This window comes from Lactuca sativa, chromosome 2, assembly GCF_002870075.4.
Source record: "Lactuca sativa cultivar Salinas chromosome 2, Lsat_Salinas_v11, whole genome shotgun sequence".
Taxonomy (NCBI): Eukaryota; Viridiplantae; Streptophyta; class Magnoliopsida; order Asterales; family Asteraceae; genus Lactuca; species Lactuca sativa.
In genome coordinates, this window is record NC_056624.2 from 225676519 (window position 1) to 225747758 (window position 71240).

A 71240-nucleotide genomic window follows, 5' to 3' on the forward strand; every position below is an offset into this window, starting at 1 on the left:
TCAAAACCATAAAGGTTGAAAACCTTTTACAAAGTTCCACTAATTTAGATGTTGTTTATGAAACTTTGTAATGTTTTATAAATATTTTTATAACATAAATAACTAGTTTGAAAAGAAAACACCTTAACATTGGTAGTATGAAATTGTCGAGTTAATATGTAGAGTTTTGTGTTTTATCCTTCAAAGGTCACAGTAGAAAAGAATAAGAAAAACCCAAAGAAAATTACTTTATTCAAATACATATTGATAAATAAATATCAAAATTGACAGGCCCAAATAAAACTGTTCATGACTACTTATTACAAATGAAAAAAAATGAGAAATCACAATTTTTTTTCTTTTAAACAACGAAAATTTATAAACACCTCTAGCAAGAAGCTAGAAGCGCAAGGGAAAAACAACAAAAGAACAAAATAGAATTTAAAACACAACAAATGGGTAAATATACCAAAACACCCGATTTAAAGACATTAGTTTCCCTCTATTTTTAACCCATAAGAAAACATTCATCTTGATATCCTCAAACATCCAGACAGAAGGGAAATCACTATTATTGAAAGTTCGCTCATTTCTAGCCCGCCAAATTGACCAGAGAGCCGATAAAATCAATGCATTTGTGATCTTTCACTGGGCTGGAGATTTAAAAGATACATGTGAAATCCCCATGATCTCAAAATTAATAAAATAAGTAAAAGCTAGCAAGTAGTAAAAATAATTGTGGTCACATGCAATAAATAGTACTTTTCTTTTTTTGCTTGCACAGTTGCACTCCTACGGTACCTGTGTAGAAAAGAAATCAGAAAGACACGTACCAAAAAGTCAAAAACCAAATACAAATATAAATTGAACTTGGAACTTCCAAATGATCAAATCGATGAAGAAAGAAGAATTAAACTAATTCCTAGACAATCAATTATCAAGTTTGAGATGCAAATAGTGTCGTAAAACCAACAGAATAAAACTTAATTCCTAAATTATCAATTATCAAATTTGAGACGCAAATGTAATGGAGTAGTATAAAACCAAAAAATAAAAAAATAAAATCAGATTTTACTTAAGTTATCGAAATTTAAATGTGTGAGCTTCAATAGTGATTAGGTTACAAGGAGTATGACACACTTAACACTAGGGGTGCGGTATGGTGCGGTTTTAGCCTAAAACCGCAACTCATACCGTTAGGTGCGGTTTTTCTTTATGTAAAACTGCTAGGTGCGGTTTTATTGCGGTTTTATTTGTGGTTGCGGTTTGTAATGGTGCAGTTTCTGTTTTAAAATGCAAATTACTAAAATGGCCCAAAACTAGGAAAATTCAAATGTCTAAAATAATAACCTTATTCATTTAGCATCTTAAAAGCCAATAATATCATTTACTAATAAACCATGGCAGTAGGTGAGTAGCCAATTAAATGGCACAAATTGCAACAAGTCAAATTAGAAAATTACAAGTTTAAACAAGTCAACAACATTAGCCGCTAGATTGGCCCAAAATCGATAAACTTGCAATAGATTAAAGAACAAACATAAAGTTTTTCCACTTTTTCACTTTCCAACTATCGATCACACAATAGACATTTGTAGCCATATTCCACAACTTCCACAACTTAGCCAAAATCCATCATTTTCCACTAGTGCTTCCTAAAAAAAAAAAAAAAGCAAAAAAAATATATTAGTATATTTGAAATATGAACAAACATATAAAGAAAACTTTATCAATTTTTAAACTCGTCATCTTCTCATTAAACTCATCTATGTCCTTATTCTTCATAGAACAACCAAGTTCAAGATCAACCCTTGTACGTCTTATCCAATCTTGTATACAAATAAAAGCTTCCGCGGTTTCAGTATTAAATGAACTTCTATACTTGTCGATAACTCTATCACACGTACTAAACGCCGATTCCGATGCAACTGTTGATATCGACATTGCTAAAACATGTCTAGCTAGTTTGGATAGTATATGAAATTTGATTGAATTTGCTTTCCACCATCCCAAAAGATCAAATTTTGGGTCCCTTTTTTCCTTTCTATCTGCTAGATAGATATCGACCTCGGTCTTAATGTCTTGACCCCCATCATCAAACTTGTTAAATTCTAGCTCCAAATTAATATCCATCTCACTAATACTTGACTTTTCACCAAAAATTGGAGATTGTGAGTTTAGTACATTCTTATTTTCCGCTTTGCCCTTGTAATGATTAAACAACTCTTCAAGAGTCTTAGTCACCTTTCCCATTATCTCTTTACTTTTCTCCGAACCCGCACCATGGATTAAATCAGTACAATAACTGATGTATGCATGGGGGCGTTGAGGGGGGGGGGGGGGGGGGGGGGAAGGTGGGGCATGGCCCAATTTTTTTCATTATATATTTTTATTTAAAAATAAAATTTAATAATAAAGATAAGAGCTCTTTTTTTCTTATTTGTCCTGGGTCTTCGAGAATATTTATTTTTTCAGGACCGGCCCTGGATGTATGCAAGCTTGTTGCGTGGATCCAAAACAACCACAACATACAAGAGATAATTCATATTATCTATGTTGTCCCAATATTTATCATACTATGTTTTCATCGATAGGGCCATGTTTTTCTTTTGTTCATCTTGACTCAAGGTCATCCGAGTGATGGTGGCCTCCATTTTCACAAGTTCAGAAAAAAAAATTATTTGATGTTACTTTGAAGTGGATATCTTAGTTGTAACATCGGAAAATATTTTCAAGTAGTCGATTCCTAATTTAACAATCAAATATCAAGTAGTCGATTCCTAATATTTTCAAGCAGTCGATTCCTAATTTAACAATCAAATATCAAAGTGTAAGTATTCAAATAATAAATATAAAACGCTGACTAAATAAATCATATATAATAATATACCTAGCCGCTTGCCAATCAGCACCACTCGGAGCACCAACTACTCTAGGCTTTCTTTTCCTTTTTCTTATGCTCCCTTCCACATCTTCCACCACCTCGGTGCGAAAATAAGCCCCAAAAGAAGGATTTATTATGTAGAGTCTGTTAAGAAAATAACACATGAACACGATGTTAGCTAACTAATAACTAATAAGGAAAGAAATCATACATAAAAGAACACTTTAACCCCTAAAAAAACAAAAAAACAACAGAAACATAAAAAAACATAAAACAACAAACAGAAACAACAAAAAAACAAGAAAAAAAACATAAACAACAAAAAGAAAACAAAAGAAACAAAAGAAACAAAAAAAAGCAAACATAAAACCTTACCAGTTTTTAGCCTTTAAATAAGTGTAGAAGAATAGAAAACAGAAATTGATTATAGTAAAAAACTGAAAACAAAAACAGCAAACAGTAAATGATTATAGTAGAAAACATAAAACAAAAAAGTGATTGTTTCCAATATTAGATATATGGAGTTCCATCTTGTGTCAACATCAAGAGAGGGTTTTAGTTTCGATTTTACTTCAACACGAGCAGCATAATCTTCAAAACTTTTATACTGAGTCGGTGATGATCGCACGTACGTCAAGTTGACATAGTCTACATATGCGTCATGTAAAGATTTGTCACATTGTTTCAACAACTTGTCATTTAGAGATCGTGAGTTGTCACGCTTGTCATGTTATTGTAACATCCCAAAAATCAAGGCCAAAAAATTTCATTTTTAATTAAGTAATTCATAACATAGTTTACCAAACATTGCCAATGCCATATCAATTTATAAAAACCATAACAACGCGTCTGAAAACCATATCATCAAAAGTAATAAAAATAAGAGTACAATCCCAGAAAACTCCATGCGGAAACCATGTGAGTGTGTGTGTGTGTGTGTGTGTGTGATGCGCTGATACACCGCCGGCTCTTTCCCCTTCAACGAAGAGGTACCTGAAACCAAACCAAAAACCATAAGCACAAAGTTTAGTGAGTTCCCTCATCATACTGCATACCATATAATATCGTCGGTATCTTTCAACTGGCAACTGCCATTGGTATCTTTCAACCGGTAACTGCCATCGGTGTCTTTCAACCGGTAACTGCCATCGGTATTTTTCAACCGGTAACCACCATCGGTATCTTTCAACCTGTAACTAGGGACTATTTCACCCCCTACCACTAGCATACAATAGCAAGATATAAACATACAGTCAGGCATATCGGGTACTGACCTACCCCTTGGTCCTAACGACCTATTCCAGGGAAAGACTATTCCCTGTCACTACCCCTGACACATATATCATATCACGCAGGCATATCTCATGACCAAATCACATAACCAAACCAAGATAATTATCACAAAGACAATTATCTACTCAATACCCCTGTTGGTGGGTCGGCATTGTGGCCTTAGACACACCCGTACTGGAAGGTAACTCACCTCGATGTCATGTAGTGTCTGAACCGTCCTCTGAGCGAAGATCGACTCTCCCTGACTCCTCAATCCCTACACGACAATTCTCAAGTCATTAAACAGAACATGCAACCCTAACCAGGTTCAATGCCTTAACCAGTCAAAGTCAACATGCAGTTGACCTGATTCGCCGAGTTGGCCCGCCAACTCGCCGAGTCCATTCTCCACTAATCCGATACAACCTCGACACCACTCGTCGAGTCTAGCGATAACTCGCCGATTTTTCCTTTATTCAAACCATCGGGACCCTCTCCATCCGACCCGTCGAGTTCTTCCTTCAACTCGGCGAGTTCATCTCCCTCATAAGAACATATCCAGTCTATGACTCGTCGAGTTGTAGAACAACTCGTCAAGTCCATCTTCAAAGGTTGGTAGATTGCCTTGGACTCACCGAGTCTGTTCATACACTCGTCGAGTCCCATGATTCTCAGGTCCTTTTTCACGTCTAAACATCTACGGGACTTCCCTCCCTAACAACTGGTCCATTCGTAGAATGGATTTGGTGGTCATTACACCTCGACTCGCTGAGTCCCAAGAACAACTCGGCGAGTCCATCCTTGACCATTACTATACATTCGATTTGAATGGTTCTTAACACACCAAAACCATAGATCTGGCCTCCTAATGTCCATTTTATACGTAAAGTTCCAAATTTGGTGCACATGCATGGGGTCTTTGGCTCAAAAAACAATAAAAGGTGCTTTACAAGATGCATGGGGCTCTCATGGCCATAAAGTTGACACCTTTATGCCATGAGACCCCTCCAATGGCCCAAATCTGAAGTCAAAACCCCAAATGCCCTTTCACAATTATGAAAATGGCTTAAAAAGCCCTAAAGATACTCAAAATCCAAGCCCTAAGGATAAATACAGACATGGAAGACTAAGACAGGGGCATTTTACCTTGAATGAGCTGGAAAACAAGATCTCTGGTCTCCAATCCCCAACTCGAACTCCCAAGCTTCCCTCTTCTTTTCAAGCTTCACAATCCACCAAAATGCACCAAAAATGGCCTTAGATCACTCAAAGTGGAGAGGGTTTAAATAAGAGGTGTTCTGGGAGCATAAGGGACAATGGAGGCTGCAATAAGGAGTTTAAATAGGGTGCAAACCCTCGGATTTAGGGTTTCCCTCAAACAGCACCTACTCGCCGAGTCAGTCTCCCGACTCGTCGAGTAGGTCACTTAAAATAACCGCAGATCACGACGCTACTCGACGAGTTGGGCCTCCAACTCGTCGAGTCCCAGAGAAAATACAGAAATGCTTTAAATTAAATGCGTACCGGGAATCAGGTGTTACGGTTATTTTTTTTTCTAAAATTAATTAATATAAAAAATAAACATTTTAAACAAATTATTTTTATAAAACCAAAATTCCACTAAACTATAAATGAAATTACGACACACCAACAAAATACAGCATAGAATTTGAAATTTTGAAACCTAGAAATTAAAATACATAAGACAACTATAAACTGAAACACACAAGACACGAAAAATTAAAACACAACGCTAGTTTATTTGCAATGTTGATGTCACAACTTGTCAAAACTCAACAAAACGAAAAGGTTTGTTATTTCTTCACGAAAAGCTTCAAGAGAATGACCAACAAAATTCCATCAGTTTTACCATTCAGTGCTTCACACATAATCCTAAGAAACATAGTGTGAAATTGCACTGCAACTATGTTTGTATTTCTCAATTTGGAGAAAAGTTGATCTTCACTTCGAGGTTGACCCTTTTCGCGATTGTATCTTTCGCCGACTCTCATCTAGAAAGTAGACATATTGACGTTGAAGTTCATTGGCTATTCAGCTACATCAATCCATGAATGAGCCAATACGATATCTTCATTCGTGGAACAAACACCAATCATTTTTTAGAAATGAAGTTTTTAAATAATATGGAAAATAAAAAGGTTTAGAGAGTTGAATGAAGAAAGTTTGAATGTGGTAAAAAATAAAGAAGTGTGTTGGTATTTATAGTAGATAATGGAAAGTTTAAAATTTAAGTTTTTGAAAAAAAAAACAGTTATTTTTTGAAAATGAAGTTTTATTTTTTATTTTTTATTTTTTATTTTTATGAAAATAAGGTATTTTTTTAAATGAATTTTTTTGATTAAATGGTAAAAAAAAGAGAACAAAATATCTCACTCTCTGTCCTCGACGACCTATTACCAAGTAACCCCTAAACTCGGCATGCCGAGTCGGTGGCATGGTGTTCATCGAGGCCAGCTTGGACATGCCGAGTCTTGCCACAGTCCACTCCACCCGACATTAACCTAATACACATTCTGTAGCACTCAATTCCAGGTATGAAACTATTTCCAAATGTCTTCACGACTCTCTTTGAACACAATGTAGTGAAGCCTCACCACAGCGTGTCGATAGGCCTTTGGGCCGCAAACTTTAATGGATCAACACGACATGTTTGAGTCATTACACGACGTGTTGGCAGCTAGTGAAGAAACCGTAATTTTTAGGGTGTTGCACCCTATATAAAGGCCTTAAGTCCTCATGGTTGGCCTCCTTACCAGCCTCCATTGTCACTAAAACCCTAAAATCGAACCTTAAGTCTCGTGGTGGTGTACTTGAGCTAGTAAGAAGTTCTTGGTGCTCATTTTTTGGCCTTTGTGAAGGAAGAGGAGACCTTGAAGTTGTCTTGCTTGGTGGAAAGGCTTTGGATCTAGAATCATCTTCTTTTGTGCAAGCTTTTTAAGGTATCAAGTTTGAACCTTGACTTATAGATGTTTATATTTCTTTATATTGTGATTTCTTATGCTTTTGGTCTCTTTTTGGGTTGATGAGAGAGTGAAGTCGTTTTAAGGGCTTGTTATTCAAGATCTGAGTTTGTATTGGACTTCTTGAGCGTAAAGGTGCAAGCTTTATGAGATAACTAAGCGAATATCCGCGCGTTGTGCAGAATAAAAATTAAAACTTTTCGTAATCTTATGTTATTGAAAATATTTATATCAATTATATTAACTATAAAATAATAATTATCACAGTGAGTTTATATAAAATTATAATTATTTTGAACAATAGATAAAATAACGTTTATTAAAATCAAATCATTTAATGGTCTCTACTCGTATTTTACGTGTGTATAACATTACTTATATTTGTCAACTATTTTAACTTACTACTATTATGATTCATTAATTTTTTTAAAAAAAAATTACGGTGTTTAATTTCATCATGATGATTATTTGAATTATCAACAATTGTTTATAATCTAAAATAATTTAATTTCTAAATTTCTATTATTTTTAACTATTATTATTATAAATTAATTTAGAAGCAACTGAATTGAATTTTAGTTATTATAAAATATAGTTTTCATACACCTTTTAGTTAATTCGATTCATCAATTTAGGTTCTTTTATATTTATTATATTTAATGTTTTCCTTTTAACTATGTTAAAAATATATATTGAATTTTTTTTAAACATTATTTGATATTTTACTTTAGGTTTTAAATTTTACACTAAAATTTTAAGCTTATTTGATATATTAATGTAGGTTATTTATTTAACTATATATTGAAGTTAACAAATTAAGTATATCATATTGATAGGTCACAAAATCTTCCATTTATGATAATGTTTACAACTAAAAGCATATTTAAGTTAATAAATTAAGTATATTGTATGGAAATATGAAAAGTTGGGAGTTTCAAATGAATGTGGTGAAAGAAAAAATGTTTCTTTTACAATATAGTATGATATGATTGGTTACATGCATGCATTAAGTCAATTATTAAGTCCCTTTTACGCTTAAGAGCTTCATTTAGACATGCATGAACGTAAAGTTGGCAACTTTACGTGATTTTCCAGCTCAAGGAAGTCAAATCTATGTTTTGGGGCTATTTCTTTAAGGACTAGGTGCTTATTGGTTAAGCCATTGCACTATCAAGCCTTTGGTTTGGGTTTTGGACCCTTTTTGGTAGAGTCCCTATGGGTAAAGCTGGAAACTTTACCCTTCTAAATCTCATTTTGTTCTAGATCTGAGCCTTGGAGGTCTTGGAGTCGAAGAAGGTAGCTTAATGTGTTAAGCTGTTGAAACTCAGGAAAACACGACATGTTTGCAAGTCAACACGGCGTGTTGGCTGGGGTTTTCTCCGACTATGGATGATAGTGAAACACGACATGTTTTCAAGTCAACACGACGTGTTGGGTCAACATGGACGGTTGACCTTGACCTTAACTTTTGTGTTTGACCAAGTTTGATCTAAGGGTGGGTGGGTGTTGAGGTATTTTGAGTTGTATCTAAGGATTGGTTACTGTTTAGGTGTCGGGTAGAGCTGATATTCGGAGTCGGTACCTATTCAGTTATCGTTCAGATTCAGAGGTGAGTTTCCTCATTGGGTTTAGCGGGTCTAAGGCACCAATTTCGGCCTTGTTGTATTGTTAGGATGCTAGGAGTCAGTGTGACCCTTGCATGTGTTATGTGCTGCTATGTATACTGGGCGGGGCTCAATGTCGGGTGAGGCCGATGACTGGAACATATGCTATTGTTTTATGATCATTGTGTGTGTTAGCATGATTATGTGATATATATATATATATATATATATATATATATATATATTGTATTATTATGGTGGGCGGGGCCTAAGAATAACAGACCTGTACACCGAGCGGGGCTCGATGACGGGCGGGGCCCGATGCCGGGAGAGGCCCGATGTAGGGCGGGGGCCCAGTATGTGATTTATTATGTATGGTATGGGGTAGTTTGGGGAACTCACTAAGCTTTGTGCTTACGATTTTCAATTTATGTTTTAGGTACTTCTGGTCCCAAGGGGGAGAGCTCGGGATGACTGTATCGCACACACCATATGGATTCCGCTTTTGAGATATTACTCTGATTGTTATGATGTTTGATACACTTATTTTCATATGGTTGTAGTGATAATGTCTTTGGAATGCTGTTTTATTTAAATTGAAAAATGAACTTTTTGGATCATATTTTGGGATGTTACACATTCTTCGATTGTTGATTACATAAGTCACAGGACGATGATTTGACACCCTCCCCCCCCTTTTGCCACTCTCTTCCACCGTCTAATTTAGAGTTTCAAGACATGGTCAATCAATGATAATCAAGTCTGTTCCCTTCGCCTCTAAGCTATATTTAATACTTTTTTTTCCTGAAAATATGCTTATAAATTACATTTCTCATTAAAATTTTGGACCCCTTGAAAAGATAGGTTCTAGACGGCCGTTCATATTGCCCACCGTCTGGACCGTGTCTATCCATCGTGATTACTCGCAGTCTATCAACTTAACTAAGGACTGAATCATCAATAGACATTCAACATATTTAGAACCTTACTTGAAAAATGTTTTCTTTCTCAAGAGTTATGTACTCACATTTGAATGCTTGATACCTTTGCCCAAATTCCCATGTTTTTTTTCTACCCCCTCCTGTGATTAATCATATATACACATAATTAGGGGTGCAAGTCAAGCTACTGGTGAACTACTCGAGATCGGATCGTTAAAAGCTCAACTAGAAACCGATTTTAAACGAGACCGAGTCAAGCTCGAGCTTAATATTAAGCTCATTTATTAAACGAACTCGAGCTCGAGCCTATGCCACTAAGCTCGATTAGGCTCGCGAGCCTAAACGGGTTTATATATATATAATATAATTAATTATTATTTTTATATAGTTAAATAAAACATATTTGGGGAATTTGAGATTTAAGATAGTAAATGAGCTTCTTAACGAGCTCGAACCGAGCTTTAGCTTATTTAGGTACGTTAGACAAAAAAACAAGTCGAGACTGAGCATGATCCGAGCTTGTATATTTCTTTACGAGCTCGAGCTCGTGTTAGACATAAAACAAGTCGAGCCTGAGCCTGTGCCGAGCTTGTATATTTCTTTACGAGCTCGAGCTCGTGTTAGACAAAAAACAAGTCGAGCTTGAGCCCAAGCTTGTATATTTCTTTACGAGCTCGAGCTAATCAAGCCTCGTATAACTTAAACGAGCACGATTCGACCAAACTTAAACTCGACTCTCAACTCGTTTGTACCACTACACATAACTTATCAACAAAAGGGTCATTGCAACTTTATAACCATTTAGCTAAGTAGATAACCGATTTATTATCATGTAACTACTTTCTATTAAGTAAATAGAACATGATTTATCGAAGTGCAATTTGACTTCTTCATATCATAATTGCCCAACTTTGAGTTTTGAATATCATATCTATCCATAATTGACTTACAAGGAACAAAATCAGAAAAAATTCCCTAAAGAAAAAGAAAATAGGCAGGTCCACTTTATGTAAAACCTAAAAGTTGCTTTTTTTCCCTTGTCACACAGAAAAAAAAAAGAATATCATATCTATCCATAATTGACTTACAAGGAACAAAATCAGAAAAAATTCCCTAAAGAAAAAGAAAATAGGCAGGTCCACTTTATGCAAAACCTAAAAGTTGCTTTTTTCCCTTGTCACACAGAAAAAAAAAAAAAAAAAAAAAAAAAAACTTATTTTTAAAAGATGGCATGAAAAAAGCGATAGCATGATATTGTTTTTTAATTGTTGGATAAAAATATCAAACCTAAATAATTTAATATGAGATAAAATTGTGTACGATTGTTATGCATCAAATCTAAATCGTTTTAATAATTAATTTTCAAACATCTTTATAAAACAAATCAAAATTGATTTAAAAGTTAGGACCCAAAAACTTATCAAAGTTTAAGTGATAAGGAATAAAGACGGCTTTTGAGTTTTGACGAGGTCAAAGTCGTTACTCCCAAAAGTATTCGTTTAGGTCAAACATATTTCTATATTAATTTTATTTTATTTAATTGCTAAAAACCCTCGTCCCCCAGTTTTGGAACGGACCACTCATTGTCCAAAAGTCAAGCAAGAAACCAATATCCCAAAGAGGTTAAGATTGTTTGATATATTATTGAAAAATTGAGTAATCTAAGCTTGTAAATGACATTTTCTAAGTAAATGATTATTTTTTTTAAATAACCATATTCTTCGAAACACATTGTTCCGGAGAGCTCTCCAAAATTCCGGAGTACGGTTCCGACACACAATTACATTGTTTTATTATTATTATTATTATTATTATTATTATTATTATTATTTGCGTGTAACATGTGGTTTTTCTTTTAGAGTAAGTTTTGATTTTATATAATGTATAAGTTTTGCTTTTATAAAATATATACAGTTTTATCAATTATAAAATGCAATTATAATCAACAAACAATTAATAAATACATAAACTAAATAAAGGATGTATCTGTAGGTCATATTACAAATACAATGTTTAAATTATCTGTCTTTATACCAAAAAAAATTCCGCTAGTCGTTTTCGATAACCCAAAGCCCATGAACCGATTTTACCCTCTATCGAAATCGATTTTCCGGTGATCAACGCCTCCAAGAACCAACACAAAAACACCCCACAATCCCCTCTGTTGTGGTACGTATGAGGCCTTTTCTAGGGTCATCTTGAAGCTCTCAAGTGGGATTGAATCAGTTGGTACCCCAATAGTTGACTCCCACTAGCAATTTGTGGATGCGGGTTGTCATACCTATAACCAATCCTCATTTTTCGAACATTAGTCGCCCTTCCAATGACTATCGTATATAGTCATTTTGAATGTCTTCAAGTCCAAAGAACTCAAAAACCAATGAGATTGTGGTATGTTGATTAGGATGTAAAGCTACAAAAAAAAGTTAGAAATAATTAATTAGTATATAAATAATCAGGTAATGTAATCCAAACAAAATTATATTGTATCACACTCTGCCCAAGTTGGGTAAACGGATCCGTCAGCCATGCCACTCCAGTCCTATGTATCAGTGTTGAAAGTTGACGGCACAACCGTTCACCGAGCATCATCCGCTCTACGCTCTATGGTGTGTTGCCAATTAATTTTTTGCACAAAAGTAAGTATTGTTATTAGAAGTGTAGTATATAATAAGCAAATAATTATATTACTTATATCACATAACAACCATCCTCCATGACTACCCGCGGATATCGTTTGATCATCGAATCTTAGACCAGTAAGCTCAACATGGTAGTGATTCGGTAGGAAGATTGTAGGATGGCTAGGTAATCTAGTGATTATGAAGTTATCAGAATATATATATGAATCCAAGTGAGGGATGATACTTGGGGCTGTCGGGGATAGTTCCAAGCACGAGCCACTTTAGAATTTGTGCCTATGTTAGAGTTTTGGATCAGTATATCTGGATGGAGCGCCAGGGTTCCTCGAGGCTAGGAAGAATCCAAGATAGGTCAGGATTGTGAGTATGGAGCAGACTACTGTTTGGCCGGCGAGGCCTTGAATGGCTAATCGGGAGGTGCAAATAAGATATTGTTTAATTAAGAATTATCTGGGAAGGCCGGTCAACATGGTATCATCCTATATCAACTAGAGAGCCAGTTCTGGTTGCGAGAGGGTTAGAAAGGAAATTTTTTCTTTGGTCAGTGATGAGCATCGCTTTAACATCCCAAAGTCAGAATCAAGAGTTCAGGGGGTAAAAGTGTAAGTTGGAAGAAAGGAACTCGGCGAGTAGGAGTTGCGACTCGTCGAGTCTAAGCGGGTGTCGGGCGCATGTTAAGTGACCGGACTCGCCGAGTCAGAGGCTGGACTCGACGAGTCCGTGCTGGAATGAGAAACCCTAATTCCTGGGGTTTACACCCTATATAAGGAACCTTAAGCCCCACCCCAGCCTCTTTAGCACCCCCTTTGATGTCCAGAAGCTTTCCCCATCGTTTCCAAACCCTAATTTGAGAGTGATATGGATTTAAGTGTTTTGTGGAGCTTGGAGAAGAAGGATACTTGAAGCAAGAGTTGGTGGGATCATAGAGGAGCGAAGTGGATCTGATTTCCTTGCTTGTTGGCATCAGATCAAAGGTAAAAAGTTGTTGCCTTGGCTTGGTTGTGCTTAGATTGTTCATGAATGAAGTTTTAGGGCCAAATTGTCATATATGAGTCTCTTTTCGAGTTTTGGGTTCAGATCTGTGGTTGCTACTACAGATCTAGACTAGTCTAGACTTATGAATCTGGAAAGTGATAGCTTTGGGGCTTGTTTGAGAGGGTCCTTGCCTTAAACCTTCATTTTAGCTTGTTAGAGCTTGTTGAACCTTGCATGCACGTAAAGTTGGAAACTTTACGTGTGAATCAGGCCCTTGGAGTCCAGATCTATGTATTGGAAGCATTGGAATGGCCTGAAATCGTCTTGATGAAGATGTCACGTCTGGACTCGGCGAGTCACATGGCTGCACTCGACGAGTTGTATGAATATGTTCATGGACTCGGCGAGTTGGAAGAACAACTCGAAGAATTTGTTGAAGATTGCCTTGGACTCGGTGAGTCTGGTCATGAAGTCCTAATCTTTTTAGTTGAAGCTGTGAATCGGTGAGTCAAGGAACGACTCGGTGAGTTGAACGAGAAAGGACTCAGAATTGTTGTACTCGACGAGTCTTGGGGCGACTCGGCGAGTTGAGTCGTGGATTGGGAGTTTCTGAGTATAGGGACTCGGCGAGTCGGCGGGTTGACTCGGCGAGTAGAGTCAGTCAGGAAGGTTGACTTAGACTGAGGACTTTGACTTTGACCAAGAGTTGACCAGTTGACTTCCAGGGGTATTTTGGTAATTATTGGTATTTATTGAGTTCAGTCTTTTGGTATTATTAGTGGTGGAGTTCGTGTCGAAGGTTGGAGCAGCGTGATCTTATCTTTTCAGTCAGCAGTTGTGAGGTGAGTTATCCTCACTATATCAACAGGGTCTAAGGCACCAAGGCCGACCCTTTTATCGGATGGAAATCCGGGTAGTTGTTTGTTATGTTATTGCTTGTTATGTTCGCATCTCGGTAGTTAGGATGGTGTATGTTAGAGACCTAGTAGGGTCGGTATCCTGGTTTATAGGATGATGCTATGCTAGTGACCGGTTAGGTCGGAATCCTGGTACGGATGTGCTATGTATGTGATCTGCTAAGATCGGTTCGATTAGTTGTGAATTGATATATGATTATATGTTTTATGTGCACATGGTTGTTGGACGGAGGTTGGGTTGAGGCGGGTCATGCTTTGTGCTGTAGGCCAACATACCTAGGGCGGACTGGTTATCCCGAAGGCCCAACGAGTGGTCCGGATAGACTGTAGGCCCCAAGAGGGCGGACCAGACGTGTCGAGGCTTGGGGAGTGGACCAGGGCGACTGAAGGCCCAGTGCGGGCGGACCAGTCATACTGTAGACTCAGAAAGTGGACCAGGTGGATTGAAGGCCCAGTGCGGGCGGACCAATCACACTGTAGACTCGATGTATATGGCTAGACTCGGAGAGTGGAGCAGGTGGACTGTAGGCCGGTGCGGCGGACCAGTCACACAGTAGAACCGAAGTGTATGGTTGTTCTGTTCTATCATGTTGTGAAATGTTATGTGTATGATATATGTGGTTGGTATTTTGGGGGTATCTCGCTAAGATTTCGGGCTTACGGTTGTGGTTTAATGTTTTAGGTACTTCAGGAGGTCGTGGCAAGGCAAAGGCATGATCGTACCGCTCCTCATTTTATGTTTTATTATATGGTTCTGGGAATACTCTGATAATAAATGTATTGAAAACCTTTTTGTAATAACTTGATGATATTGGGTTGTTTTTGAAAAGTTTAAATTGGTTGGAAATTTTAGAGCGTTACAATCGCAAGAATTGATATGGATTCATGGCTAAGTGCAGGTCGAGGGTTGTGTTAGGACCTCTTTGCTTGTTCTTGTCTGATAAAGGCTTTGGGGTCTGAAGCATGATCTGAACACCTGACAGAGTCCGGTAGATCGGGGCTTTGACTCGTAGAGTTTTCAGTTAGTGTGCAGTTGCGGGGCTGATGTAAGACTACGGAGCAGCCGTAGCATTCCCCAAGTTAGTGTGCAGTTATGGGAGTGATGTAAAACTGTGGAGTAGTCGTGGCATTCACTAGGTTAGTGTTCAGTTTGTTGGAGTAATGTAAGACTGTGGAGCACCCATAACATTCACTAGGATAGGATGCGGTTGTTGAATTGTTATAAGAGTGCGGAGCAACCGTTTCATTCACTAGGTTGGTAGGCGGTAGTAATAGGGATCAAAGTCTATGACTTGGCTCGTGTTATTCCCTAGGATGATTTAGATCATCATTGGGTTGGGTGAAGGTTTGTGAGTAGGCCTCAACATTTGTAATACTTGGGAAATCATAGGCTGGGTTGGGGCCAATGTGATGTGAGAACTCGGTCCGGTTTGTAGCCATCGTTGGGGTCAAGCGGACTTCGTGATCGTTCGAGCATTGTTTGGTTGAGATTTTGAGTCTAGACTTGATTTTGGTCGGGGCATATATGTTTCGGGTATCCATAAATTTGTTCAAGATGGATAGGTTGTTGTTGTTCGTGTAACATCCCAAAAATTGAGACCAAAAATTTTTGTTTTAATTATATTGCTTATAAAATTTGTTTGAGGAAAACATTACTGATATCATATTAATTCATAAACCATAGTTACATGTCACAAAAACCATATTGTCAAACAGTAATAATGTCAGAGTACAATCCTAGAAATCTCAAATGCGGAATCATGTGTGTGCGATACGCTGCTATCCTGCCGGTTCCTTCCCCTTCGACGAAGAGGTACCTGAAACCAAAACTGAAAACTGTAAGCACAAAGCTTAGTGAGTTCCCCCATCATACCACAAACCATATACTCATACATACTATTGGGCAATTCTGGGGTGCCCGACCTACCCATGTCAAGCCATTCTGGGGTGCTAACCTACCCTTGTCATGCCATTATAGGGTGCTGACCTACCCCTGTCAGGCCATTATGAGGTGCCTGCCTACTCTCCGGTCTATCTCAACCAGCCACGGGGACTATTTCACCCCTACCACTATCACATATATCATAATCATGCTGTCAGACATATCCAGGGTGTTCGACCTACCCTTCGGTCCTAACGACCGAATTGGGGGACTATTCCCCTCCTACTACCATTATCGCATATAACATATCATACTGGCACATAAGACACATCAGGTAGTAGCAAACCTAGACAATTATCATGAAGACAATCATCTAAAGACAACTCATGCTGGTGGGTCAGCATTGTGGCCGTAGACCCACCTCTACTGGAAGGTAACTCACCTTAATGTTGTGTAGTGTCTACACTGTCCTCGGTATGGAAATCAACTCTTATCGACTTCTCAATCCCTACACAACATCCTTTCTACATTACCATTTCATACTCATAACCCTCACAAGGGTCAACTCAAGTCCAAGTCAAAGTCAAGGTCAAACCTTGGTCAAAGTCAACTTTGGTCAAGGTCAACATCTGGTTGACTAGACTCGCCGAGTTGTCCACCAACTCATCGAGTCCCTACGTCCACAAAATGCTACAACTCCGTCCCTACTCGTCGAGTCTAGCAAGAGTTCGATGAGTTCGCCTTCAACAAAACATCGAGACCTTCTTTAACTGACCCGCCGAGTTCATCCTTGAACTCGTCAAGTTCATCTTCATCCGTATGAAGGTGTTTAGTCTATGACACACCAAGTTCTCCTTGAACTCACCGAGTCCGTCTTCATGTGGTTGGGACATTGCCTTAAACTCGCCGAGTTCCTCCTTGAACTCGTCGAGTCCTTTGATCTTCAAGTCCATAACAAACCCCAACAGGCTAAGTTGTCCTTCAACTCAACCCAAGACCATTTCCAGAAGACGTTTGAGGGAAACTACGACCCGAATTGTGGAGTCCTTCTTTGTCCAAAATTATACATTTGATTTTAATTGGTCTTAATGCATCCAAATCATAGATTTGTCCTCCTTGGGTCCATATTGTACGTAAAGTTCCAATCTTGACATCCATGCATGAGGTGTTTGGCCTAAATGGCTCTAGAATGAAGTCTACAAGATGCATGTTTGGTGGCCTCCTTCCTTGATAAGAGTGAAAACATAATAAATAGGGAGTATGTGAAAGATCCATTGACACACGGTCTTCTTTTCTCTTTTGAGTCTGGTTCTCCATTGAGCAGGGTAAGTCTAAAAAAGCGGTGCTTATGGCAATAAAGTTGGCACCTATATGCCATAAGAACCCCCAATGGTTCCAGATTTGAAGCTCTACCCTCAATGAACCACAAAATTCCGAGTATGGCACCTTTAAGGCATAGAAAAGTTAGAAATGAACCCTAACTAGAGATCTAAAAGATAGATGGTCAAGGTTTCAGCTTTATACCTCAAATGAGCTGAAAATGGGGCACAACCTCTGGATATACTAGCTTCCACTCGAACTTCGAAGCTCCTTCTTCCTTCTCAAGCTTCATAATGACCACAAACACACAAAAATGGCTCAAGAACACACAAACAAGGTTATGGTTTCGATTTAGGGTGTCTCTGAGTTGGGAGGGACGATGGGGGTTGGGTTGAGGCAGGATAAGTTTTTTAAATAGGGTGCAAACCCTAAATATTAGGGTTTCATCCAAACAGCCCTACTTATCGATTGGTCTCCCGACTCGTCGAGTAGGTCACTAAACCTCCCGGTCAAAATCGAGTCTACTCGACGAGTTGGGCCTTCAACTCACCGATTCCCAGAGCAAAAACATGAAAGTTCTTGAATTTAAATATGTACCAGGAACCAGGTGTAACAGTTCAGGATATGAAGTAGAGGTTCATTCGTTGTTAGGGCTTGTGATTTCCGATATTTGGGTTTGATAGTAGTAAGGGTGGATGGTGTAACGCCCGTGTTTTGGGGCTAAGCATTAATAGATGATGTAATAGTCTAGGTCAACTATTGTAACTCTTTTTGAAGTAATAAAGATGAAATATTTGAGTATTATGTGAATTATGTGCATTTATGTGCTTATTACTTATTTATAAATGTATAATAAATAAAGAATAAAAAGAAGCGTCAAAATTAAAGTGTGAGATAAGTCCGATATCTTTACATAAAGTTGTATTGGTCAAAACAAAGATTCCGGGGATATAAAGAACGCCGAAATCCGAGTTATAACGAAGAAGTTATGACCCGTCGAAGTTTCGCGACGGAATCTACACAACACCGAGAAGCGTAAATAGTGAATTTATGATAGAAGACTTTTTGGCCTTAGTAATCCAAACAAAAGTCGTAGAATATGTTAAATCGAGAACATCCATAAAAAGAACGCTCAAATCTGGCTTCGTATGAAGAAGTTATGAATTTTCTAAGATTTGGCTTAGCAGAGCACGACCCGAAACTCGAATTTTAGTTCGAGCGGTTTTCGGCCTACGCGACCTAAATGAGAATTGAAGATCTTATTAGTAGGAACTCAACGGTAAAAAGACAGAAGAAAACGGAGTCTGTATGTAGAAGTTATGAATTTTACGCAGACATTTAACAGTATAATCTCCTCGTACTGTTAAATTTAAGATCGGTCGAGAATTAGCCGACGGAGTCAAAATGAAAGTTATAGATCTTATTTTTACCTACGTGTGGATATAAAGAACGTCGAAAACGGAGCTCGTATGCAAAATTTATGAATTTTTGAAAATCGGATGATTTACCCCATGTGTGCGGTGCCACGTGTCAGCGCCAGGCTGTGACTTGGTGCCCAAGCCAGTTCACGACGTGAATTGACCCCAATTCAGCCTATAAATAGAGATGAAGGGATGACGAGTTATTCACACCTTTCAATCCATCTCTCTCTCTCTAGAACCTTTTTCTAGCCTCTAAAAGCCCCCTAAAGCCTAGGTAAACCCCCTAGCACCCGAAGGAATCCCCAAGGCTCCCAAAGTCCCGAGAAAAAGGGTCTTTCGGTTCGAAAACGCTGCTCCAAACGAAGTCCGATTTTCTATAAAACCCGCTGTAAGTGAGCTATGCCTACACTATTTTTAATATAAATTTTATTTAATTATAGTAACGTTATTAGAAACTTATAATAAGTATTTGGGCTATTATTATGGGTTGTATAAGTATGGTTTAATGCTTATATAATAGTAATAATAGCTAGACTATTAATTAGTCTCAGTAAATATTAGACTAAACTCTAGTGGTAATGATGCTAGGTTTTGTCCGAGGAAAATTGTGTTAAGAGTAACGAAGTGATGTCCGAGTGCCAAGTGACCACCTTCTCAGGTGAGTGCATAGTCACTTTCATCTTACACATAGATATGAGGTATTTAATATAAACTATGTGCTATATGTGCATATTGTCTGAATACTTGATGTCTATGCTGATGAACGATTTTTATACATGTTTTAAATGATTTAAATTGTATATGTATTTTATATCTACAAAATGTTGGGGTAAAACATGGGTATATGTAATAGATGATGTGTGATAAAATGATGAGAGGCCTCGATGCTGTTGTTATTGATTTTGTCATCTAGCGGAGTATGGATGACGACCACAAACTCTTTTAGACAGTCCAGTGGAACGCTAGCAAGCTCGCAACCTGTAGGTGTTTGTGAACGATGTGTTCATCGGTGTACTCCATCCCCCTCATGGTTGCCTTAAGGACATTTATTGCCGAGGAATCCCCTTAGCAGTAGTGTCCATCCCGATGATGATCCTTAGGCTAGGTCCCTTATGGATGAGTGCATAGTCACTTTCATCTTACACATAAATATGAGGTATTTAATATAAACTACGTGCTATATGTGCATATTGTCTGAATACTTGCTGTCTATGCTGATGAACGATTTTTATACATGTTTTAAATGATTTAAATTGTATATGTATTTTATATCTACAAAATGTTGGGGTAAAACATGGGTAGATGTAATAGATGATGTGTGATAAAATGATGAGAGGCTTCGATGTTGTTGTTATTGATTTTTTCATCTAGCGGAGTATGGATGACGACCACAAACTCTTTTAGACAGTCCAGTGGAACGCTAGCAAGCTCGCAACCTATAGGTGTTTGTGAACGATGTGTTCACCGATGTACTCCATCCCCCTCATGGTTGCCTTAAGGACATTTATTGCCGAGGAATCCCCTTAGCAGTAGTGTCCATCCCGATGATGATCCTTAGGCTAGGTCCCTTATGATAGGTGTTTAGGGACGTAAAGTGACGATAACGGGAACGGGTAATCAGGTTATTGATGGTTGATGAAATTAAATAACTTATTTATTGTGGGTTGAAAACCCTATGTGCTCACCAAGCTCCCAATCCTGACCCACTCAGTTTCATGTATTATAAGTAGTGGCGTTCGAGCATAGATGTGATGTTTTGGATGAGGGATTACATATATAGGCCTGTAGATATGAAATAATGTAGTAAGGCTTATATTGTACTGTTTATGCTTTTGATCTGTATCGAACATGATATCCTGAGTCTTTTAATGAAATACATTTCTATGGAAATGCTTTGATAAATCTCCATCATATTTTGTTTTGGGAACAAATTCCACAAATCTTTTATTTAAAATATTACTCTGATTTTTAACCAAAGCATTAACGAAATTGGTCTTTTATGGCCGCGAAAAATGGGTATGTCACAGATGGTTATCAGAGTGAGGTGACTTTTTCAGTCATCTTCATGATTCAAGGAGTTCAGTCAGGATCGTTTGGTTCGGCAAAGGAGATAGTAAGGAATGACTTCAAGGACGAAATCTAATTTAAGTGGGGGAGAGTTGTAACACCCTCTTTCGAGTCGTTTCACAATTCATGTGAATATCAAGTATCATAAGGCTTCGGGCTGTGGGGAAAAGAGGTTTAGGCCTATATGGATGTGGGTGATTATAACACCCGTGACTTGAGGTAATGATAATTATTCAATTTATTTGTAATTAATTGTTGTACTATGAGATTAATGTTGGATTATTGAGTTGGGCTTTAGTGAGTGGATCGTTATAAATTTGGTTTGTCTGAAGACGTACGTTGGGCGTAATCTTGGCGTACGTGGGGATTAGTGGCAACATTAGATACGGGGGATCGATATGTGTACGTGCAACATACCAAAGGGTATGCGTAGTGTACGTGAGCAGACTCAAAACCCTAATTTTTAGGGTTTAAGTCATATAAATACATCATTATGTCCCAAACCCTAGCATCCTTACCAGCCTCTCAACCTGAGAAACCCTAGAAAGCCTAACATCCCTCATCCTTGTGTGATTTTGACCTTGTGAATGCCATTTTGGTGGGTTGGAGCTTGGAAGGAGAAATAAGAAGTTGGTGAAGAAGAACTTGTGTAGCTTGAGCTCAAAGATCTTAGATATCATCATCATATAGTACTCATTTGAGGTAAAAAGCTTACAACTTGCCTCATGTTTGCTTAGATGTATGGTAATGGTGTTTTGGACCTTTTTGGTCCCAAGAATGGATTTTTATGGTCCAAATCCATTTCTAGGCTTAGGGTTGCCATGCTTAGTGCTATATGAGTCCCAAAGATAGAGAAGTTACCATCTTGAAGGTCTTATTGTGTCCATGCGTGAGTTTTAGTCATTTCTATGGAAGTTTGTTGCCATATTTCAAGTTTGGGTCCATTTGGTGGGTTGCAAGCCACCAAGTAATTGACTTTATGGGTTAAGACACTTTACTGGACTCAGATATGTGTTTGAAGCTTAAGGTCGTAGGGGATTAAGCCCTTTTGGAGTTTATGGTTTGACAGGTTAGTACGTTGGGCGTACAAGCCCGTACGCACAACGTATAAGCCATGCATGGTGTACGCTTAGCGTACAGAGGAGTACGCTCCGCGTACTCACTGGATATGGGCTTTCGTCATTTGGGCCTCGGTTTGGGCCGATCCATGGACTTTGTTATTATGGGCTATAATGGGCCATCAAATATCAGTTATTGGGCTAAGGATATGTTTGGGCTTAAGAGAAGGCCCATTTGAGGAGTTAGGCCCAATTTAGAAAGTTGGGCCATTAGTGGGCTTGGATAAGACATATAGAATTGGACCATGCATGTTATGGATTTTGGGCCTAGGTTTAGGTCTGAATTATATCATGGGTAAAATGGTCATTTTACCCTAAGAAGGATTATTGGATTTTGACTAACTGTTATTTTTCACTGATAGCTCGGGTAGTCATCAGAGTAGCCATTAGAGATTTCGTACTGTGAGATTCTGCATTCAACTTTGCGAGGTGAGTTTTCCTCCTATACGAACGGGTCGAAGGCACCAATGACGACCCGTATATGTATGCTAGTATGTTCTGGACCAAGGTTCGATGTCGGGCAGTGCCCGGTGTAGGTTTATATGTTTCTAGATTCCAGTCCGATATCGGGCGGTGCCCGAGGAATATTTGTATGCTTGATGTCTTCGTGAATCTTGCATGTGTCTGTTTTGTATGATTCTGGATTACGGTTCGATGTCGGGCAATTCCCGAGGAATGTTTGTATGCTTTCGGATTTCGTCCGATGTCGGGCGGGGCCCGAGGAATGTCTATATGTTTATGTTATGTGATTATTTATGTGTAATAGTTAATATGTTTATATGTATATCGAGCTTTGCTCGATGCCAGAAATTATCTGATGTCGGGCGGGGCTCATGATATGTTATTATGTGATTGTGTGACTATGTGTATGGTATGTGGTAGTTTGGGGAGACTCACTAAGCTTCGTGCTTACAGTTTTCAGTTTTGATTTTAGGTACTTCCGTTGCAAGGGGAAGAGTTCGGGATGACTGCATTGCACACACCATGATGTTAGTATGGGTTGTTACTCTGATATATATTTGACATGTGTTTTGAGATCGATATATTGATTTTGATGTTTAGATATTATGGTTCCTGTTTGATAAATGATTTTTATTAACTATGGGTTATTTAATGATTTAAAAATGAAAATTTTGGTCATGATTTTTAGGATGTTACAAGTTGGTATCAAAGTCTTGGTTTGAGGGATTTGGGCACACTCTCAGGTGTGTATGAACTCAAACTGAGGTCTTGGTATACAATTTTTTCAAAAGAAAACCATTTTTATAAAAATGATTTTGAAAAGAGAAAAGGATGTGGTGCATGTAATCTGCCAAGCTCAAGTAAGTTCTCCCAAATTACCCATACATGTTTGTTATGATATGCTATGGTCATGAGAGCTGCATGATAGATTAGGGCTAAGGAACTAGGAAGGATGCCTTGTAAGCTTATTGAACTGCATGCTAGTACTAACTAGTCAGTAATATGATGGCCTAATTAGGATATGCTTGGTTTTGTTTACTCAATGCTAGAATGTTGTTTGCTTTGTGCTTTTAGGAGTTCTAGCTATCTTTAACTAACTAGTAAACGAATACGCTAAGTTACATATTACGAGGACTAAATAATTTCAGAAGGTTAGGTTTAGCCTTATTTCACAGCTCTTGTTTGAGTCCAACCGTTGTAGGGAGAGACCTCTCATTAATTCGAAGAATTATCTGGTCTTACTAATATGTAATGGTATTCGTGAGCTAGTTAGGGAAAGGTAGCAGGGAATTTTTATGCAGCTGATGGCGGAGAGTGGTACAGAGGTTACCCTAGGGCAAGCCTAGGATGAGAATAACGCGAAGAGCAGTAGTAGTAGAAGGGACTTGGTGGAGTCAAGGCAGTTCTTAAGGAAAGTACAGATAGGTGTGGAAAGGTAGTATGGGCCCATACTACTGAAAGCAGAGGATCCATACTCGAATCAAGGAAGGCTGATATGAACCCAGGGAACTTGTAGTATGTGAGATCCCACGAGGTATGATGAGTATTCTGATGATTTTTATGGTGTATTTTTAGTATGGTGATGCTACGCACAATGCCAGTTAGCAGCTCTGGCGTTGGCGAGGGATTAGGCTTGGGCTCTAGAGCTGGGTAGATCGATGACCAGATAAGGGAGTTCATCTCATCTGAGATCACATACAGTATCATTGACTAGAATCCTGTGATATTCGGTACGGTCAAGGAGGGCATTTTGGAGGTTTTGGATGAAAGACTGGGTGCATTCCGCACTGAGATGGCGGCCTTGATGGGAGGGTGCACAATGACATTCAGGGAGTTACGAGCTTATTGGGCTCCAGACTACCATGGGGCTAGGGGCCCCATTGCTAGCAGCAGGTGGTTGGCGGATGTCGCCAACGCCTTTCACACCAGCAGGTGTCCTGAGGGGGACAAGGTTCGACTTGCTTCCTGTCTCTTGAAGGAGAGGGCATATGCCTGGTGGGAGGAGGTTGGGCATGCAGTTGGTGATGATGCCCTTGATATTATGACCTGGAGCGACTTCTCAACAAGGTTCAGGGATGAGTTTGCACCTGTGATTAAGGTGCAGCACCTTGTGTGGGAGTTCCAGGATCTCCAGCAAACGACTGAGACGGTGACTACCACCATGTTCAGGGATAGGGCCCTTCTCGTTCCGCAGTATAGGTAGCGACGTGATCTATAACTTTCTTATAGACTCCATCGGCTAATTTTGACTTTATTTGTAAAGTTATATTTTAACAGGCTTAGACCGCTAAAGTCCATTAAAAATTCATAACGTTGTCATCCGACGTCTGTTTCAACTGTCTTTATATCTTCAAGCTCCTATTAATGAGATATTCAATTCTCATTTAGGTTGTGTTGGCTAAAATTTGATCGATCTAAAATTTGATTTTCGAGTTGTATACTATTATGCTAAATCTTAGAAAAATCATAATTTCCTCAAACGAAGTCAGATTTGGACGTTCTCTATATGCACGCTCTCGGTTTAAGATATACTATGACTTTTGTTTAGATCGCTAAGGATAAAAAGAATCTTATAAAAAATTCATTTTTTACGATATGTGGCGTAGTGTCGATTTAGTTGCAAAACTTCGATGAGTCATAACTTCTTCGTTATAAGTCCGATTTCAACGTTCTTTATATGTACGTAATCCTTGTGACATATATTATAACTTTGGTTAAGATTATTTATGCTAAATAATCTTCTATCAAAAAGTCATTTTTAACGCTTATTGTCTCTAAATTGACTAGCCTGAATTTGCGGACGTTGCAAGAAAAAACACAACATCCATGCAAATTAGACTAGATGTGAGTATATTTAGCAAACCGAATGGATCTAAGTAGAATTCTTCTAAATATTCTTCAACTCTTGAGATCCAATTGGCTCTCGATTTTCTTCTGAGTTTCTAGAGGTTTTTAGTCCCAATTTTCTTCAGAAAATTGGCATGATATCCTTCCATTCGACCTAATATTCGGATATTTATAATTTCCATGTAATTGATCACCACATTGTGGTTGAATGTCACCACGTCGTGGTCTTTGTGTATATCCCATATTCTCCAAGTCAGCTTATTGGTAGAGAATCTTTCGTTTACCACGTCGGGGTGGATGATCACCATGTCTTGGTCCTCTGTCTTCAAGTCTATTTTTTCTTCTTTTTTTTCCTAGCTCCCGTTTTCCTGCTTCCAACTCCTTTTTTTGCTTCCTTTTTTTTGCGAGCATGTCTTTGCAACCACAAAATAGATTTCAAACATAATAAGTACTTTTTGTTCAAAAGTAAGCATAATTGTAGCTAAAAGTATTAGAAATATGCATGAAATATATGATTAAATATGCACATATCAGCTAGACTTGTCGTTCCCTACTTTTTCCGAGATTATAGATTTGTTTGGTTGGATCGTTTCTTACTCAGTTGCTAGGGAAAGGCGATTGATTATGGAATCGATGATTATGACGATGCTTTGGGTGATTTGGTCCTATAAGAATTTGGTTATTTTTTCTCATTCTAAGTACAAGAAACAATTTATTTTTGACAATATTGTCGAGTTGTCTTTTCGTAGGTTTTATTTTAGGAATTCTAAGCCTAGTAATAACTTGATTGGGTGGTTAACCAATCTAAGGTTGCCTTTGTTTGTTTTTTGTGCTAGCCTCTAGCTAGCTTTTTTCTTGGTTTTATGTTGTTCAAAAAAAATCACTTAAGACTAAACTCCAAAATATCTAGTGTGACTAAGGCCTAAAGTACAACATCAATGTTCACACTAAAATATATAGATATATCAAAGGTTCTTCACCTTTGATATAGATAACAAAACTTCTCTATCTATTGCTTCAACACCTTCTCAATCATAAATGCCACATCATCATATTGAATATTATTTGACTCAACAATTGTTATTTCCGTAAAGAAAGAAGCATTTGTAAACTTTTTGACGGACCTACTGGATGAAAGATCAACTCTCAGGCCGGCTGACATTTTGGACTTTGGATGGGTCGGAGGGAAGCACACTTGTGTGGATCTTATTGGGGTCTCCCCTCTCGTCGGTTTAAGGAGCGAATGTTTCACAGCGGGGCATGCTGTGTTGAAAGCCGTCGTGTGCAGAGTGGCAAAGCATGAAAATGCATGCATTGAAAATCAACATGTGTTTATACATTTCACATTTTATACATTTAGTTTTCTCGCACCAGAGGTGGTGAAGCTCATCAACAGAGTCTAACGGGTCATGCATTCTAATGTTATATCTTCTAGATCCACAGATATTGTTTTCAAAAGAATTAGTTTTGTCATCCAGAAAGGACTAGCGGTGCAACTTGTTGCCCGGTTGACTTCCGTCGATATGTATTGACTTTTTTTTTTCATCAATATTTAATGACATTGGTAGAAAAAAAAAGTAATAATCAGCACACAAAACGCATATTAGCTTTTAGTTTTAATGTTTTATATCTATTTTAATCAAACAATTTTATAATATATAGAAAAAAAAAAAAAAAAAACTACCTTATATTTACTTGCTAGTTTTTGTCAAACTATGTTATATTAATCACTTTGATGATGAAAATAGAGTGCGGCTGAAATGATAATTTGCATCCAACAAATTCAAAACCCAAGAAATTGATGTGGTTAGAGTCGCTCTAAGTATAAGGGAGAACGTCGGTGGTGGGACTAGAGGTGTTAAAGTGTTTCACCATATATCCTTATCTCATATTTCAAAATTTAAGATTAATATTTAAAGGAGTTTTTCAATTTTGTGAAAGTACTCCTAGATTTTTTTTATCATTCTCTTTTTTATTTAACAACACTTAAAATTTAGAGATAAGTTTGCCCTTTTTCATAAAGGTTTAATCGAATTTGGTGCGAGTAATGCCGATTTAAATGTCAGATGATCTGCCGTGACATTTTGTATTTGAAGCCTCTTAGTAATATATTTTCTTTTATAGAAGACAACAAGCAACCAACACCATGGTTTTAGAAAATTTGTTACAAAAGATGTAAAGTCCATGGAAATTTACCTGCCAAAAGGTACAATTATAGAAAAGTAATGTTAAATGAGAAGTACTTTGTCACATGTTATCAAGTTGACATAAACTAATAACTTGGACCAAAATTAAATGTTTATAAAAAGATTAATTATGGATATCAAATCATCTTATCATTGTCGTTGAACAAAAAAAACACTGTGGCATTGTTAATTCCACAATTCCACAAATAAATAATAAAACAAATCCAGTTTTGGGAGGTGCGATTACGGCAAGGTTTCTCTTTAACTTAACCCCAGGGTCACTTTCAGGTTTTTGGGTCTCTTTGACACCTAATAATAAGTAACCGATTTCACGATTGATCCAATCTTTCCATGAAATTAAAGCGATTCTAGAGAGAGAAGATCACGTAATCAAAGATATTCTAGAGAGAGAGAGAGAGAGAGAGAGAGAGAGAGAGAGAGAGAGGGGGAGGGAGGGAGGGAGGGAACCTTCGATTCTTGTTGTTGTTGAAAATGCCTTCTATCAGTAATGAGTTCTTCAATCTGATTTGAAAGACTTCATATGATTTGGTATGGGCTTAAGAGCTTCGCTTTTCTTGATTATAACTTTTTACCAAACTTTAAATTCATAATTTTTATAGGTTATCAAAGATTTTTTTTCTTGGTTTTTCAGGACTCCGAAATTCTCTCACACACACTAACTCCATTCCAGTTTTCAATCTTGATGAAAAATCTTCTTGATTTTTTAACCTTTATTTCAAGAAATTGGTTGGGTGTATGAAATCGCTGCAGTTAGGTTCTCACATCGTTTCTGGGTTTGAAATTTATCTTCAAGAAACCTTTCAATTCTTTTATATCCTATGTTTCATACATTCCTATGGTTAATTTTGCAGAAAAAAATGGAGGATGAAGGAATGATTCAAGGGGTGGATAAACTAACAACGCCTTCATATTTGGTCGTTGCTTTAGCCGTCAACGGAAATAAAAAAACCAAATATGTGGTTAGATGGGCATTGGATAAATTCGTTCCTGAGGGTATTCTTCTCTTCAAATTGATCCTTGTTCGCCCTAAAATCACTCGAATCCCAACACCCAGTAAGTTTCACTTTCAAAAACCCTTCTCTTCTCATATAATTTCAAAAAAAAAAAAAAATCCTTAATTTTTTTACAGTGGGTGTTGTTCCTGCTTCACAAGTGCGAGATGATGTAGTAATTGCTTACAAAAAGGAAGTCGAATGGCAAGCATACGAAAAGCTTCTTCCTTTCAAGAACATGTGTGCCAAGAAAAAGGTTTGATTTTTATATGATTTTCTTGATTCTTGATCATAAGATTAAAGTTTTCTTTTTATTTTCAGGTGCAGGTAGAAATCTTGCAAATCGAATCAGATGATGTGGTGGATGCTATAAAACAGGAAATTGTAAAAGGCAATATTAACAAGCTTGTGATTGGAGCTTCATCGAGTGGCATGTTCTCGAGGTACCCAATTCTTTATGCACCTTTTATTCTCTTTTTCCTTTTTTTATTATTTTATTTAAATATCGATGTGTTCTTGGTGTTCCAGGGGGAAAGGTTTGTCGTCTAGAATATCTGAAAGCATTCCGAGTTTTTGTACAGTGTATGCGATTTCAAAAGGGAAATTATCATCACTCAGGGCTTCTGATTCTGATACCATTGGATCGAGTAAAGATGATAACAGTAGTGATTCAAGTTCTGTCACCAATTCTTCAAGAACAGGTACCTCGTATAATCATGAAAAAGAACACCTTTGACTTACTAGGTCAACGAGATTGATTTTCTAAGTCAATTTCGATACAAATTCTTCTATTTTCTTCAAAAAATTCACAATCCATTAAAGACTATAACAATTAGAATGAGTAGAAAGATTTTGGTATCAAATATAAATCAAGATTCATACGAATTATAATTCTGATAATTATGGATTTGACCTCAAAAGTCCAAAAAAAATTATTTTTTAATTTATAATTTTGCAACAGAGTGGACAGACCAAGGGTCAGCTGCTACTTCCTTTTCACAGTTCTTTTCAACTTCACTACCAATGCAACGATTCGAAGCACTTTCATCTATAAACCGGACCCTTCACCAAAGAACCAGTTCGTTCGAAAATCCCGAGAAAAATACCGACTTTTATCGGGCAAATAGTAACGATTTCAGCACCAGAAGCTTCGGGACTGAAAACCATTCTTGGACATCCGATCAAGCTTCCAGTTCTTACGCCCATTCAGAAATTTCAACAGAAATTCAGGTTTCTTCTCTATCAATTGCATCCAAACCTTGATTCAGGGTTCTAGCAAGCTCTAATTTTGTCAAACACTCGATGTGTAGGGTAATAATGTCGATTTTGAGCTGGAAAAACTTCGAGTTGAACTCCGACACGTTCGCGGGATGTATGCAATTGCACAAAATGAGTCTTTTGATGCGTCCCGAAAGGTAATTTCCATTTTCCCTCTTCAAATCTTAATTTTTTTTTAAAAACCTCATCGATTTTGATACCCGTTTGACTGTTTTCTGTCAGCTAAAAGATCTTAAAGAACGACAGGCAGAGGAATCGATTAAGCTCAAGGAGTTAAAAGCTAAAGAAGAGGAAGCAAAAACGTTAGCTGAACAAGAGAAGCAGGAGCACGAAAAAGCTAAAAGACAAGCGGAATATGTAAAAGAATGTCTAAGAAGAGAAGCTGCCGTGAGGAAAGATGCAGAAGAGAAGGCGTACCAGGAACATCGAGAGAAAGAAAAGCTTCTGGATGCCATAATCGGGAGTTCTCCCCACTACCAAAAATTCACCTGGGAAGAAATCGTGGATGCTTGTTCTTCGTTTTCTGAAGATCTTAAGATAGGAACGGGAGGGAACGGAATTGTGTACAAATCGAGCTTTCATCATACAGTTGCTGCTGTGAAAGTTCTTCATTCTCAGGAAGCTCACAGAACCAAACAATTTCAGCAGGAGGTATGAAATATGATTCCAATTTAACTAATAAAGATTTGTAGAAGCCCATACTGAAGCCTAATCAATGATGTTGCAGCTTGAAGTGTTGAGCAGAATACGGCATCCCCATTTGCTGATTCTTATCGGTGCGTGTGTGGATCATGGTTGCTTAGTTTATGAATACATGGAAAACGGGAGCTTAGACGAGAGATTATTTCGCAAAAACAACACGCCTCCAATCCCGTGGTTCGATAGGTTCCGAATCGCATGGGAAATAGCATCAGCCCTAGTTTTCCTTCACAACGCAAAGCCAAAATCGATTGTTCATCGTGACCTAAAACCAGCAAACATATTACTCGATAGAAATCTCGTGAGCAAGATCGGTGATGTTGGTCTCTCCACAATGCTTCAATCAGACTCATGTTCCACAAGCACTGTGTACAAGGACACGGGACCCGCGGGAACGTTTTGTTACATCGATCCAGAGTATCAACGAACGGGACTCGTTTCTCCAAAATCAGACGTTTATGCTTTGGGTATGGTGATTTTGCAGCTGCTGACAGCCAAACCGGCGATAGGGATAACAGATGCTGTGGAAACTGCTATTGAAGATGATGAGTTAGCGATGGTGCTAGATCCTGAAGCTGGTGAGTGGCCGATTGATGAGGCAAAAGAGTTGGCCGTTTTAGGGTTGAGTTGCACTGAAATTCGCCGGAAAGATAGGCCGGATTTGAAGAATACTGTCCTTCCTGTATTGGAAAGACTGAAAGCCGTCACCGGTGAAGCTCAAAGGATCGCATCCATGACAAGTACCACCCCTCCGAACCATTTCATATGCCCGATACTCAAGGTATGCTTGCTTTTTGAAAATTAAAAGGATGAGTAAATTACAGTTTTGGTCCTTCTACTATATCATTGTTTAAACAGGGTATAGAAATTTGATTTTTTGTTCTTCTTTGCCCTTAAATAACTTTGTTTTCATGCAGGATGTTATGGTTGATCCTTGTGTTGCTGCTGATGGTTACACTTATGATCGCAGGGCCATGGAGAAATGGCTGGAGGCGAGTGATACTTCCCCCATGACCAATTTACCATTACCGAGTAGAAGCTTAACACCAAATTACACACTTCTTTCTGCAATAATGGAATGGAAATCAAGTAAACAACGATTTGAGTAAGTATTTTTGGTGGAATCCCATTTTTTAGGATTGTTTAGTTTAGGTACATATATTTTTGTTTGAGTTAGATGCCATTTTGGGTCTTGATATATAGAACCTTGAGCTTAAAAAGCTTATATAAATGTTATAAATGTATATATTTTGACTTCAAAACATGTACCAAATGCCGTGAATATAGTAAGTACATGATGAGCTTGTGACTGTAAAACATGATTCAAGGATAAGAAGCCAAAACGATGTGCTTGATATGTACAAGTATGTATCATGCAAATATGTATCGGGGCACGTATGTGTACAATCAAGAAAGTAATGTGAGTGAGTTTTTTTGAGTTTTTTTTAGTGCAATACCGTTTTTAATTGTTTTATGTGCATATGTTTGTTTTGATTTGGATGCTATGTTTTGAAAATCCTATATAATTGGTATGCATGCACATGTTTTTGGCTCCAAAATACTGCAAATACTACACCATTTGAGCCTGGGTTCTTGAACAAATATTATTATTGATATGTTCACACCCAAGGTTGGCTGTGGTACAACAACATTGTACTTTTTACAAGAAATAATGCATAATATAATTTGCTTAAACAAGATTGGTACTTTGTCTATTCATCATCATGAAAATATTATAAGTGTTATTATCTAAAATATGGAAGTGTAACGATTTAGCTTTCGTTGAGGCGACGACCCCTGCCACGAAAAGTTGCTCCATTTTGTGTAGTCACTGTGTTTGTTTCCCCCTCACGACTGTCCCTCGTTGTGGTCCCACCAACGCGATAACTTCTCCCTCGGAAAGCAACTCCGGTGGCCGGGTCCCTCTGAACCGGACTATTCATTTGGTATCCCTTACCCCAATACGCAACGAGCTTGTGGCTATAAAACAAGATTCAAGGATAACAACCCAAACATTGTGCATGATATGTACAAGTATGTAATAATGTATCTTACATATTTATGTATCAAGCGTAACTTAACTATGTGGCTGATAAGTTGATATCGGACATAATACATATCATAGTAGTTATGCCTGATACATACATTGTTTCCATTTTTTTTTTCTGCTACTTGAAGTTGCTAGAATTGAATGAAAAAAATGCAAAGGAGGATACACCCAAAGAGGAGTCTTGCAGAAATCTCTGCCACCAGCAAGAGGGTGAAGAACCGTCAAGAAGTAATATAAATGGCCAACACCAATTCCCAGTAAATCCGGCATCAATGGATTCCCAAACACTAAATCTAATGCAAGCATAGCCCAAGGTAAATAGAACCCCTACATTCTCGCATTAAAAAAAACCATTAAACCATCATAATATATTAAAAGATCTTCACAAATAAGAGAGAATCAAGATACCTTCAACTCTACGAGACCTTGAATGTTAATACGTGTGTTAGGGAGCTCACGGCTCCAGACATAAACAATCATGAACACCAACGAGGCTCCCATGAAGGGAGACCAAAGAAATGGAACAGCAGCCATAGCCTAAAAAAGACACCATTTATCATCATCATCCATATTCTTAACTAAAACATCATCATCATCATAAAAAAGACATGTTCTTTGCTACCATACCAGTAGCGAGAATGATCCAAAGAAGAACATCCATACATAATCTGCTGTCCTCTTGTCGAAAGGACCCCTCTCTAAAGAAACCCCATAACGTAATCTTGAACAAAAAACACTTTAACTTTAAAGAAAATTCAACTTCCATGTAGTGGCAAAAACGGTATAAGATTGGGAAAAAGTTTACATCATCAGTAGGTGAAACGCAAATGGTAAAGAGAAAGGTCCGAGGAAAAAGAAGTTTGTTATAAGCCTCCAAATCTGCACCACAACGATATTACAAGTAGCACTATTTGTGTAGAAGTAAATAAAAAAAATCAGCGAGCTAGTGAAGTTTACCTGAAATTGCTTGAAAACGTCTTTGTAAACGAGAGCTATGGTATCAGGGTAGTAAAGCCCAAGCTGATAGGCTCCGGTTGTTGCAAAACATATGGTTGCATATGTCTTGGCCACAGGGGGCAGAGAATTATAATACCTGATTATATATTTATCAGCAAATTTCTTAAACATCTATCTTACAAAAAATAACGAATTTAACAAAAAAATGGTAGAGAAGAGGGTTTACTCCTTAGGGGTAGTCATTGTTGCTGATGGAGTTTAATTCTTCTGTAATCGATTATGAATTTAATGAATGGATTTATGTATCTACAAATATTTAAAAGATTATCAGTTCTAAAGATGGGAAATCCCACCAAAGACTTTTGGAGTCATTAGAGGACCCAATATAACTTTTTTTTTTGGTTGGTTCTGCACGGCAGACAAGTAGACTTGGTCAACCATTAAAAGGAGACTTTCATATTGACTCATAGTCGACTTATGGAGTGGCGGATTAAAACAAAATGCCAGGCATATATGATTTTATGGGTAGCAGCACATAGAAAAAATCATATTACCCCAGAAAATTTATCAAAAAGTTTTCATTATACCAAAAAATTTAAAGGGTATTACGGGCTACCCCGAGCAACCATGTAGGTCCATCCTTGCTTACCAAAAATATTGTCATTTCAACGTCTCATCATCACCATTTATCTAGGCACTCCATGTAATCATTTTATTCTTATTTTATAATCATTTAAACACAAAGTTACATTCATAAAGTTAAATACAAATTACATTCATAAATTATTTTTAATTTTTTTTATTCAATCGTAAATATATTATATAAAAGATTGTAAATCATGTGTAGTTTTTTTTTTTTTTTTTTTTTAAACAACAAGTTCAATTGTATATTGTTACACTGTTAAGAACCCACATACCACATGTCTGAGGTCAGTGTGCACAACTCCTCGCATATGCCACACATCACAACACCCTTAGCGTGGGAGGTGTACCCACAAGCCTAATAAAATAAAAATGCACAAAATAACATAAAACAAATTTCATTTAGTTTTGTAAACTCACGCTATTGTTCATAATGTCTAAAATTTTGTGAAGAAAAAAAAAGTCTATGTATATACATTTAATAGGAATTTACAAATAAATACATGGGTATAGATAAATCAGGGGCAAAACCATCATTTCCTATCTGATCAACCTATGTTTCAGGGCCCGAAGCAAACAAACTAATAAGACCACGAAAGACTTGCGCAGAGAGCTTTTGTGCGTGAAGTATCTCACCATCCACATTCCACACACTCTCCTCCCCAGAAGAAGTAAATGTGAAAGTCGTAGTCTGTAGAAAATAAACAAAATGTTTTCAGTACAATAAGGATATGTTTTTTATTCCAGTTTCTTTATAGAAAAAAAAATTACTTTATGGTGTTCAACAAAATCGAAATTCAGTGGTGTTCCACCTTTCCTTGCTAGCTGCGTGAGATGCCTACATACGACCAACGAAACGTCATTAGTCACATTTAGGAGAAAACCAGCCAAAACAGAACAGGTTGTACTGTGTTTGACTTACACAGTGACACATATAGAGAGAAGTTGCATGTTTTTACCATAAATAGAAAGCACGAGGACAATCTTTGATCAAAATAAGATGCAGGAAACCGTCTGCAAGGTGTGCATCAGCCACCAACCCATCGGGTGCTTTTTCATTTCTGCAAGAGATTACAGCAGCCCCAATGCTAAGAAACCTTCCTTTAACTCTCACCCAGTTTGATTCTTTTTGTGGGTCCCGTGTTTCCATTTGTGGTGTCACAGGTGTATTACAAATATCACATTTGGCACGACACGGCACTCTTTCAGACTCCTTAGATAAACCCCAAAAAGCCTTTACCCTTCTTGCATTCGCACCCGCATTTGTTTTTTCTGCTTCTACTTTCATATATGCTACTTTTGCCTCATATGACCTTCCAAGATAAGATATATCAACACAACTAACATGACTTAATACAGAAAGAACGACTTAACAGATAAAGCCACCAAGGCATACCTGTGCCTAAGGAAGACTTTTGTTCCCGCATAATCATATCGCTTTGGACCCATCCAGCGATATTTCTCGCTTTCTGTAATTACATCTCCATAAAATCCATAACTGGTAAAATCCAAGAAAACAAAGAAAAAGTTGAGAGGAAAGCTTCAATCTTTCTAAAAAAAAAAACAAGTGAAATTACGAATCTACCCTGCAAAAGAAGCTGCATAGCGTACACGTGGATCTTTTCCGGATTGTGATTTTTCCCATCTGACTACTTGAGCTATATCAAGACATAACCGTTTACCCAAGATTATTTGTAGTGCTGATGTCATCGGATCCCGAACTCCAGTTGTGCTGTTAAAAAAAAGTCAAAGGGAATTCACACATAAACACAACCAAGTAGGATGCTATAAATAAAAGTACATTGCTATTTCTTGAATTTAACAGGAAGTTACCATATTACAATAGCATCGGTAGAACCAGAAGGAATAAGCCCAAATCGAAATCTCTCATTTGGAAAAGACATTTCAGAATCTTCATCTGCTTAAAGAACATAATATAATAAGTGAATCATATCCCAAAATAAATTAAAACAAAAAAAATGGAGACTCGAGAAGAAAGATGAGTACTTATATTATTCATGGGTTGTGATCCACCGAGTGGCGAACCGGAGAGAAGTGGAGACTCATCTTCCCTAGAAACTGAAGGCTCTGTAATCGTGACCGTTGGATCATGAGGTAATACATCACTTTCTGATTCATCATCTGGAGGGGAAGGTGGATATGGAGCTTTATGTCTTGACAACAGAATTCCATTCAGAATCTCATTGAAAAATCCATCACCACCCTAAATTTTCATAAATTTCAAAATTTTCAAAAGATACCCCAATTTATTTAGGAATATAAATATATAATTACTTACAACAGCTACGATTCCATCATATGAATTAAGCTCCTTGTCTGACATAGAAGCCATAGCCTCGAAAGCATGTCCAGCCCTTTCTGTAACTGTAACCTATCGAAAAATAAAAGTTAACATTTTGGATAAGTTATATATATTTATAATATCACCAATTTTAAGTTAAAGACACCCAAATCATCTCATATTTTATGTAATGAGACACAAACCTTTGTTTTCACTTTGGCTTGCGAAAAAATTGGAGCTAAACTCAACCAAGTTCGACATCCATTTCCTTTTCCACTTCCTGGATTAACATAAACCTAAAACAACAGAAACAAAACATATAGTAAGATAGATACCTCTGTAAAAGGGTTATTCTTCCAGCAACCTCTGAGTTGTATTTACATATCATAAGAGAAAAATCCACATACATTGGAATTAGAATTTACAACTCTCACACTGTTATTAGAAGTTAAGAACATACCAAAAGATTCTTAGGCCGGTGAGTTTCCATGGTTAGAAAACCGCTCAACCGGTTCACCCACATTTGACATGTCGGTTTATCCATGTGACCGAATGTATAAACAATTGGAGCCCAAAGAGAAGGTTGACTCTTTGACCTATCGACACCATGCACTGTGAATCGATACATCTAAAAGCAATGCACCCAAGAAACTAATCAATTTCACCAAAAAAATAAAAAACAAACAAGGAAATCCAAGAAATCAATAAAAAGGTGTGCACTTTTTTAACCTCGGACGCATGACCCAATAGGCATCCTGGATTTGTGAGAAGGGTTTCATGTACTAAACCCCAATCTATAAACTCAACAGCATACACGTCTGAGATGTTGATTGATGTATTATTTCGGGAAAGAATTTGTATTCCCAAACAAGTTGACCTGTCTTCGTGGTCCTTGAAGTTGAACAAACAGTTATACATATTAACAATCGATCAGAACAAATTCAGACGAGTGTGGACTAAATCAGTTTCATAGGAAAATCAAATTGACGCTTTGAAAAAATCTCAAAAGATAACAAAAGCAGTTTAATGTAACCTGGAAAAACTAACATTGCAAAGGGAATCCATCAATTTCCAAGATAACCCATCTGGTTTAAGGGTTAGAGAAACCTCTCCAACATGATCCAAGAAGAAACTGGAAGTCAAAATCGAGGGTTCTTCGGCACCAATAAATTGGGTATTTGCTTGAGAATCGTCATCTCTCGTGATAAAATCACCGATTCTCTCCATACGAGATAAAACCCACAAAACAAAGAAAAAAAAGGAAAACAACGATATCAGAACTTTCTGAAACGGGAAATAGTGATTTCCGAAGATCTCTTGAAAAATTCAATCTTTAAGTCAAAACTAACAAAATAGGGATTGCGCGATTTGGGTGAAAGAGGAGTCAAACCTTGATTTGTTTTTTAATTGAAGGGGATCTTTATCAAGGTTTGATGCCGATTTACAGGGGAGAGGGAAAGAGAAATAGAAATAGAAAGATCAAGATGAAGAAAGAAATGTATTTTTACTTTTTATATTTGACGTAAACAGATAACAAGAATAAAGTTAACGAATAACATGTGCGTTTTTGAGTTTCGTGCCCTGATGCCTGGTGCGAGTGTGCGCCTATCATTTGAGAAAAAGTTAAAACTGTGTATTTTGGTCTAATAAAAGGCTAAAGGGTTCTCATGGTTTGATTCAAACTTGAAGCCATTTGGATTTTGCCCATAATTCATAATTTATAAATTTTAATAAACCCTATGACATCTGACCTATTGTCTCAAAGAACATAAAAAATTTATTTGATACATAAAGAGGATATTTTTAATTTTTTGCATCATATTCATATAGACCAAAGACTAGTTGTCCAAAAGAGAAAAAAATGTTCAATTAACATTACACAACAAACGCTTATACAAAGAACACAATGACTGTATTAAAGTTGACAGAAATCATATCACAAATGGAGACTCTAATAAGAATAAATGAGGTTTAGAAATTTAGAAAAAAATGTGGAAAAGATCATCCTTAGACCTATTATATATGGTCTAAGGATATACAGTGATGACCTCCACATCATCCATACTCGGGCTTCTGACAGAGTATTGGAAAGTCCATCCATAGCACGCACCAGCATGCGTGCCATTTTTATCCACTGCAAAAATAGCGCCCACAAAATTTGGATACTTTTTTGCTATTCGAGATATTGCATCTTTGGCAGCAACCCTTGGCTCCATTCCTAATCGCATACTCTCCACTACTTGATAACTACAATCAATTTCATATAAATTAAATAACAAGTCAAAATTGGTTGATTCAAAAAAAGTCTTAAAATTTTATGGCTTGATTGGAAAATATAAAATATACTTTACTACTACAAGATTTACCATGGCAGGAAACGCATCATAATATCACCATCACCAGTTGCACCACAAGCTCCAACCTCATCATCACCATATGCAGAAGATCCAGCAATTGGTCCATCACCAACCCTACACTCAATAAATGCTTTATAAATTATAATCCTTTCAGCATAATTCATAATTATGTGTGTGTGTGTGTGTGAAATACCCACCTGCCAGGGATCTTAAAACTAGCACCATTCGTTGATGTGCCAACAGCAATGTGTCCAGACTGAAACCAGAACAAAATTTATTCAAAAGAAAAATAAAACATTAAAAAAAAAGGAGTGTATAATTAAAAATGTACTTTATCAAATATTGCCATGGATATGGTGTCATGGTTGTGAAAATCTACATAAGATGATTTCATTCTGATATGTTCTGCTACATCCTCCACCAAACATGTCTTCTCACCAACATTTACATCTTTTTTCCTATAATAAGGACCACAGCTGTTTTCAGGTACAACATTTTTTCTAAAATTAGGTTGACATTGATTTTCTTTCCATTTAATCCATTTTTCCATTGATTCTGTTGAGCTAAGATTTGAAGGTCCTGGAAGACCCATTGAAATGGCAAAGGCTGAAGCTTGATCTCCCACAAGCATAGTGTGTTGTGTGTAAAGCATTACTAATCTTGCAGCTTTGATGCCATTTTTCACATATCTCATGCCTGCAACAGCTCCAACCTCCATTGTTGCCTATATGAATCTTACCATGGTTTTCACTTTCAGACAAAATCAAGCACAAGATGCATGCAGTGTTAAGTGTTGTTTGTTACCCCATTCATGATCAAGGCATCAATTGTTGTTTCACTATTCTCATCTGGACTTCCACCAGGTCCAACTGTTTGATATAATTGATTTTGAAGAAAGTGTAAATTTTAGTAGTGAGCAACATAAAAATGAATCATTGCTTTGAAGAAACTTACCTGTGCCATCACATCTAAGCACTTCACAAGTAGAACAACCTTCAACAACTGCATCAATGGAAGATGATCCACCATTAACAGCCCTCCATCCAGCTCTTACAGCTTCTAAGAAGGGCCAGGTGCTCACTACTAATGGAAAGTTACTTGAACTCTTAACCTCATGTCCTGTTGCCTAATGAAAAAGAGTTTAATGGATTGACACATCATTATTATAATTTTCATACAACTATACCATTTTTTTTCCTACAATTCATTTAACTCTAAAAGTTCAAAGAAACATTTATTTAATAAACTTATAAAAATTTCCTTTTTTCCATTGAACTCTTCAATGGCTATTGAATTCCATATCCATCAAAGACCAACATAGTATCCCCACTATGGTTTGAATTTAATCCATTAAATACCAACTAATCATTCCAACTCATTCAATTTTTACATTAAACTATGCATTGTGGATGCTATAACAACATATTAGAATCCATAACCGCTAATTAATTCCATTTTTGAAAAGAAATCCACAATTTTTTTTCCGTGCCCGGCACTTACCGAATACAGAACTGAGATAGTGAAACTAAGAGAAACATCCCAACAGATAAACCGATCATATGATTCAGAAAAGCAGACAACATGCGTATAACTAATATCCCCAATTTGGCTGGGGTATTGCCTCTGATTCAGTCGATACTAGTTCATAACTTCATATCCAGAGACACAGATATAATTCAGAGATGAGACGACAGTAGTTCACACCCATAAACAGACACACAGATATATCTACGTATACAGTTAAAAGATATTACCCTGGAGAGAAGAGCCATGAGAAGGAGAAGCAAGATGGCCGCCATTTTCACCTCCGTTGCTTTGGCGGATGGAGTGTTTACAGTTTACCGATGAGGTCCGTTAATTGCCAGGAGGGGGCTTTTTCTCATAAGTTTAGTAAGCTACAATTTTGGTCCTTCTACTTATAACCAAGCCGCAAAATTGTTTATAAAAATAAGACAAAACTGCAAAATTGGTCCCTATGGTATTCAAAAAACTTTGGATAGGGTCCAAAAAGTTTTCAACTTGCATGGAAGGTCCAAAATCAAGAATTTTCTTTGGTTTTGGTCCTAAAAAAGTTGAAAAGACGATTTTACCCCTTATTATTTCTTTTTACATATTTTGTATTTGTTTAGTATTTAAATATATATATAAAAAAAATCCCCTTAAATAATTATAAAAAAGAAAAAAAAATCACTTACCCCTCCCTACCTATAACCTCCCTTCCCACTTTCACTCTCATTTACTCTCTCACCTCTTTCTCCATATCAGTTTTTTTCCCCTGTTATTGCAATTGTTGGTGGCGGTGTTGGGTTGTGATATGGAAGCGTGAAGACAAGCGGAAATCGATATGACATCAGCTATGTAATGTCTCGATTTCTTGATGAAGAGCTTGTAGTATCCTCCTTCTCTGCGTCTTCCCCTGTATTTGTATTTCCATGTGATGAAGGTAAGACCATCAGTTTCAGTTCATATATTCTGATGAAAGATGGTGGTGGTGATATGGCTCTCTAGCGAGTTAATTACTATCCCCGAACAACCGGAGGGATTTCAAGGCCCTATTTTAGGGTTTTCAAAGTTCGATTTTAGGGTTTCCAAGGTTCGATTTCAAGGGTTTCATCATTTCCATCTCCATTTTCGTTGCGTCATCTCTTTAATCTGAAACACAAATTAAAAACAAATCTCTTTTTAATCTGGTACACACAAGTTAGTGAAATTAGGAATTCATGAATGAAGCTAGAATGTACAGGTGATAAATTAGGAAAAATAAACAGCAATCAACTCCTGATATATGAGCTCTTAGGTCTCTAGTAAGGAAAATGATCACCAGAAACCAGTTTGGAAGGGCTACGACATCAGAGATCTTTTGATGAAAATTGTCATCGGAGATAATGATCAGAACAGATGTTAAATGGTGGTGTTTTGATGTGACTGGATGTTGATGATGGGGTAATCAATGGTGTATGATGTAGGGTTCCGACAAGCATATGGTGGCAGTGATGGTGGTTGAATGACATCAGAGAGAGAGAGAGAAAAGGAGTAGGAGTAGGAGTAGGAGTAGGAGTAGGAGTAGGAGAAGGGGGAGGGTTGGATGAGATTTTAGTTTTGTTTTTATTTTTCATTATTTATATATCAAAATAAATAAAGAAAATAGATAAAAGAAATAAAAAGGGTAAAATCGTCTTTTTAAGTGTATCAAGGACCAAAAACTCAGAAAAACTTTGAATTTAGACCTTCCATGCAAGTTGAAAACTTTTTGGACCCCATCCAAAGTTTTTTGAATACCACAAGGACCAATTTTACAATTTTGTATAAAAATAAAAAAAAAGAAAAAAAAAACTTGGTCAAAACCACTAATAAAAAAGTCAAATATAAAAATATAAAAAAGGTAATAACCTAATCATCATTTTAATGAATGGACGAGGTATAGGGTCTTTTATGCCTCGTTCCCGAGTTTAACAAAAGAAAAAAAGAAAAAAAAAAGAGAAGAGAAAAGAAAGTCACGAGAGAAAAGAAAAGAAAGGAAAGGAAAACAAAATTTTCTTTTGTGTTCCCGAGTTTGAGAGAACTGGAAGGAAAATGAATCATTTTGTTTTTTCTTTCTAAATCCTCCCAAATCGGAAGGAAAGTTATGAGGGAAAGTGATCATCCCATTTCCCTCCACTTCCTTCTAATTCCCTCCTTTAATGAAACTCGGGAACACCAATTTCTTTTATTTTTTTCTCTCCTCAAGTTGAACTCGGGAACAGGGTGTTAGGGCGTGTTCAGCAAATTAGCTGATAGCGGATAGTTTGTAATGGGTAGCGGGTAACTTGTAGCTCGTAGTGTTTTGTTAAAGGCTACATGAAGTAACATTTGGATTTTGAGAATTTTGTTTAAACAAAAAGTAGAAGCTTGTAGTGTCAAACAAGCATTTCTGTTCAAAACGGTGCGTTTTGTCAAACGCTAAAAGCTAGAAACTCTCAAACGCTCCGTGTCATGTGCCCTTAGGCTATGCGTCAAATTATTTTCATTTCTTTTTAAATAGTTAGTTTTTATATTAATGTTTATAATTCTCTAATTTCAGTTTTTAATCATTATTTAACACATTTTATTTTTTATTCATTTATATTATAATGTCTAACTTAAATTCTCTTATCATATAAAATAGATTTGTTATAAACTATTATAATTGTTGTCTTTTTATTTTTTTGATTAGTTTCGTATAAACCATATGTGGTCATCATGGCCGCACCTAATTAATTAATCTTTACATAGATAATTAGTTTTATGATATTCGTCGGATCGACGGTGCATAGTATTTTTTTTTTCTTTTATTACTATAAACATCAAGAAAAAATATATTAAAAAAAGCATAATTATAACTTTACCACAATAATTAAAAACTATAGTTCTTATTTACTACTGGTGCATTTAGTGGAATATATGCATTAAGCAAAACATTATAAAATATTTCTTATCTAATAGAACTTTCGGATTTGTTGTGATGTCAATGTGGCAAAACTATATGCATTAAATGTGATTCTTGTAAATCAACTTTCATGTAATGGTCATTATGAACATGGACGATAACAATAGATCTATGGTGTGAGATGTCTTGCAGACCATGCCAAAGCGGAAAACAGGACAACGAACCTTCTTATCTAAAAAATAGACAATCACATCATAGTTGTTAGCAATGAGGAAAAATGTATCCAACATAATCATCCAATATTCATTTGGCACAAAATCCAACCTGGTAAAATTAAATGGGTGATGTAAGTTGTTTATATAATCCTGAAAAACCATTGCATACTATCCCCAATCTTCTTTAGTTTTCTAAGAGGAATGAGTGGTTAAGTCGAAAAAAATGACAAACTATATTAATTTTTAGACAAATTTCAGAAAGTCATTTTACTTTCCGATAAGTAACATGTTGACGTTGAAGATATCTTTTAGAAACGTTTCAGATATGCCTATGTGGTTTTCAAAAAATTGCATGGTTGATCCTCCAGACGTTAAATATATAACTTTTGAGCATTTTTTTAAATGACTAATGTGCCATTGGATCAAGTGTAAAAAGACAATAAACCTCAGGGACCATTCTTGTAACTTTAAATTTTCACCCACATATGGCTTCTTCTACCTAGCGCATTAGACGTGTTCCTTTTCTATAAACAATCCTGCAACATAAATTATGATCAAAAGGAGAGTGATTACAACCACGTGTACTTATATGTATGTGAATACACTAGCGTTTTAGGAGCTTGGTATAAAAAGACGAGGCTAGCCTAGGGTTGCCGATTTTCTTAAGGTTCACCTCAAACGGGCGAGTAAAAGTGTGTTTCAGGCATAGTGTAGCATAGTGTAGGGAAATATCTTCTTGAGTAAATATGTTTGCTTACCAAAGAACTTCTAGTCCAACGGTATCCAGTGTTGCCCTCCCTTATTGAGGTTGCGGACTCAAGTCCCGTAGTAGACATATATGGATTTAAGGAGTAGTATAGATTTGCCGTCTAAAAAAATATATATGTTTGCTTCTCCACCAACTTTGAAGAGATCATATGGAATAAAAAGAAAGAAAGATCAAGGGTTTGAGAGAAAATGTAGTTGAGGGTTAGGTTTGATATGATATTATGTTTCATTGGAGTTTCATTCGACAAAACACGACGGATTTTGGTTTCCAACCATAATCCCCAACGAGGCTAGTTACTTATGATAACAAAAAGAAAAGGGGGGGAGAAGAGCGAGCGAGCGAGTGAGCAAGTAGGATAAAACTTTGTTTTCTGTGACACTATTAAGGAAGAAAGATTTGTTAGCCGAACATATGTTTATTATGTATTTATATAGGTTATATTATTTCCTTTGTATCAACTCACCCATTTATTGTTGATGAAGAAGACGGCTATGATAGAGGAGCCATCGAGTAAGGTTTAAGTAAAGAGGGTAATGGTAATACCGGGTAATTTCCCATCGTGATCTTCTCATTAATACGAAACATATATATACTAAAATACAACAGTTGGCTGCTACAATAAATGGGTGGGCCGATACAAAGGAAATAATACAACCTATATAAATACATAATAAACATATGTTCAACTAACAAGATTGTGAGCTTTGTTTGTTGTTAGCTTGACTTTTTGGCAGCCCAATGGTGAATGGCGACAAATAACAACAAAGTTGTATCGCGTGAACTGTGGATGTGGTCTTCCGACGGATCTAAGACATGAAGGTTTGGGGATCTCCGAGTAGTAGTTCTGGGATGATTATGTGTATTCTGGGATTCCTATTTCAATTGAAAGCTCCAACATGTAAGTCATACATGAGTCGTATGAGGTCGAAAGTGGTAAGAGGATGAAGATTGTGGGCGAAAGTGGTGGGGTTTTATTCAAAAATCTTAGAAATGGTCACTCAAATATATATGTTTGATCAACTTTGGTTCAGAAGAATCTATTTACAATACATTTAACTTAAAATTCAAACAATGGTAGGCATGGCGACAAATAACAACAAAGTTGTCACACGTGAACTGTGGATGTGGTCTTCCGACGGATCTAAGACACAGAGGTTTGGGGATCTCCGAGTAGTAGTTCTGGGATGATAGTGTGTATTCTGGGATTCCTATTTCAATTGAAAGCTCCAACATGTGAGTTGTACATGAGTCGTATGAGGTCGAAAGTGGTAAGAGGATGAAGATTATGGGCGAAAGTTGTGGTGAAGAGGTGGGGGTTTTATTCAAAAATCTTAGAAATGGTCACTCATATATATATATATATATATATATATATATATATATATATATATATATATATATATATATATGGGCTTAGGGAATATGTGGTTGTTATGTACCTAATATTAGGTATAGAACCATCAATAACTACATAGTTTTAATAAAATGCAATCAAATCTCTCTACCATCTTTCTTATATTCACTATTAGGGTAGATGATAGACTTTGTACATATTTTTATGGAGGTTTAAATATTTTATTTTACACCACAAACCATGTATAAAAATACATTATCAACTATCTATAAATCTTCATATTCAAATTTAATATAGAAAATTAAAGTGAAAAATTAAAATTGTTCATTAAAAACCCAATAAACTTCTTCTCATAACACATCAAAAAGGACCATGCAAGTATATATATGGTAGGTGTCAAAGAAAGCGATAAAACCTACTAGAGGTCTAATAAAAACAACTCATTCGAAATACATAGATGTTGGAGATAAATTATGAAATCAGGAATAATATGAGCTTAAAAGTAATAGGAAGAAGCTAACAAAGAAAAAAAATTATGTTTTTTAATCAAAATGAATTCAATTTTGATGGTTCTATACCTAATATTACATACATGACAGCCATATATTCACTTTTCCCTATATATATATATATATATATATATATATATATATATATATATATATATATATATATATATATATATATATATATATATATATCCTTAAGGGTATATAAGATTAGCAACCTAATACTTAAAACTAAGTAGTTTTGATTAGTGGTTTAATTTTTAACAAAACAAAATATCCCAAAAACAATATGTCAAGTGTATCGGTTCGTTTTCTTTTATTCCTTCGTCCAAACCTAATGATGTTATTCAATCCACTATCAATTACTGTGGCTTCTAATTCATGTTCAAATATTTTTTTCATAACTTCATGGTGTTAGTGATTGGAGGAAAAAAAATGATTAAATGTCTATAGCCACGCGTTAGGTTTCATGTTAATGTATATTCGCATAAACTAAACGAAAATTCAAATTCAATCTTGAAAAATAAATTAAATGACTACATCCACGCCCACTAGGATTCAAGTTTTCCGTTTATGTTTTGGATGCATTAATATAATAATACGAGCATAAAAAACAAAAACTCCAGTTCAATCAATTTCGTGTATATGTTTCAACCGATGAATAGCGTCACAAAAAATAAATTTGTTGCAGAAGACGATCAATTGACCTTATTCATAAATTGGGCCGATTTATATTGAATTGTGTCATTCGAAAATCAAGGATACATTATGTTTGATGTTGTCACTCAATGTGAATAAGGAAACGTAATAATTTTGTTTTAGGTAAAAAAAATAATTGAAACCACAAATTAAAACTATCTGGTTTAAATATTGGATTCCTAATTTTATATACCCTTAAAGGTATATTCATTTTTCTTTTATATATATATATATATATATATATATATATATATATATATATATATATATATATATATATATATATATATGTTTGGTCAACTTTGGTTCAGAAAAAATCTATTTACAATACATTTAACTTAAAATTCAAACGATGGTAGGCAAGATGACCATCCATGAAATTTTTTAGAAACAATATGAACAAATCTGAAATGTTTTTGAAAATTATTTTAGACATGCCATTTTTTGAAAAGTTAAAAGACCATTTCTGAAATTTTGTACTATATTTATGTTATTACTATTAACACATAGGAGTAGTAAAAAAGTATCTATAGTTATGATAATTGGGATACTTTAAAAAAAAACAATACATAGGAATAGAATAAAATAAAACAGTGACGTTATGTTACAAAGTTGAATTTGGTGTTGGATAATATGGTTCTCCTACAAAAAAAAAAAAAAAAAAAAAAAAAAAAAAAAAAAAGGTCCATTGACCATTGGAATACAAAAGAAACAACAAAACGTAGACATATAGATAGTAAACATACAACAAATATGGAACTTCTGAAATCACTCCTCGTCTGGGATCAACACAACCGATCCCGATGTTTTTCGACTCTCAAGATCAATATGAGCTTGGGTTGCTTGAGACAGAGGATACTTATGATTAAGACGAATCCTCAACACTCCTTTTGCAATATTAGAGAACAAGTCTTGAGCAGCCACAAGCAGCTCCTTTCGATTCTCAACCGTGTATTCTGTGATTGATGAAAACGTATAATAGAGTGATTTGGGTGCAATCTGTTCAACACGCAGAGGCTCTGGTACACCTGAGGCAGTCCCGAAAAGCACCATGTATCCACGGTTCTTTAAGCACGCTAATGATCCCTTCATTTCAAAATCAGACACACAGTTAATTAGTCGAAACCCAGCCACAAATTAATTAGAAACCATTAATTAATATTATAGTATCTTACATTGAAGGTGTCTTTTCCGACTGAATCGTAGACTACTTCCAGCCCTTTGCCTGATGTAATCTCCATCACACGATCCACAAAGTTCTCCTCTTTGTAAAGAATCACATGGTGACATCCATCTTCTTTCGCCTGCTCAGCCTTCTCCTTGGTCGACACCGTTCCGATGACGGTGGCTCCAATCGCATTTGCCCATTGACAAACCAAAGATCCGACTCCACCTGCCGCCGCATGTACCAGGATCGTATGTCCAGGTTCAACCTATATATATGGGAATCGTACGTTGTTTCATTAAAAACTGAACAAACCTTTTATCATCTACAGTCTAGTCTACAGAATTGAATGGGTCACCTACTTTAAAGCCTTTATGGATCAAAACATGTGCAGTGAGACCCTTAAAAATGGCGGCGGCTGCGTCAACGGGATCAACGGAAGAAGGAACAGGCACCGCTAGATCTGCGGGAAGTATTCTCTCTTGGGCGTAAGAACCCACCTCCGCGCTAGCGTAAGCCACGACATCTCCGACTTTGCAACTGGTTACTCCGGGACCCACCGCTGTTACAACTCCGGCTCCTTCCATACCTGGGATATATGGCAAGGGTGGAGCTAGATTCTGCTCACCTCGACGCATATACACATCCAAGAAATTTAGACCAACTGCCTTTTGCTTCAATTTGATTTCTCCTTCTTTTGGATCTGGGACTTGAACATCTTCCCATGTCAAGACCTGTAACACAAAAGAAATTCAACACCATTAGTCTCCCTTCAGTGAAATTAAGAAAGAAAGAAAGTATGTAAAGAAGGTGAACGTTGACCTCAGGGCCGCCGTGCTCATGAATTCTAATTGCTTTAACCATGGTGGTTGGGTTGTGTTGTTGTTGTTCGTATCAGGAGATTGGATTTGATGTCATGCTGTGTTCTCTCTGGGTATTTATTATAGGCAACCTGGTCACTATTTTCTTAAAAGATGTAACACAATCTATCTGGTTACCTCTAGAGTTCTCGTATAGTCGGTGAATGGTGAATTGGTGATGTGGGGTTCATCATTTCTTCTAGAGTTCTATTTCGGTAAAAGAGAAAACGCACACGCAATCTTTCCTTAAGATATCGTGTTTTATTTTGAACAGAATAAATTAACCATCAAAATTCAAATGTGCTTTTTCGGTCCCCTGTGGTTTCTGACTGAGGAATTTGTGGTTACTATATCACTTTCTTACTTCTGTATGCCCACACATTCAACGAAACGATAGTTCACATAGCTTTTTACTCCCATCATTGGACGCGCCTATAAAGTTAGAAAACAACATGTATTTTTATGTTTGTGTATTAAAATAGGAAATTACCATACAACCATTAACACCTATCCGAATGGGATAATGTCACATTGTCACCATTATGGGGTTGTGAAACACCGACGGGATATTTGACTCGATGAGGTTACCGCACGTGTGGACATTGCCGCACATTATTTTGCTTTTATTTTTCTATTTTTTTTTTCATTTTTAATTTTTATCATATATATATATATATATATATATATATATATATATATATATATATATATATATATATATATATATATATATATAAAAAAATTTAAAAAATTATATATAAATTAATGGTTTCTAATCCTCTACAAATAGAAAATAACATTGAAAAAAAATAAGGAGGGTGAGAGGTAGTGAGATGTGGTTATTCCTATTAGTTTTGTGGGGTGAATGGAAAATAATGTAACATTTACATAACAAATAAAAAATGTGGTAAGGCTAACGGAGTGGTGCAGAGGTAACCAAGCTCCACCTCAGCCTGCAACCTTTTTGCTAACCAAGAGGAGTGGGAGAAGAGAAGGAGGAAAGAGAGGGAGAAGAGAGGGAGGAGAGAGACTCTGTAATAAGATGTAGAGTTAGGCCAAACTCGACATGACGAGTACATGTAGGATTCGCCGAGGTTTACTGAGCACCACTCCGCCTAACCTAAGATGTGGTATAATACCCATAGTCTAAGTATTCAAGTTTTTGTTTGAAAGTTCATTGTTTTTTTTAAGAAAACTCATTCACATTTCTTTAATTTTTCAGAAAAAAATCACTTATATCAAAGATTTAAAAAAAAAAACTAATGTTTAAGTTTTTTTAAGAATACAAACATAATTTCTAACCATTAAAAAAGTTTGTTAACGAATATGAGTAAGAACTCATATGAATTTGATTAAAACAAAAACTGAACCGAAAATTTTGGTTTTTTCACTTAAATTTTTTAGTTTCAAAGTAAAATATAATTTGTTTTTGTGATTATTAAACTTGACCACAAAAGTCAACAACATTAATTCATCTCCATACAAATTTGATTTCTGCTCCCTTATGTTTGAAAATACCATATACCTCTGCTAGACTAGTAAGTGTGGTATTTGGATTGGATGATCCTTGACTATTAATGTTAGGTAGTTAGTATTTGTAAGCTTAAATAGAACCCTAAACTTAGCAACTTTTATATATTTTTTCACCTTGTAATTTGTCTTTCATTTTAATCTAAGAAAAGGCCTTTGGCAACCCCTCTACCCTTCTTTCTTTTTCTGTTTTAGACTCCATCAAAACCCATCTTTACTCACCATCTTTTGCCTTCTAAAATTGCATACAAATTGTCTTTTATAATTTCCAACAAGTGGTATTAGAGCGAGGTTGTGTAAGGTTGTGTATGCCAAAGTATATGCCAAGAATGTCAACATTGACTTCGTTATCTTCTCATCCTGAAGTTTAAAGTGCTCAAAGTACCGGGAAGACTGGTAGTGTTATGTTGCACTATCTAATGCTTACGAAGTTAAATTACTCGGTGTGGGCTATAAAAATACGAGTAAATTTACAAGCACAAGGAGTGTGGGATGCAACTCAAAAGGAAGATGTGGAAGAACGGAAAGATCGGATAGCTCTTACGGTTATTTATCAAGCGATTCAGGAGGATGTGCTACTTATGTTAGCTGAGAAGGACATGGCTAAAGAAGCATGGGAAACGCTGAAGACGACGCACAGGAGCGCCAATTAGGTAAAGGAGGCTAAAGTACAAACCTTGAGAAGTGACTTCGAGGTTATCCGAATGAAAGACGGCAAATCGGTGGATGATTTTTTCATGATATTAAATACCATAGTGACCAGTATTTGATCTCTAGGCGAGAAAATTGAGGAGACCACGGTGGTGAAAAAGTTCCTTTGAGTTGTCCCTTTGCGATTTATACAATCGTAAGATCTATCGAACAATTTGGTGATTTAAAAAACATGACTGTAGAAGAGGTTGTGGGTCATAAATATGTTATTATAAATTATAACTTGTTTATACGAACTCCGTTTTGAAGTTCTTTATATCCACGCTTAGCTATCGACGAGATCTACAACTTTCGTTTAGACTCCGTCGGCTAATTTTGATTTTATTTTTCGTCTATATACTTTTATAAAATTAAATGATTTTGCTAAAATCATATCTTTCTCGTACGGACTCCGTTTTTGACATTTTTTTTCTCAAAATTCATATTTTAAATAGTACTACGATTTTCCTTTTAGTGGCTTTAGCTAAAAGTCAACCATTCTCTTCGTAGCTTTTTACATCACATATTCTTTATGCATGGCTGACTTTTATATCTTATAAAAAATTATATTTAATTCATACGGATTCAGATTTCGACGAAGTTTATATTTTCGGGATCAGGACGACGTGTACTTTCTATATATATATATATATATATATATATGTGTGTGTGTGTGTGTGTGTGTGTATGTGTGTGTTTTGGCGCACTTATTTTTACGATTTACAGACGATTCGGCTGATTTTTCCTATTTTATTATATTATAATAATCATGAAACACATAATATTCACATAATTCTTCTTTATTATGTCAAATAAGTTACACTTGTTGACCCTAACTATTACATCATTATAATAATGCATAACCAGAAACACGAGCGTTACAATTCCCCCCCCCCCCCCCCCCCCCTCCCTTATGATGATTCCGCCCTAGAATCATGCATCAGCAAACAGATGTGTGTTTTGGCGCACTTCCACTGGTGTTAGGCTTCCAGAAAGACTTGGTGGCTTGGATGCCATGAAATCCTTGTACTTACATCCACGTCCATCATTTCCTCCATTGGGTTGATTTTTTCTAACCATAAGTGGCTCAGCTTGACTGACAGTCTGACTAAAGTTTCCTTCCTCTGATTGTTCAATGTTAAGTTCAGGTTGTACAATGGGTACAATAGGTTCATCCCTATTCTGTTGAAGTAGACGCCTTGTTTCTTCTATCGGACGATCCAACATCATTTGTATCATTGCTTGTACTCTTGCCATCATGATTGGCTCGGTGCAGCTCCTACCTTTGGTGCATGCTCAATCACACATGGCTCAGGTTGGTTGTTTCCATTAGCGTTTCCCCTAGCATTTCTGAATCCGCTTCAAGTTGTCGCCATGTCGATCTATACACCAAAGTAGGCGAATTTAGATCTTTATTTACAATAGACGTTTAAATTCTCATTGTCACTCCAAAAGTTACATGCTAGTTCTAATACCATAAATAGACGTTTAGAAATCTGAACACATAAAGTTTCCAGATCCGGTCGTTAATGGACCATAGATATGAGAAAATAATAGCATCACAAGGCATTTTATAGCTATACATAAATCATTTATCACATAAAAGCAATTTAGGCATCTTTCCAAAAATAAGCTAGTGCTCGTATCTATTCAGGTATATATCCTAAATATATCAGACACCTATCTCAAAATCATCGCTTAGCATTCTAAGTTTAATTCTAGAAATCGTACAAATTTCTAGTTTTATTAAACTAATGCTCTGATACCAACTGTGACATCCTCAATTTCACAGCCATAAAAGACCGATTTGTTTACGTTTTATTTAAAAATGAGAGTATCTTTTTGAAGAATAATATTGTGGAATTTCTTCCCAAAATATGATAAAAATATTATCAAAGAATTTCCAAAGAAATGTATTTTAATTATATTAAAAACGTTGGGATGTCATCGTCAATACAATGCATACGCATAAACAGAAATAGTATAGGCCTTACAAACATCTATTATTCTAACGGCCTATAATCCATAGATTTCTCATTTTATCATCACACTTGTGCTCTTATGTCACTACCTAGAATACAAGAAACTGAGTGGATCAGGCTTGGAAGTCTGGTGAGCACATAGGGTTTTGAACCCATAATAATTAAGTTCTTTAATTTTATCAAATCATTCGACCCGATTACCCGTTCCCATTATCCTCACTTTCCGTCCCTAAAGTATCTAATTTAAATGACCTAGCCTAAGGATTATCTTCGAGATTGAAAATAATGCTTAGGGAATTCCTGAATAATATATGTTAGTAAGGCAACCATGAGGGGGATGGAGTACACCTGGTGAACACGTCGTTCACAAACACCTACAGGTTGCGAGTTTGATAGCATTCCATTGGACTGTATAGAATAGTCTGTGGTCATCGTCTATACTCCGCTAGATGACTGGATCGACTTTAACATCAAGGCCTCTCATCAATTATTTCATCTTTCATCATCTATATCATCTACCCATCTTTACCCAACATAATTATAGGTATAAAATACATATATTGTTTAAATCGAGTAATACATGTATAAATCGTTCATCTAGCAAAGATATCGGGAACACAGATAATAGGAACATATAGCAAGTAATTTATATTAAATACTTCATATCCATATGTAAGATGAAAGTAACTATGCACTCACTTGTTAAAGTTACGACTTGTAATTTGGGCAGCGCTTCGCTTCTAACAATTGTCTCTTCCTTTGAAGAAACCTAATATCATTATCACTAAGTCTTAGTCTATTATTTATTGAGACTAATTATTAGTCTAGATTTATCATTAACTCAAAGTCTACTTCAAAATCTATCAAGTAAGAATCAGTCAGGCAGGATAGTTGGGAGGCAGGACTATTTCAGCGTACAACCTTTCTGAAATCCAACAACCAAGCCAACGTAACCATTCTTGACATCTTTCCTGTAAGTAGATCAATCAGTATAACGACTTTGAATTACTAATAAATCTTTTTTATAGGTTCGTAATAATGATAATAAACTTAAACATAAGTTATACTTAAAGTACGGTAAGCATAACTCAACTTACAGGTGGTTTAGCGAGAAACTGGACTCTGTGCGGGCAAAACTTCGTCATTGAATCTTTTTTCTAAAAAGATTATTGTAGCGCTTCCGCGCTCACCTTGCTATACTAAAACTATAGAAAGATAAGTCGAATCATGAGGGACCGATATGCTCGGGGATAAGAAGAGAAAGAATCTTGAATCAAGAGAATAGTGCAAGAAATATAAGAGCCTAGAGCCTCTTATTTATAGTAATTAAATTTTCAAAAACCACCCTCTATAGTTACTTAAATTACCTTATAGTTATTTAAACGACTTAACACCCATTTATAATAGTATTTTAAATAGATTTCACGATATTTGTACTAAATTAATGTCGAAAGTACTCAACACTAGTCTTATAACGTGTAACAACAGGTTTTTTCGGGTCAATAAAAGTCAAAAAAGTCAAACCAAAAGTCAATTATGCCAACAAAAATCAAATAGTTAAAATTAAATCATGAAAATTCACTTTTCTTTTGAAGTTTTCGGTTTTAGGAATCCAAAAATCAAAAATCACATGCAAACCGAAATCACCATTTGTGGATCAATTAGGACCGAAATCTCATGCCTTGGCCGAGAACACCCTAGACCGAAACCTCTTAGGACCGAGATCATGCGAGGCCGAGATCTCCCTTTGTAACATCCCGATTATTGAATAAATAAATAGATAAAGATTTATAGCCTTAAAGTATATTATATTTAGCGGAGTGTTGGTGTTGGGGAGCCAATTGATATAATTTTTGGATTTTGAGGGTTAAAAGAATAAGTTTTGGGTTTAATTTGAGAAAGATTTTAGAAGCCAAGGTGGGTTTGGTAATTAATGGACTTAATTTGAAAGGATTTAAAGGCTCCAGGGGCTAAAAGGGAAAATATTGGACTAAAGTTAAAAGGGATTGTGGAGGAGGGGTCGAAATTGGATAAATGGAAAGCAAGTTTTGTTGGTACACGGGTTATGGACTCGACATTTTCATCCTGTGTAAAGGTGCTCCAGCAACCCTAACCCTAACATTGTGATATAGCTGTCATGCTTGAAGTCCATCCGCCACCCTTGTGCCTTCACACTCCACCGATCGCCACCTCCTCTTCACATGGCCGTCTAACGCCACCGTTGTCGCCCCTGTCGCCGACGAAGTCAAGGTGAAGCGGTAACTACCAAGGGCAGCCGAGAAGACCACTGAAGATGGAGGATTGGGCGGAGTTCCTCCTTGCGTGGCATCGTGAACGACCAAAAACCCTAGGTAAGATTGGCTTCTTCTCCTCTCCATCGTCTCTTTCCCTGTTTGACATTTTGCGCATTATTATGGCCGTCGGTGGCTTTTGGGCTGCTGTGGTCGTCATTTCTAGCGACGCCAGCTATATATAAGGCGGTCAGATGTTAGATGCTCGAGTATTTATATGTTGTAAGGTGTTTTTGGTGTTGTTTGTGCTATTTAGAGCCGAAATCCACCGCCGCCACCATGAAGTGGTGGCCGCCGTCGCATCACCACCACCAGCCACTATATGGTTGTGGTTGTGTGTATAGATTTGTGTTGTTATGGGCATGTCTAGTGGAATGGGAATTTATTTAGCATTTTTGGCAAAAGGATTGAGGGAAAACCGCCACCACCACCGTCGTGAGCCGCCACTGACCACCACTACCTGAGGTGGTAGTAGGTGGTACTTGGCATAGTGAACCCTAGTTGGCCCAATTGCTTATTATTGGACTGGGTTGGCTCGTGATTGGTCCAAAAATCCTAATTAGGGTTTAGAAAACCCTAATTTTGGGGTTTGTGGGTTTGGACTTATTGGACCGACTATTGGGCCATTGGGATTGGATTGTGTATTAAGCCCAATTGCACCATATCATTTATCTGCTAGGGTAAAGGACTTAATGGATTAAGTCATTAATGGGTTAAGTGAGAAACACTTAACCGTAATTGTCATTTTATATGAAACCCTAGTTTCACTTGGACCTTGAATTGAGCCTTTCTATGGGGCTTTGGTGATTGGGCTATTGATGGGCCATCCAAGAGCAATCATGTGGACTAGAATATTTAGTTGGGCTTTAGGGTAAGGCCCATATGAGGTTTTGGGCCCAATTTAGAAAATTGGGCCATAGTTGGGCCATTAGAGGACTTTTTGTGAACCCATTTGGTATTGGGCCTTGGTGGGCCCATAGGGATTGGATTATTTATAGACCGGATTGGTGTACCGTATTTGGACCTAATAATGTGAAGGTTTGGTCTTAGATCTTAATAGGGTTATTTGTGGGTTTGGCTTAGTGATAGAAGTCGGAGTGTAGCAACAACATTTATAGGATATGTTCACCATCCGAGGTGAGTCTTCTCATAATACTTTACCTGGAGTGGTAGTTATGTGTGACCAGAGGGTCTTACGTGCTTGCTTGAGTTGTGCATTTTCTATGTGATATGTGTTGTGTGCTATATTATGTGATATTTAGACCGAATCGGAGAGTCCAATGAATTATGATACCGGAGGGTCCTCACTTAGACCGGACCGGAGGGTCCAACGAGCAGTGAGATCGGAGGGTTCTCACCTAGACCGGACCAATGGGTCCAAAGAGTCGTGGGACTGGAGGGTCCCACTGAGACACATTGACCGGGAGGGGGGGGGTCTTATAGAGTTATAGCCTCGAGTGGCTAATTACTTGTGTGTGGTATTTTGGGAAACTCACTAAGCTTCGTGCTTATCGTGTTATGTGTTATGTGTTTCAGGTACTTCTCAGGATCACGGGAAGGCGACGGATCGATTGTACACACGAGATAAAGAGTTATTTTTTTGGAGTATCCTGGATTATTAATCAAACAATTATGGAATTGTGTTTTGTTAATTTGATAATTGGAATATTTGTGAAATGTATTATGAGAATTTTTGTAATTTAAAAATGAAAATTTTGTTTGAAAATTTATGGTGTTACACCCTTGGACCGAAATCACATGTGATGTCGGTGGCATTAAGAGGGTTCTCGATGGTACTTTGGCCGAATTCGCAAACCTTACCCAGTGGTGCTTTTACCAATGTGATAAAATACACAATCCAACGCAAACATCACGTCATTTTTACCCCTATATATACATGGCTAAAATCACTTTCCTCATTTCCTCATTTACACTTCAAATTTGTGCAATTTCCTCTCAAGAATAGTTCATACATCTTCAAATCTTCAAACTTTCCCAAGAACATCATCAAATCTTCATAACTTTTATCCAGAACATCTTCAAACTTCCTCCACAAAACAAAGTTCTTCAAGTTATTTAAGAGTATATTGTAAGTTTCCTCACTAATTTAGTATTCATACAACACTTTCCTTGTTAGTTCATCTAATTTACACATTTTATTTTGTGTTTAAGACTATTAGGACACGACCATCTTCAAGTGTTCTAACTTTAAGAACATCGCCATCACTTCGTTATCCAACCAAGAGCACACACTCAAGGTAAGTTCATACCCTACATTTTCCATGATTTTCTATGTTTTAGGAGGGAGTACAAGTAAAACACAAGAAAACTTGTGTTAAAAATACAATATGATTACACATATTTTTACTATCGTTTGTGCAAAAATACTAAAATAAACTATAATGAGTATAATTTATAAGACTTTAACACTTTCTGTATCAAGTTGAGCAAAAAGGGTATTATTATATAAATATACATATATAATTATTTCATTTCATTTATTTATCATGGTAAATTGATAATAGTATACAAAGGATTCATTATTTCAACGAAACTTTTATATAAACTATAATAGGTATAATTTATGGAACATTCACACTATTTTACCCGCCAAACTATATGTTGGAACTCATCCAAAATGCAACAAGTGCAACTTTCATCATTATGGAGCCTGCCGAGAGATGCACTGCAATAATTGCAACAAGAAGGGGCACACTGCCCGCTTCTGTAAGGCACCGGCACAACAAACCACCCAAGCCACTAATGTCGGGGTGAGTCAGGCTTGCTACGGATGTGGTGAAACGGGGCATTTCAAGAGAGATTGTCCAAAAGCAAGGAATGTCAGAGGCGTGGGAAGAGTTCTAACAATGGGGCATGAAGAGGCCATGAATGATCCTACCGTGGTTACCGATACGTTCCTCCTCAATAATTCATATGCATACGTACTTTCCGATAGTGGTGCGTAGAAAAGTTTTGTGAGCCACAAGTTTAAACACTTACTTAAACAAAATCCCCAATCAGTAAAAGACACATTCACCGTAGAGATGGCAAACAGTAAGGCAGAGAACGCTAAGGATATATACGTAGGATGTACACTCACTCTAAACAACTACTCTTTCCAAATCGACCTAATGTCAGGCACAATAAAAAGTTTTGAAGTCATGATTGGCATGGATTGGTTAAGTCCTCACCATGCCGATATCCTGTGTTATGAAAAAGCAATTTGCCTTAATTTGCCAAGTAGCGAAACCCTCTTCATTTATGGCGACAAACCCGACACGAACCTACAAATCATCTCTTGCATCAAGGCTCAAAAGTATCTACGCAAATAATACTATGCCTTCTTAGCCCACATGGTGGATAAGTAAAAAGAAGTGAAAGACATCAAGGATATTCCTGAAGTTTGTAAATCCCCGACATATTTCCTGAAGATCTCCCAGGAGTACCTCCAGAACGCCAAGTCCAGTTCAGAATCGACTTGATTCCCGAAGCCACCCCCGTAGCCAAATCCCCATACCATTTAGCAATGGCAAAAATGCAGGAATTGTCCAGTCAACTGAATGAACAGCTAAGCAAAGGATTCATCAGAACAAGCTTCTCGCCTTGGGGAGCACCGGTCTTGTTCGTGAAGAAGAAGGATGAATCATTCTGCATGTGTATAGACTACCAGGAACTAAATAAACTCACCATAAAAAATCGATATTTTTTACCTCTAATACACGACCTCTTCGACCAAATACAAGGATCAAGTTACTTCTTAAAGATAGATCTAAGATCCAGGTACCATCAGCTACAAGTCAAGGAAGAATATGTTGGCATGAACACATTTAGAACTCGCTACGGTCACTACGAATTCGTACTGCTGCCCTTCGGATTAACAAATGCACCCGCGATGTTCATAGACCTGATGAACCGTGTGTGCCGACCTTACTTAGACAAATTCATGATAGTATTCATCAATGACATACTAGTTTACTCATGAAGTAAGGAAGAACACAGTCAGCACCTACGACAAGTCTTGGAAGCATTAAGGGCGGAGAAGTTGTATGCGAAGTTCTCAAAATGCAAATTCTGGATTCGAAAGGCGGATTTCCTAGGTCACATGGTTAGCGAGGAAGGGATACACGTAGATCCCTCCAAAATCAAGGCAATAGAAAACTGGATGACACCAAGAACCCCAACGGAAATTCGTCAATTCTTAGGCCTCGTTGGCTACTACCGAAGGTTCATACAAAACTTCTCCAAGATCGAAAAGATACTCACCACCTTAACTCAGAAGGGTGTAACTTTCAACTGTGAAGAGAAACAAGAAACTGCTTTCCAAACACTAAAGCGAGCCCTATGCAGCGCCCCAATCTTGTCACCCCCAGAAAGGACATAAGATTTTGTGGTTTACTGTGATGCGTCCAAGCAAGGACTAGACTGTGTACTTATGTAATGAGGAAGAGTCATTTCATATGCCTCGAGACAGCTTAAGAATCACGAGGTCAACTATACCACACACGACCTCGAACTGGGAGCAATAGTGCTTGCTCTAAAGATCTGGAGGCACTACCTTTATGGTACGAAGTGCACAATCTTCACGGACCATAAGAGTCTCCAGCACATCTTCGATTAAAAGGAACTCAACATGAGGGAACGACGATGGGTAGAACTACTAAATGATTACGAATGCGAGATTCGCTATCATATAGGCAAGGCCAATGTAGTAGCAGACACCCTTAGTCGAAAAGAGTACTCGGGCCGCCGAGTAAAGTCATTAACCATGACTATCCATTCACACTTGTCCACACAGATTAAAGAGGATGAATGGAGTAGCTGGTCTTGTGAGCTTCGTTCATGACAACATCTCTATACCCACCAAACTTTGGTGTCTAGATCTGATTCATGAGATAATAAACTCTGTCACCCTTAACTTCCAGGTTTTTATCCATTCCAATTAAAGCTTCACCTGTCACATTTTCAGGTTCATACAAGACGTACCTGGACCTCAAGAAACTTTATTGGTGGCTAAACATGAAGGCAGAAATCGCTACCTATGTGGGCAAGTGTCTTACTTGCGCCAAGGTCAAGGTAGAATACCAGAAGCCATCTGGTTAACTACAACAACCAGATATACCCGAGTGGAAGTGGGAGCGGATAACCATGGATTTCATAACCAAGTTGCTCAAGACAACGGGTGGTCTTGACACCATTTGGGTAATCGTTGACAGGTTAACCAAATCCGCGCACTTCCTACCTATAAAACAGACCAACACAATAGATAAGTTAACCAGGACATACATTAAAGAAATCATACGATTGCATGGTGTGCCAATATCCATTATCTCTGACATAGATAGTATATTTACCTCAAGGTTTTGGCAATCACTACAAAATTCCTTAGGAACCAAACTCGACATGAGTACAACGTATCATCCTCAAACTGATGGACAAAGCGAGAGAACCATTTAGACGCTGGAAGACATGTTGAGAACTTGTGTGATAGACTTTGGTAAAGTTTGGGACACCCATTTACCGCTCATCGAATTCTTATACAATAATAGCTATCACACTAGCATCAAAGTCGCACCATTCGAATCCCTCTACGGACGCAAGTTCAGATCACCTCTATGTTGGGCTGAAGTGGGTGACACACAGCTAGCAAAGAAGCATGTTCCTGACAGCACTCTCACCGACCATGAGATCATAAGGGAGACAACAGAAAAGATCGTATTTTGTTAAAGGTCTCACCCTGGAATGGAATGATACATTTCGGAAAACATGGAAAACTAAATCGAAGGTACATTGGGCCATTCGAGATTTTTGCAAGAACTGGCCCGGTGGCTTACAAACTTCAACTACCATAGGAACTCAGCAACCTACATCCCACCTTTCACATGTCCAATCTAAAGAAGTGTCTGTCTGATGAGACTCTTGTAATCCCACTTGATGAAATCGAGATGAACGAGAGTCTACACTTCATAGAGGAACCTATGGAAATCATGGACGAGGAGATCAGAGAACGAAACAAAGCCATATACCAATAGTGAAGCTCCGCTGGAACGCCAAGTGAGGACTTGAATTCACTTGGGAAAGAGAAGATCAGATGAAACAAAAATACCCGCATCTTTTCCCTAGTTCATGAGTACCTACTTTATAAATAAGTTCGGGATGAAATACCCTCTAACGGGGGATAATGTAACAATCGGTTATTTTGGGTCAATAAAAGTCAAACAAATCAAACCAAAAGTCAATTATGCCAACAAAAGTAAAATACTAAAAATTAAATCATGAAAATTCACTTTGCTTTTGAGGTTTTCGGTTTTAGGAATCCAAAAATCAAAATCACATGCTAACCGAAATCACCATTTGTGGATCAATTAGGACAGAAATCTCATGCCTTGGCCGAGAACACCCTAGACCGAAACCTCTTAGGACCGAGATCATGCGAGGCCGAGATCTCCCTTGGACCGAAATCACATGTGATTTCGGTGGCATTAAGAGGGTTCTCGCGGGTACTTTGGCCGAATTTGCAAACCTTATCCAGTGGTGCTTTTACCAATGTGATAAAGTACACAATCCAATGCAAACATTAGATTTTACCCCTATATATACATGGCTAAAATCACTTTCCTCATTTCCTCATTTACACTTCAAATTCTCGCAAATTCCTCTCAAGAATAGTTCATACATCTTCCAATCTTCAAACTTTCCCAAGAACATCATCAAATCTTCATAACTTTTACCCAGAACATCTTCAAATTTTCCCCACGAAACAAAGTTCTTCAAGTTAATTCTTATGAATATATTCTAAGTTTCCTCACTAATTTAGTATTCATACAACACTTTCCTTGTTAGTTCATCTAATTTACATATTTTATTATGTGTTTAAGACTATTAGGACACGACCATCTTCAAGTGTTCTAACTTGAAGAACATCGCCATCACTTCATTATCCAAGTAAGAACACACACTCGAGGTGAGTTCATACCCTACATTTTCCATGATTTTGTATGTTTTAGGAGGGAATACAAGTAAAAAACACGAAAACTTGAGTTCATACCCTACATATCGAACTTGTTGGTTTAACGAATACTACAACTTTCATTTAGATTACTAAGGCTGAAAAGTAGTTTATCAAAAACTCACTTTTTATGTCATTCGCCTACGTGTTTCTAACGAGATTATCTACAACTTTCAATAATAAAATTTTACTTATTTCAAATTTTATATTTTCACTATATTTCACTATTTGGCTTTTAATTGGAATCTCGTAAGACTTCAAATACTTTATGAGTGATTCTAAACATAGTTTTACTTCATTTCTAGTAAAAAGTATCCGTTAGAACTCAACACTCAATTTCACATAATATTATTCTCTTTTATAATTTACAATACACGATCTCAGAACGTGTATGTTACAACAAGTTACAAAACTCACTTCAAGAAAAACTTAGATCAATTTTAACTAACAACATTATCATATAATATTACATTGATCTAACCTAACTTATATAGCAAGGCAATTCATATCAAACAGTACAAATAATTATCTTATTATCTTAAAACTTGACAATTGTCCTTTAATTGGATGAGGATCATCATTACCAAATCAGAAAATACGATTTTTATGATTATAAAACAGTTTCTGGTAATGATCCTAATCTAATTCTGGCCAAAAACTCGAAATTCTGCAACCAGAAGCCTCTACCCGACAAGTACATGTATTGGACTTGTTGAGTTGCCCTTTTAGTGGGTGAACTCGTCGAGTCAGTTCATGGACTCGGAGAGCTCATCAGTTAGAGGCCAGAAAATCGATTTTTTCAGCTTTGAAAAATAACCAAGCATCAAATATAATAGAAAACAATCATAGGCTCTGATACAACTGTTGGGTTTTAAGCACTATAACAATCCTATGGTGCACATGCAACCCTAGATGCTTTGGATCTATGTTTTCTCTAATTATACATGCAATTTAAATTTTACAAAGCATACATACCAACTAGCATACAATAGAGTATATACAACATAAAAACCAAGTTAGATGAATACCTCTTGATGTAGTTTGTAATTCTTGGCCTTAGAAAGCTTTAGCACCTCAAGTGTGATGCCTCTAATGTGTCACAAACACCAAATGCAAGAAGAGGCTTGAGAGAATATGTTAGTTAGCTCAAAATCGATTATCACTCTCTTAGAATAAATGGGCAGCTAATTTTAGCTCTAGGGGTTTGCTTTTATAGAGTTACAAAGGCTACGGTTTCATCCACGCAAACCCTAATGCACCATGACCCCTCATATTACTTAGGCTCCATGGGTTAAACCTCCATGGACTATCATATTGGTTTAGCCCATCCTAATTAACCATGGATCCTTGGCCCACATTATAAGAATCATTGATTTACATAATCAGTCCCCATATATTTAATCAGTCTCTTTTGATCACTAAATTAATTTCAACTTAATTCTTGATCAATCCTAATTAAATAATATTTCTAATTTAATATTGATGGGATTAAAACAACTTTTAATCTATGAAGATCGATTAGATCTTGAACAAGTATATGAATATGAAACAACAAGAACGCAATATTAATAACAAAGCAGAATGCAAAATTAAGAACAAAACAGCTTGAATCAATCGTGTCGAATGATTAAATAAAATCCTTAGAAGAGCTCGATTAAGAACATCAACTGTAAAGGATTAGAAGATTACAAGAATGCTATATCGTAAAGCTCTGAATCTTAAAACAGAAATCTTGAATCTTGAAAACTTAACCTAATATGCATGCAAGCATTAACTTTATATACTATACATAAAAGGCTCTCGGTTGGACAGGCCCAAACCGGAGAATACAAGGCTAATCTAACGAGCCCAAAAGACGCAACTTCTAATAAAACTTCAGCCCAACAATCTCCCCCTTTGCGTCAATTTGGAGCGAGACCTTCACTTCTTACTTGGGCCGGCAGCTGAAGCTGGTACCTTCTTCTTCACGGTACTAAACAGACACTTGGTTATGGAGAGGATGGTTTGTCTAAACCGGACGTACCAATTGATCATATCACTGAAGTACTTGATGTCATCTGCCGAATTGTCTTTACCCCGCTTGACGATTGATAGGACATGCTCCAAGCAGGTAGTGGTGTAGAGATGCTTGTCTGATAAAGCGAACAGACATTTCTGTCCTTCGGCTCTGGTGAACATCACTGAGTTTTGCCTTGGATCTATCTTGCCCATCTTCATTGTGTTTAAATCACTGGCCGATCCCACTGGTGCTACTTTCGGTTTCTTCTTGAAAACAGTGGCGACCTCCTGATCCATTTGGGCAACCTCCATGATGTAGCAAGCCAACATCCTTTTGACATGGTCTAAGATGGGACCATATTCGGCTTCGTTTGTCAGCAGGATATTGTACAAGACTATCCAGTCATGAGGATTCATATTCGGTAGATCCGCCAGGGTGATAAGGTGAGCAGTTCTTGCAGATCCTCGGATAAGCTTGAACTTCACGTTTGTAAATCTCCCCACGGCAAAAGGCTTCATCACCCGAACATTGACAATCTTCTGGGCGCTCCATGTAAGGTATTGAGGGCGAGCGGCCTCCAGGTAGAAGTCAATGAGCTCCCTGTCAAGCTCATCGTTCGGATGCGGGACTTCAAAAATGTTGGAGAAGGCGTGGAAGATGAACGCCTTTCGAGTCAGTGGCATATCGAACTGCGAATCGATGGTGTTGTTGCAGTCGAACGATATCACCGGCTCGAGCCATAGTATGCTTGGAGTCTCTATGGCCACTTTTATTAAACGATCCCTGGTCCAGGCAGGGAAGAGCAGCTTTCGGCTCTCAAGGAGATCGTTGGCTTCTTTTTGCTTTCGTTCGGCTTCTTCAGCCTCACGCGCCACACGACTGGCATCATCTTCAGCATTGCGACTGTTTTTCCGTTTCAACATGTCGGCAATGGTCTCCTTGTCTTCATCTTCATCTTCATCTCCTCCCTCTGCTATGTTTTTACCCTTGTTCTTCACACCTGAACCCGAGGCATGACCAGTTGGGGGAGGTTCGGTGATGTGAGCAGCTTTGGAGGAAGGAGGTGGTTTCGATCCTTTCTTCTCATCTCCCCCTTGTTTCGGAATGGACACGAAACTCGGCAGACCTTCAATCTTGCTTAAGAGGTCCATGGCCGGGGAGAGCTTTTCAGCTAGGGTGCGCCTCACCGAATGAGTGAGGATGGGATCGTGTGCTTCCAGGATGTTGGATAGAGCGGCGTGGACATCCGAAACACACGTCTTGATGACTTCCCTCTCGGATCGAAGAGCTTCCAATTGTTCTTGAGAGTTGGAAAGATGCGTGCTCTTGACCTTTAGGGCAGTTGTTTTACTTGCCAGAACGTCCATCAGAGAGTTCTCTGCCGCAAGATCCTCTTGAAGCTTTGCCAGACGGGCATCGATGGAGGCACGGAGTGCCGAGTTGTCGTCGCTAAGAGTTTGTCGGAGAGTAGCGAACGAAGTCAACTCCGTCGAGACGAACTTGGCCAATTGCTGAACAATCGGTTCCAGAGTCGTCTTGGTGGCATCGGCGCTTTCCTGCATGGACTTCAAGAGGTCAGAAGCGTCGGAAAATAGTTTATCGACTTTTTCGGTCGCAACCTCACAGGCTCGGGTGGAGGCTTCTATCGCAGCAGTGGCTGAGGCCATTGAATCATGTTGAGCCCTGGAGAAGGCATCAACTATCTTCTGAAGGGCAGCTTCAGATAAAGATGACTGCTGGTTGGAAGAGGAGGCGAGAAGTTGATCAATCTTCTCGTTAAGCTCGCGGAGATGCTTCTTTGTCACTGGAGCATCATCTTCCTCATCACTTTGAACTTGAAACGAACTATAATAGACCGAATCAAAGTTCATGTGATCACCACCAAGGTATTGATCATCGCCATCGGAGGCGTCCTCTGGAGATTGTGGTGGTGGTGAAGCTGGGGGTGTTATGGGTTTGGTTGGTTCAGGTTGAGTGGGTGGGGGGTTAGTTTCGGGTGGTGGTGATGTATGGGTTTCGGTTTGTGGAGGTTCGGTTACAGGAGGGGTTTCGGTTACAGGTGGTGTTTCGGTTGATGTGGTGAATATGGGTGGAGGGATAGGGAATGAGGTTGGGGGTATAGTGGGGTTTATGGTGGGAATGGAAATAGGTATTGTGGGTGGAGGAGAAGGAACTGGGGAGTGGTGAAGTTCCATTTCCGGAGTTGGGGACCGAGGTGGTGTGTTGTCTCGTTGTGGAGATTCGTCTCCTTGTGAGCCCTCAGGGTCCGAACTCCCACCTTCGGATTCGCTTGAAGAGGAGGGAATAAGGAGCTTTCGCTTCGGTTGGGTTTTCCTCCTTTTCGGTTGTGGGGATGAAGCAGGTTTCTGTTGTTTACGCTTCTTTGGAGAAGGTCCCTTTGGAGCTTTGGACACTTGCTTTCCCTTGTCACCCTTTTTGCCCCTGGCCACCGGTTTGTCGGCATCATGAATTGATCGCAGCATGTCCGGTGTCAGTTCCCTCGGACCAGTTTGGCGAAACTCCTTGATCGTTCTGATCAATCTGCTATCTGCTGGCACATCGGCATACATCGACTCCGGGATAGAGCCAATGAAGGAGAATTTCGATGCATCGGATACGATGATCTTCTTGGTATGAAAGGTACCAATAGAAGACATCGGAGCACCGTCGGCTGTGGGAACGTTAAACTTGTCCATAGCCCATCTGGTGATCAAGATCCAGAACCGGGCCAGCGACACCTCGGAGTGTCGGGAAGAGGAAGAGAGGCTCTGAATCAGTTGTTGCCAAAGGACAAATCCATAGTCCAGATTGATCCCGTTGTACACCCCATACATAATTGACAGGAAAAGACGACTGGCCCCGTCCGATCCTGAGCTCCTTTCTGACAGTCCCTTAAAGAGAACTGTGAATAACCCATTCCACTGGGGCGGTAGGCAGGACTTCTTGAACCTGGCGACGGAGGTAAGAACTTCCGTGTAGCCCATGTTGTAGAACATGTTGTAGAGCATACCAACCAGAATCGTCTCCGGGTGAACACGCGATGGGTCAGCAGCAAACCCAAGCATGGTGCAGAAGCGGGGACGAGAAATCGACGTCTTGTGTTCCGCCACTTCGAAAAATACCATGTCGACGGCCTTGTCGTAGTAAGCCGTCGCGTAGACCTGAGATAAGGCCACCATTGGCACTGTTTCAATCCGTGACAGTGCAGGAGCAAGCTGGGAGTATTTGAGACACTCGATGACCGGCGACATATAAGAATCATAGGCCAGTGGGTTGAGATCAATCACGAGGCATTGCTGAGGACGGATTGGAAGAATCTGAGAAGTAGCATGGACGGAAGAGGATTCAGCCATTGTTGCAGGTTTGGAGAAGAAGATAACCGGGAAAGAGTTTGGAAGTATTTTTGCTTTGGAAATTATGGGGCAGTAAAGAGGTAAAAGGTGGTGTTGATGGGATTTTATAGTAGGTGATAGGAGAGAGAAAAATCGTTTCAAATCTCTTATGGAAATACGATACGGGTTTTTGGAGTGACTGATTGGTGACAGTTGGGACGTGCGATGATCACGTAGGAGAGAGAGTGTCAGATTCCTAGGATCACGCCGCCCAATAAGCGCCGGTTCAGAGAGAGGAACCGTTTCCATTTCCACACGCGCCATTAATGCCAGATTGATGACGCTTCAAAACTGCACACGCGTCCAAGAGTGTCAGAAAAAGCGCGGCCGCTTCAAATTCACGCGCCCTCCTTTTTACCGTCGTTTGAATTTCTATCCTTTGAACTTCCCCCGCGTCAGCAACCTTTTGGTCTTATCCCCTTTTAAACGGCATCTTTTGAGTTAAACGCCCACGTGGATTATTGGTAACCATAACTTCATTATTAATCATCCAAGAATTATCCAGCCTGTAAAATAATTAGTAACGGAATTTCAATAAAGACAAAGTGAGGTAGCTCACGATTAGAATAAATGAGTTAGCCTTATTGGGAAGACAAGGTTTGTGTATACCAGGTCATGAAGTCTATTATTCAAAATCTTATGAGGCTTGGGACACATACAGCAGCATGCTTCTAGGGACACTTAAGTAATTCATCAAATATAATCCCATAAAAATATTTTTGGAGTTTTAATATCTCAAAAAAAATAAAATTAATAAAATAAACTTAAAAAAATGATTTAAAAAAAACTTTGGAAAAATTTAAAAACCGAACCCGAACGTTCGGTTGGTTTCGGTTGGAAGAAGTTGAAAAACCGAACCCGAACCTTCGGTTGGTTTCGGTTCAGGAAAATTTTGAAAAACCGAACCCGAACCTTCGGTTGGTTTCGGTTCTTGAAAATTTTGAAAAACCGAACCCGAACCTTCTGGAGATTTCGGTTTTGGAAAATTTTAAGAAACCAAGGAGTTTAGATATGCAATATGGAAAAACTTTTTACACAAAGCAAAACAAATCTTGCACACGAAATATACAACACAGAAAAACTACCTTTGAAGTAATGAGCGAGTTAGATGGTTGAACCGAACCCGAACGTTCGGTTGGTTTCGCTTCTTACGTTTGAGGTTGAGAGGTAGTGTGAGGTACTGACTCTGATTCCATCATTCCTAGCCCTTGCAATATTTTATTGAACGATGCTTCTGGAAGAGCTTTGATGAAGACGTCAGCCAGTTGATCAGTGGTTCTTACGAAGTGAACTTCAACATTTCCATCTTCCACATGATCTTTGATGAAGTGATACCTCAGTGCTATGTGTTTGGTTTTAGAGTGTTGCACTGGGTTATGACAGATCCTAATTGCACTTTCAGAGTCACAATATAGTGGGATCTTCTTCATATTGAGTCCATAGTCTCGAAGTTGACTCTGGATCCAAATCACTTGTGATGTGCAGGATGCAGCGGCAATGTATTCCGCTTCGGCAGTAGACAGCGACACACATGTTTGTTTCTTGGATTGCCAGCTGACCAACTTCCCATCAAGAAATTGACAGCCACCAGTTGTGCTTTTGCGGTCGAGTCCACATCCTCCAAGGTCAGCATCAAAATAGGCTTGAACGAAGAAGCCTGAATTGGATGGATACCATAGACCTAAGGAGGCGGTTCGCTTGAGATAGCGTAGGATGTTCTTCACTGCCAGCATGTGAGGTTCGCGTGGGTTAGCCTGAAATCGAGCACAATAGCACACAGAAAACATGATATCAGGCCTGCTAGCAGTTAGATACATCAATGAGCCTATCATTTGACGATAGAGCGTGATGTCGACAGCCGGTTTATCTAGTAAAGGGGTAAGTTTGGTGCCGAATGCCATTGGGACTTTGACTTTTGAGTCTCCCATCATGCCAAACTTCGCTAGGAGAGTCTTCGTGTAAGCTTCCTGATTGATAAAGATGCCTTCGGGTCCCTGTCTTATATTTAAACCAAGGAAAAAATTAATAGGACCCATTGAGCTCATTTCAAACTTAGTCTCCATCAACTTTCTGAATTCAGCTGTTAAGCTGGGATTCGTAGAGCCAAAGATGATGTCATCGACATAAATTTGAACTATCATAAGGTGGTTACCTTCCTTTTTGCGAAAGAAGGTTGGGTCAACCGAACCTTGTTTGAATTTGGACATCTTTAAAAATTTTGTAAGCGTTTCATACCAGGCTCTCGGAGCTTGTTTAAGGCCATATACAGCTTTATCCAAGATGTAGCAATGATTTGGATACTTTTCGTTCACAAATCCAGGAGGTTGCTCCACATACACAGTTTCTTCAAGTTCTCCATTTAGAAATGCGCACTTGACGTCCATTTGGAAAACCTCAAAGTTTTTGTGAGCAGCATAGGCCAGAAATATTCTAACCGATTCTAACCTAGCTACTGGAGCGAACGTCTCTTCGTAGTCTATCCCTTCCTCCTGACAGTATCCCTTGACCACCAGACGAGCCTTGTTCCTTATGACATTACCTTCCTTGTCCATTTTGTTTTGAAAAACCCATTTAAGACCAACAACCGAAGCATCTGGAGGAGTTGGAATGAGGCGCCAGACTTTGTTCCTTTCAAATTCATTCAGTTCGTCTTGCATTGCTTGAACCCAATCAGAGTGATCGAGGGCAGTATTCACTGTCTTCGGTTCAACTTTTGATACGAATGAGTTAAACATACAAAACTCAACCTTTGAAGGATGTCTGTTTTGCCTTCAGTTGAGATCGGGTCAGAACCTTTTCAGATACATCACCAACTACTTGAGAGATAGGATGATCTCTGGTCCATTTTGTAAGAGGAGGGTAATTCGGATCGAAGGTTGGATCTAGTTCAGCGTTGATCATCTCGTCTGGCTCAGATTGGCTATCAAAATCAAGCGTCATATCATCATGCTCCCCCTCAATTGATGAGTCTTGAGAAACATGAGGTTCAGGGGTTTATTGCGGTGTTGGGCTTTCAGACATTGAAGCACCTTCGTTTGGAGGGACATCTTCGGTTGGAGAGTTACCTTCGGTTGGTGAAGGACCTTCGGTTGAAGTAGTAGAACTTAGCTCCCCCTGGACTTGTGAGCTTGGCTCCCCCTCGACATGAGAACTTGGCTCCCCCTCAACTGATGCATTGATGGTTGGAGATTCATCAGTGGGCAATTCTCCTTCATGCATTCTTCTTGCAGCATCTTCGACAATCTGCTTTATATGATCTATTTTGTTGTCAGCTGCACCTGCTTCTAAGAGAGAAGCTTTCTCCGGTTCGTCAAATAGGTCCAGAAAATTTTCGTACAAATTGGCGATTGAGACTGTGACTTGGCCAGTTTGAGGGAAGATTTCCCTGGCAGTGTCATATATGGCCTGTAACTTCTTGACATAGTTATCATCAAAGGTCACATAGTATGTCTCTTCAATCCTTCTTGAACGTTTGTTTAGGACCCTGTACGCCTTGGATGTGAGCGAGTAACCCAGAAAGATTCCCTCGTCGGCTTTGACATCAAACTTGTTGCAATGTTTTTTAGAGTTAAAGATGA

At 37.7% G+C, this 71240-nt stretch overlaps 5 protein-coding genes across 13 annotated transcripts; 1 reads left to right on the forward strand and 4 right to left on the reverse strand.

Moving 5' to 3' along the window:
• Window positions 1-27890: 27890 nt before the first annotated feature.
• On the forward strand, window positions 27891-31930 carry LOC111889949 (U-box domain-containing protein 52). Of its 6 annotated transcripts, none has more exons than XM_023886098.3 (11): window positions 27891-28047; window positions 28151-28292; window positions 28371-28572; window positions 28649-28767; window positions 28833-28954; window positions 29040-29212; window positions 29473-29741; window positions 29822-29926; window positions 30012-30440; window positions 30517-31269; window positions 31406-31930. In XM_023886098.3, exons 3-11 carry the CDS (start codon window positions 28377-28379, stop codon window positions 31595-31597), a joined length of 2358 nt encoding a protein of 785 aa, XP_023741866.1. In that variant the 5' UTR covers window positions 27891-28047; window positions 28151-28292; window positions 28371-28376; the 3' UTR covers window positions 31598-31930. The 6 variants fall into 6 exon arrangements, with proteins under 6 accessions (XP_023741866.1, XP_023741865.1, XP_023741869.1 ...); XM_023886097.3 differs by having other exon boundaries at window positions 28151-28273; XM_023886101.3 differs by having other exon boundaries at window positions 28151-28273; window positions 31459-31930.
• Window positions 31931-32078: 148 nt separating this feature from the next.
• LOC111889950 (derlin-1) lies at window positions 32079-33870 on the reverse strand. Its single transcript, XM_023886102.3, has 7 exons — window positions 33722-33870; window positions 33496-33631; window positions 33344-33417; window positions 33166-33259; window positions 32947-33075; window positions 32705-32865; window positions 32079-32468 (listed from the first exon to the last, which is right to left on the reverse strand). The coding sequence occupies exons 1-7, from the start codon at window positions 33736-33738 to the stop codon at window positions 32261-32263; spliced, it is 819 nt and encodes a 272-aa protein (XP_023741870.1). The 5' UTR covers window positions 33739-33870; the 3' UTR covers window positions 32079-32260.
• Window positions 33871-34519: 649 nt separating this feature from the next.
• Window positions 34520-38000, reverse strand: LOC111889935 (ceramide kinase). Of its 3 annotated transcripts, none has more exons than XM_023886079.3 (12): window positions 37487-38000; window positions 37160-37330; window positions 36900-37067; window positions 36643-36735; window positions 36437-36529; window positions 36145-36361; window positions 35971-36055; window positions 35723-35869; window positions 35534-35635; window positions 35097-35450; window positions 34909-34975; window positions 34520-34828 (listed from the first exon to the last, which is right to left on the reverse strand). In XM_023886079.3, exons 1-12 carry the CDS (start codon window positions 37664-37666, stop codon window positions 34691-34693), a joined length of 1815 nt encoding a protein of 604 aa, XP_023741847.1. In that variant the 5' UTR covers window positions 37667-38000; the 3' UTR covers window positions 34520-34690. The 3 variants fall into 3 exon arrangements, with proteins under 3 accessions (XP_023741847.1, XP_023741848.1, XP_023741849.1); XM_023886080.3 differs by having other exon boundaries at window positions 37169-37330; window positions 37487-37997; XM_023886081.2 differs by having other exon boundaries at window positions 37169-37330; window positions 37473-37630.
• Window positions 38001-38281: 281 nt separating this feature from the next.
• Window positions 38282-40704, reverse strand: LOC111889936 (probable isoaspartyl peptidase/L-asparaginase 3). 2 transcript variants are annotated; one of them, XM_023886082.3, is made up of 7 exons: window positions 40551-40704; window positions 39751-39922; window positions 39601-39665; window positions 39128-39520; window positions 38994-39052; window positions 38806-38910; window positions 38282-38686 (listed from the first exon to the last, which is right to left on the reverse strand). In XM_023886082.3, the coding sequence occupies exons 1-7, from the start codon at window positions 40593-40595 to the stop codon at window positions 38467-38469; spliced, it is 1059 nt and encodes a 352-aa protein (XP_023741850.1). In that variant the 5' UTR covers window positions 40596-40704; the 3' UTR covers window positions 38282-38466. The 2 variants fall into 2 exon arrangements, with proteins under 2 accessions (XP_023741850.1, XP_042755550.1); XM_042899616.2 differs by lacking the exons at window positions 39751-39922; window positions 40551-40704 and having other exon boundaries at window positions 39128-39530.
• A 6709-nt stretch (window positions 40705-47413) lies between these two features.
• On the reverse strand, window positions 47414-48983 carry LOC111889957 (uncharacterized). Its single transcript, XM_052768725.1, has 4 exons — window positions 48735-48983; window positions 48275-48646; window positions 47923-48180; window positions 47414-47833 (listed from the first exon to the last, which is right to left on the reverse strand). Exons 1-4 carry the CDS (start codon window positions 48774-48776, stop codon window positions 47516-47518), a joined length of 990 nt encoding a protein of 329 aa, XP_052624685.1. The 5' UTR covers window positions 48777-48983; the 3' UTR covers window positions 47414-47515.
• Between the last annotated feature and the right edge of the window lie 22257 nt (window positions 48984-71240).

Excerpts from the sequence above, each read along its gene's own strand:
- LOC111889949 (XM_023886098.3), top strand. The coding sequence starts at position 28,377 with ATGGAGGATGAAGGAATGATTCAAGGGGTGGATAAACTAACAACGCCT. Across the intron at positions 29,213-29,472 it reads CACCAATTCTTCAAGAACAG|AGTGGACAGACCAAGGGTCA; the intron begins GTACCTCGTATA and ends ATTTTGCAACAG. Across the intron at positions 29,927-30,011 it reads CTTTTGATGCGTCCCGAAAG|CTAAAAGATCTTAAAGAACG; the intron begins GTAATTTCCATT and ends GTTTTCTGTCAG.
- LOC111889935 (XM_023886079.3), bottom strand. The coding sequence starts at position 37,666 with ATGGAGAGAATCGGTGATTTTATCACGAGAGATGACGATTCTCAAGCA. Across the intron at positions 36,362-36,436 it reads ATGATGGAATCGTAGCTGTT|GGTGGTGATGGATTTTTCAA; the intron begins GTAAGTAATTAT and ends ATGAAAATTTAG. Across the intron at positions 35,636-35,722 it reads TATGCAGCTTCTTTTGCAGG|TTATGGATTTTATGGAGATG; the intron begins GTAGATTCGTAA and ends GGATTTTACCAG.
- LOC111889936 (XM_023886082.3), bottom strand. The coding sequence starts at position 40,595 with ATGGCGGCCATCTTGCTTCTCCTTCTCATGGCTCTTCTCTCCAGG. Across the intron at positions 39,666-39,750 it reads GCTTAGATGTGATGGCACAG|TTGGACCTGGTGGAAGTCCA; the intron begins GTAAGTTTCTTC and ends TATATCAAACAG. Across the intron at positions 38,687-38,805 it reads ATGATGCGTTTCCTGCCATG|TTATCAAGTAGTGGAGAGTA; the intron begins GTAAATCTTGTA and ends AATTGATTGTAG.
- LOC111889950 (XM_023886102.3), bottom strand. Across the intron at positions 33,076-33,165 it reads TTGGATCATTCTCGCTACTG|GCTATGGCTGCTGTTCCATT; the intron begins GTATGGTAGCAA and ends TGTCTTTTTTAG. Across the intron at positions 32,469-32,704 it reads TGCAAGACTCCTCTTTGGGT|CCACAAGCTCGTTGCGTATT; the intron begins GTATCCTCCTTT and ends CTTGTTTTATAG.
- LOC111889957 (XM_052768725.1), bottom strand. The coding sequence starts at position 48,776 with ATGGTTAAAGCAATTAGAATTCATGAGCACGGCGGCCCTGAG. Across the intron at positions 48,181-48,274 it reads TGATCCATAAAGGCTTTAAA|GTTGAACCTGGACATACGAT; the intron begins GTAGGTGACCCA and ends CCATATATATAG. Across the intron at positions 47,834-47,922 it reads TCGGAAAAGACACCTTCAAT|GGATCATTAGCGTGCTTAAA; the intron begins GTAAGATACTAT and ends TTTGAAATGAAG.